We start from the raw sequence: 72,089 nt of genomic DNA on the forward strand, positions 1-72,089 counted from the left end.
CAAACTCAGCCATCCAACCACAGACACCCTGCCAGGATGTTCATAGTTAATTTAAACAATAGGAACCTAAACATCAATTAATGACAAATAAAAACACAAAATCATAAAGAGCAGCATGTAGAATGGGTTGGAAGAGAAAGAGGAATAACAGCGTGATGGGCCAGCAGCCTGAAGGCAAGACATTAGAGTCACACCTGGAAGCTTCACGGTTTTCAAGGGGGCTGCCACGCAGCAGTATCCCCCATGCTTCAGTCACCCGGGAAGCCCCCAGAGCTCACAAATGGACCCTCCCATGCCCTTTCCAGCACTCCTTACCCTGGGTCCATGGTCTGTCCAACCATCACCAGGTAGAAATCAGCACCCATGAAGTTAAAAGCATGATAAGTTATTCTCTTCTGAAAGCTCACAAAGTATGTTTTTGGAAAACACTCTCCTTAATATTAGTCACGATCCAGGCAGGAGACAGAATCCAAATCAGCTGATTCAGGAGACTAACGGGTTTTATTTTCAGAGATGCTGAGACATTGAGGGAACCAAAAAGTCATGTGAAAGCACCTAGAGGCCATCATAAGGGAAGCTGCTGCTTCCTGGGGACTGGAGGGACAGGAAGTGTCTTCAGAAGCCCAGTGAGATCGGGGGCTGAAAAGAAGGCAGTGTTGAGAGGGTCAGCACCCTCCAGAAAGCGTGGCTGGAGCAGATGATGCCTGCCTCCTTTTTCCTCCACTCTCCAGTTTCCTGGCTGTACTTTCCATTAAGTGAGACTAGACAGAAGCCACCCCGCAGTGGGTCCCAGAGGTGGAGCCAGTGGGGTCAGTTTCCAGGACACGGAGCAGAAGGGAGAAGGAAAAGTGGGTGGTAGGAGACAGTGAACAAGCCCTCCCCTTATCTTTGGCATCTAAGAGTACTTTCTATACAAAATGTACTACTTTGGAAAATTATAAATCAAACCTTAAGTGGTTCTGTAATTTTGCTAAAAGTAGAAGTGATTTTCTATACACATACCACAAATATAGGTAAACAGAGGGAGAAAGAAAGGTATGCATAAAGATCAGAATTTTCTTTAGGTGGTAACAGGTAAAGAATAAAACAGATGCAATTTGCCAAAGGATTCAGCAAACAGCAAATTGATTCACCTAACTTATTTAGCAGCAACCATCCATATATTTAGAAACATGGATGCACATTTCACTGGAATGTGGAGTCAAACAAACCACAGAGCCAGAGTCTTGCTAAGCAAAGACAACAAGCCACTGCCCTATGCCACACACACCCCCACACACACATGGGAAACTATGGGACATGAAAGGCCTGGGATGTGTGCAAGGCAGACAGTGCTGGTGGCCAGTGCCAGCAGCAAATGTGGTCCACATGCTCACTTCACCTCAGGGACTCATCCCAGGGCACAGGGTCTGATCAGACCAAGATGACCAAGATGAAGATGCTCAAACCTTCCACCAGTCCCTCCCAGGACAGAGAGTAGATTAAGTCTGTGTCACAGTTTTGACTTCCCTTATGGCTCAGTTGGTAAAGACTCTGACTGTAGTACAGAAGACCCACATTCAATCCCTGTGTCAGGAAGACCCCCTGGAGAAGGAAATGGCAACCCACTGATTCTCCCAGTATTCTTGCCTGGAGAACCCCATGAACAGAGGGGCTTGGCAGGCTACAGTCCATGGGATCCCAAGAGTCAGACAAGAATTAGCGACTAAACCTCCACCATGTCACAGTTTATAAAATATTTATTTTTCAAACTTTCTTGTTTGAAACTTGACATTAAGGAATGAGATCACTGCTCCCTCTCCCTTTCCTGGCCCCATCTCTCATGCCTACTTCTTACCACCACTTCTGATCACCACCCTGCTGTGGTCTCCCCCACCAACCTCACAGCCACCTTCCACTGGGACCATGGTTGCTGACCCACTCTGCTCCTTTCTCCCACAAATTTACTTTTCCCTCTCCTAGTTGGCTTGAACTTGACAAGTGGTCCCAAAGCACAGCTGCAAAGAAAGTAGCCACTGAAAATGAGCCCTAGGAACCCAAAGCAAGACTCATAGGAAGTTTCTCTATAAATATTGTGAAATGGACTAGAACAGTCACTTCTGAGAGTTTCTATATGATTCAATAAAGAGAATAAGAAATATCTGCTTTTCTTCTTTCTTCTAAGAGTATCACTCAATTAAAAGTTACATGTAGCACTTATAATAGCTCAAGTAACTTCTCTGGCCTTGAAGGCCCCTCCTGCCACCTGGTCAGTTCTCCTTAGGCTGTAAGGCTGGGCTCCACTTGGCCCCTCAAAGCCATTACTGATGCTTTACCCTGCTTTCCTGAGCAAAGCATTCCTCTCTGAACTCCCACTCAGATCTGAAAATACTCCCAGGATATTACTCATTTCATGACTTAGCAATTAATACATCTATGTTCTCTGGCAGAGATATGATTCTCAACTGTTGAACTGAACTAGCAGTCAAAGAAGCAAGAGGAATTACCGTATTAAATAGGCACATCATACAGTATCCAAACTTTGAATCAATGAATTCATATATTAATAGGCCATCCTATATTTTAGGATACAATTTTCCTTTTATATAGCAACCAACTATAAAATATTTCAGCAAACTGCTCATTCAAGAAAATCACAAACTCTCATGGCATCCTATAGCACCAGGTTGCAAAGGATGCTATGAAGCCTAGAAATGTTACCTGGTAATTCTCATTGTCAGTATTATTCAGCCAACAATATTTAATGCTCGTTTGCGGTTAGTTGTTAAAATCATCTGCATTAGAGGTTATTTTAAGGTAATTCTTAAGCATGCACATCAGAGAGTAAAGACACTCATAAACAGAGAATAACTGTTTATCTAGATCTCCTGAGTAAAGACTGGGCAGAATTGCAAATACTTTCTTAGCCAGGTATCTTTTATCTGAATAGTACCCAAAACGAATGCATGCTATGTGCTTTGTGAAGGGCTCTGGAGCCAGGACAGGAAAAGAGAGGTGGAGAATCCATCGTCCCCCATTTCCCACTGATAAGGCTCACTGAAGTCAATAGAGTGAGATGTGCACAGCGAGGGGAGAATCCATCTGCAGAATCCATTTTCTCGCTACTCTAAAAATTCGACTCATCCTAAAAGCTATGTAACTCAGTTTTTCTGTGAAATCAACTTTGACTTTACCTTTATCGCCTCTTTCATGTCTAATTTAATTTCACTCCCTGCCATTTGACATTTAGTACCAGCAATAATTTTAAGAAAGTTTTACCTACCACTTTGCTTAGTATTCATGATAACCTACACATTTACCTAAACAGACTTTAATATACTAAAGGAAAGGTAAGAACTGGACTTCGTCGAGTGCAAAAGCCGAAGCTGAAAGTGTTGTTCTTTATCCTGTTGCCATTTCTCTTTGGTGTAGACAAAGGAAATCTGCAAAGCCTTCAAAAAAATGCTGAATACAGTATATTTTTCTGAATATAGAAGTTGTTTGTAGTTGGCTTTGGGATGAATATTAAGGACTTAACCACAGTGCAAGGTGATTAGGAAGCTTTCTCTTTATATGACTTTATCTACCATTCTATCAACTAGAAGCCTCTATTACCCAGCACTTCTACACTTCGCTGTTCTTTGCTGTCTAGTCCCTAAGTCTTCTTTGACTCTGCAACCCCATGGACTACAGCATGCCAGGCTTACTTGTTCTTCACTGTCTCCAAGAATTTGCTCAGACTCATGTCCATTGAATCAGGGCTGCCATACACCATCTCTTACTCTGTTGCCCACTTCTTCCCCTGCTCTCACTCTTTCCCAGCATCAGGGTCTTTTCCAATGATTCAGCTCTTTGCATCAGGTGCCCAAAGCACTGTTAGCTTCAACTTTAGCATCAGGTCTTCCAATGAATATTCAGGGTTGATTTCCTTTAGATTGATTGGTTTCATCTTCTTGCAGTCCAAGGGACTCTGAAGAGTCTTCTCCAGCACCACAGTTCAAAAGCATCAATTGTTCGGTACTCACTTTTCATTATAGTCCAACTCTCACATCCATATGTGACTACTGGAAAAACCATAGCTTTGACTATATGGACCTTTATCAGCAAAGTGATGTCTCTGCTTTTTAATACCCTGTCTAAGTTTGTCACGCTTTCCTTTCAAGGAGCAAGCATCTTTTAATATCATGTCTGCAGTCATCATGCACAGTGATTTTTGAACTCAAGAAAATAAAATCTGTCACTATTTCCACTTTGTCCCCTGCTGTTTTCCATGATCTGATGGAACCTGATCCCATGATCTTAGCTTTTTGACTGTTGAGGTTTAAGCCAGCTGTTTCACTCTCTCCTTTCACCCTCATAAAGAGGCTTTTTAGTTCCTCTTCACTTTCAACCATAAGGGTGGTGTCCTCTGCATATCTGAGGTTATTGATATTTCTCCCGGCAATCTTGTTTCCAGCTTGTGATTTATCCAGCCCAACATTTCGCATGATATACTTTGCATACAAGTTAAATAAACATAGTGACAATATACAGCCTTGACACATATTCTGTGGCATATATCCTTTCCCAATTTTGAAGCAGTCCATTATTCTGTGTCCAGTTCTAACTGTTGCTTCTTGACTTACATACTGGTTTCTCAGAAGACAGGTAAGGTAGTCTGCTATTTCCATCTCTTTAAGAATTTCCCAGTTTGTTGTGATCCACACAGTCAAAGGCTTTTGCATAGTCAATGAAGCAGAAGTAGATGTTTTTCTGAAATATCTTTGCTTTCTCTATGCTTCAGTGAATGTTAGAAATGTGATTTCTGATTCCTCTGCCTTTTCTAAATCCAGTTTATACAGCTGAAAATTCTCAGATCACATTCTGCTGAAGCCTAACTTGAAGAATTTTTTAGCCTAATCTTGCTAGCATGTAAAATGAGCACAGCTGTAGAGTAGCTTAAATGTTTCTGGCATTGCCCTTCTTTGGGATTGGAATGAAAGCTGACCTTTTCCAGTCCTGTGGCCACTGCTGAGTTTTCCAAATTTGCTGGCATATTTAGTGAAGTACTTTAACAGTATCATCTTTCAGGACTTGAAATAGCTCTGCTGAAATTCCATCACCTCCACTAGCTTCATTTGTAGTGATGCTTCTTAAGGCCCATTTGACTTTATACTCCAGGATGTGTGGCTCTAGGTGAGTTATTGCACCTTCATGATTATCTGGGTCATTGAGACCTTTTTTGTATAGTTCTGTGTATCCTTGACACCTCTCCTTAATATTTTCTGCTTCTGCTAGGTCCTTACCTTTTCTGTCCTTTATCATGACCATCTTTGCATGAAATATTACCTTGATATCTCCAATTTTCTTGAAGATATTTCTAGTCTTTCTCATTCTACTATTTTGCTCTATTTCTTTGCATTGTTCACTTAAAGCCTTCTTGTCTCTCCTTGCTACTCTTTGGAACTCTGCATTCTGTCAGATATGGCTTTCCTTTTCTCCCTTGCCCGTCACTTCTCTTTACTCAGCTATTTGTAAAGTCTCCTCAGACAACCACTTTCTCTTTCGCATTCCCGTCACCCCCACTTTTGTATGGTTTTAGTCACAGCCTCCTGTATAATGTTACAAACCTCTGTCCATATTCTTCAGGCACCTTACCAAATCTAATCCCTTAAATCTATTCACCACCTCCGCTGTATAATCATAAAGGATTTTATTTAGGTCATACCCGAATGGCCTAGTGGTTTGAGCTACTTTCTTCAATTTAAACCTGAATTTTGCAATAAGGAGCTCGTGACCTGAGCCACAGTCAGCTTCATGTCTTGTTTAAGCTGACTGCATAGAACTTCATCTTTGGCTGCAAAGAACACAATCAATCAGATTTTTGTACTGACCATCTGGTGATATCCATATATATGGTCATCTCTTGTGTTGTTGGAAAGGATGTTTGCTACAACCAATGTGTTCTCTTGACAAAACTCTATTAGCCTTTGCCCCGCTTCCTTTTTGTACTCCAAGGTCAAACTTGCCTGTTGCTCCAGGTATCTTTTGACTTCCTACTTTTGCATTCCAATCCCTTATGATGAAAAGAACCTCTTTTTTGGTGTTAGTTCTACAAGATCTTATAGGTCCTCACAGAATCATTCAACTTCAACTTCTTTGGCATTAGTTTTTGGGGTACGTATAGACTTGGATTACTGGGATATCAAATGATTTCCCTGGTAAATGAGCAGAGGTCTTTCTGCCATCTTTGAGATTGCATTTTGGACTCTTGCTGACTATGAGGGCTACTCCATTTCTTCTAAGGGATTCTTGCTCACAGTAGTAAATATAATGGTCATCTGATTTAAATTCTCCCATTCCCATCCATTTTATTCACTGATTCCTAAGATGCCGATGCTCAACCTTGCTATCTCCTGCTTGACCATGACTAATTTACCTTGATTCATGGACCTGACATCCCAGCTACCTATGCAATTATTGTTCTTTACCTCATTGGACTTTACTTTCACCATGAGACACATCCACAGCTGAGCATCATTTTTGCTTTGGTACAGGCTCTTCATTCTTTCTGGAGCCATTTCTCTACTTTTTCCCAGTAGCATATTGGACAAGTTCTGACCTGGGGGGCTCATCTTCTGGGATCATATATTTTTATCTTTTCATATCGTTCATAAAGTTCTCAAGGCAAGAGTGCTGGAGTGGCTTGTCATTCCCTCCTCCAAGTAGTATTATTCAGTCAGAACTCTTCACTATGACCTGTCTGTCTTGGGTGGCACTGCCTAGCATGGCTTGTTGCTTCATCAAGTTATGCAAGCCCCTTCACCATGATAATTAGCCAAGTAATAACTGACCTAAAGAAAGATGGCCTAAAGTAGGCTGTAGGATGCTAAAATATGTGCTTCCTAAACACCCACATATACATGTTACATGACCCCCGGCCTTGTATCAGAAATCTGAGATTCATCACATTCAAAGTATTTTCAAAATTAAATCCATGAACAGCAAACATGACTGGATTCTTTCTTCTCCTGGGTGTTAAGTAATATTTTTTGACCTCTTCATTTCTACATTGTTCCCTCTAAAACGTTCTCTGGCTTCTCACCACATTCCTCCATGAAAATAGAGGCAATGTCTAGTTTTATTCAATGACAAAGGTGTTGAAAATGCAAGGCATCCTACCACACCAAAAGCAAAAATTACAAGAGAAAATGTGAATTGCATTTCATCATATTTAAAGCCTTTTGTGCTTCTAAGGACTTCGTCAAGAATATGAAAAGATAACATATAAAATGGGGGAAAAATGTGCATATCAGATACTGGATAAGGAATTTATGCAGACTTGTGTAATGAACACTTATAACTCAATAATTATTAAATGAATAACTTAACTTAACTTTGCCCAATTAAAAATGGGCAAAGAATTTAAACAGGCACTTCTCCAAAGAAGATACAACAATGTCCAATAAGCACATGAAAACTGTTCAATATTGTTAGCATTTAGAAAATGCAGACCAAAATAAGCAGGGTGACAATATACAGCCTTGATGTACTCCTTTGCTTATTTGGAACCAGTCTGTTGTTCCATGTCCAGTTCTAACTGTTGCTTCCTGACGTGCATATAGGTTTCTCAAGAGACAGTCAGGTGGTCTAGTATTCCCATCTCTTTCAGAATTCTCCACAGCTGATTGTGATCCACACAGTCAAAGGCTTTGGCATAGTCAAGAAAGCAGAAATAGATGTTTTTCTGGAACTCTCTTGCTTTTTTGATGATCCAGCAGACATTGGCAATTTGATCTCTGGTTCCTCTGCCTTTTCTAAAACCAGCTTGAACATCTGGAAGTTCACGGTTCACGTACTGCTGAAGCCTGGCTTGGAGAATTTTGAGCATTACTTTACTAGTCTGTGAGATGAGTTCATTCATGCAGTAGTTTGAGCATTCTTTGGCATTGCCTTTCTTTGGGATTGGAATGAAAACTGACATTTTCCAGTCTTGTGGCCACTGCTGAGTTTTCCAAATTTGCTGACATATTGAGTGCAGGACTTTCACAGCATCATCTTTCAGGATTTGAAATAGCTCAACTAGCATTCCATCACCTCCACTAGCTTTGTTCATAGTGATGCTTTCTAAGGCCCACTTGACTTCACATTCCAGGATGTCTGGCTCTAGGTGAGTGATCACACCATCGTGATTATCTTGGTCATGAAGAAAGCTGAGCACTGAAGAATTGATGCTTTTGAACTGTGGTGTTGGAGAAGACTCTTGAGAGTCCCTTGGACTGCAAGGAGATCCAATCAGTCCATCCTAAAGGAGATCAGTCCTGGGTGTTCTTTGAAAGGAATGATGCTAAAGCTGAAACTCCAGTACTTTGGCCACCTCAGGCAAAGAGTTGACTCATTGGAAAAGACTCTGATGCTGGGAGGGATTGGGGGCAGGAGGAAAAGGAGACAACAGAGGACAAGATGTCTGGATGTCATCACTGACTCGATGGACATGAGTGTGAGTGAACTCCGGGAGTTGGTGATGGACAGGGAGGCCTGGCGTGTTGTAGTTCCTGGGGTCGCAAAGAGTTGGACACGACTGAGCGACTGAACTGAACTGAACTGAACTGAGCCACTTTGGAGAATAGAGTCCACTACTAGATTTATGTCCAAAAAAAATTAAAACATATGTGCATAGAAAAACTTGTATATGAATATTCATAGCAGCATTATTCAAAGTAGCCAATAAGCGCAACACCCCCCCCCCCCAGAGGTCTAACAACTGATGAACAGGTAAACAAAATATTGTATATCTATGCAATGAAATATTATTTTTCCATAAAAAGTAGAATACTGATACACGCTACAACCATGGATGAATTAAAAACAATACTAAATGAAGGATGCCAGTCACAAACAAACACATATTGCATGATTCCATTTATTTGAAATATCATGATTAAGCAAATCTACAGAGATCTAAAATAGATCAGTTGTTGCTTAGATCTGGGGAATTGGGAAAGAATGGGTAGTGAATGTTAATAGGAGTGGAGTTTCCATTCAGGGAAATGAAAATATCCTAAAGGTTTTATGTACAGTAGTTAAGATATGGGAATAGCTTAAATGTCCATTGATGGATGAATAAAGAAATCATGGTACACATATAAGAGAATGTTATTCAGCCATAAAAATTATGTGTTGTTGTACATCCTACCATGTGCAACAACATGGATGGACCTCGAGGGCATTATGCTAAGTGAAATAAGTCAGACAGAGAAAGACAAATAGCATATGATCTCTCTTATGTGTGGAATCTAATGTATGTACATGAAACTCAAGCTCATAGGCCCAGAGAACAGATTGATGGTTGCAAGAGGGATGGGAGAAATGGGTGAGTTGTTTTTTGTTTAATAAATTGAAAAAAGCATTTTTAAAGAGTAGATATTGAAAAGAGGATGAGTCACTCCAATGTAGGGCACACTGGAAGGTCCTGGAAGCAGAGCATTATGCTGTATGGGTCATGAAAGGCAGGCTCCACCTCTCAGGTCACCAGCTGTACATCATAAGCAGCTGAGCCCCAAGATGATTCAGAAGCCCCACTCAGCATTCTCTTGGCTTTATATCATGTGTTTCACCTCAGATCAATGTCCATGTTCAGGAAAATCCTAGAACTGGCTGCCTAGAAAAATATTTAATTGAGCTTCCTCCAATGCTTATGTGTGTGCTAATTTGCTTCGGTCGTCTCTGACTCTTTGTGACACTAAAGACTATAGCCCTCCAGGCCCCTCTGTCCATGGATTTTCCAGGCAAGAATACTGGACTGGGTTACCCTCCTCCAGGGGATGTTCTCAACCCAGGGATTGAACACGTGTATCCTGCAGCTCCTGTGTTGCAGGTGGATTCTTGACTGCTGAGCCACCAAGGAAGCCCGATTTCTCCTATAGTGCCTATTTTAAAAATACAGAAAAGAATAACTAAGCCATATTGAAATATGTAGTCATAGATTATCTGTCCTGGTTTTGGGGGAAGTTACAAATATTAAGTATGCCTAAGAACTGCTGCTGCTGCTGCTGCTGCTGCTGCTGCTGCTGCTAAGTCACTTCAGTCGTGTCCGACTCTGTGCGACCCCATAGACAGCAGCCCACCAGGCTCCCCCGTCCCTGGGATTCTCCAGGCAAGAACACTAGAGTGGGTTGCCATTTCCTTCTCCAATGCATACAAGTGAAAAGTGAAAGTGAAGTCACTGAGTCATGTCCAGCTCTCAGCGACCCCATGGACTGCAGCCTTCCAGGCTCCTCCGTCCATGGGATTTTCCAGGCAAAAGTACTGGAGTGGGGTGCCATTGCCTTCTCCATGCCTAAGAACTACATGGTTTTAATGTTACTTTTAACAAGAAATTAAATAAATTAAAAACAAAATGGGATTGTGGTGATGATTGCACAGCTCTATAAATATACTAAAAATCACCATGTTCTATACCTTGAATGAGTGAATTCCATTGTATATAAATTACATCTCAGTAAAGCTGTTTATATACATACATTATTTAACAAATTAAAACATTATTTAACATGTTGGTTTTCTTCCTTCCTTCACACTCAGTCCCTGGAGCAATCTCATAGTTGGAAAATAAAATATGAAAATCCCCAGTGTTTGCAAGAATTTGGAGCTAAAGCAACTTAGTCATCTACAGCTCCCACAGAGTCGCTTTCTGGTTGCCCTGAGGGGATAATAAAAAGTTACTCTGGCTCACCCTGAAAAAAGGCATCTGTTAAGTTGTCAAGATTCTTATTCACACAGGATTGAGTGGATAAAGGGGAGCCCTAAACAGTGAGCTGCCTGGGAACGCTGTTCTGCCAACACCACCAGCAGCAACTGGCGACCTGATGTGCTGCTAGACTGGAGTTCTGCATTATGGTTCAAAATACATCTGGAATTTCTTAAAAAGTAAAATGTCTCACGGACAAGTTTTTCTATATAGATTATATTTCTTATTACAAATAAATAATACCAATATTTATGAGAGAGTTATCTAGCTTAGTTTCAATATAGTAGCATTAAAAGAAGAGAGAAATATAAACAGCAAAACCCATCATCAAATTGGGTTTTGACCAACATCCAGACTTAAATAACACTAGGAAGTCCCCCAACACAACACAACACATCTGGAGTCCCAATTGGGAAAAGGTCCCATACAGTGATTTCAGTGCGGGTTCTGCTTATAATCCCTGGACCCAAACTAATATCATCAGTTCACTTCGGTTCAGTCACTCAGTTGTGTCTGACTCTTTGCAACCCCATGGTCTGCAGCACGCCAGGCCTCCCTGTCCATCACCAACTCCCAGAGTTTATACAAACTCATGTCCATTGAGTTGCTTTTTTGATGATCCAGTGGAAGTTGATCTCTGGTTCCTCTGCCTTTTCTAAAACCAGCTTGAAGATCTGGAAGTTTACGTTTCACGAATTGCTGAAGCCTGGCTTGGAGAATTTTGAGCATTACTTTACTAGCATGTGAGATGAGTGCAATTGTGCAGTAGTTTGTGCATTTTTTGGCATTGCCTTTCTTTGCAATTGGAATGAAAACTGACCTTTTCCAGTCCTGTGGCCACTGCTGAGTTTTCCAAATTTGCTGGCACATTGAGTGCAGCACTTTCACAGCATCATCTTTCAGGATTTGAAATAGCTCAACTGGAATTCCATCACCTCCACTAGCTTTGTTCGTAGTGATGCTTTCTAAGGTCCACTTGATTTCACATTCCAGGATGTCTGGCTCTAGGTGAGTGATCACACCATCATGATTATCTGGGTCATAAAGCTCTTTTTTGTATAGTTCTGTGTATTCTTGCCACCTCTTCTTAATATCCTCCACTTCTGTTAGGTCCATACCATTTCTGTCCTTTATCGAGCCCATCTTTTCATGAAATGTTCTCTTGGTATCTCTAATTTTCTTGAAGAGATCTCTAGTCTTTCCCATTCTGTTGTTTTCCTCTATTTCTTTGCATTGATCACTGAGGAAGGCTTTCTTATCTCTCTGTCCTATTCTTTGGAACTCTGCATTCAGATGCTTATATCTTTCCTTTTCTCCTTTGCTTTTCACTTCTCTTCTTTTCACAGCTATTTGTAAGACCTTCCCAGACAGCCATTTTGCTTTTTTACGTTTCTTTTCCATGGGATTGTCTTGATCCCTGTCTCCTGAACAATGTCACGAACCTCCATCCATAGTTCATCAGGCACTCTGTCTAACAGATCTAGGCCCTTAAATCTATTTCTCACTTCCACTGTATAATCATAAGGGATTTGATTTAGGTCATACCTGAATGGTCTAGTGTTTTTCCCTACTTTCTTCAATTAAGTCTTGATTTGGCAATAAGAAATTCATGATCTGAACCAGTCAGCTCCCGGTCTTGCTTTTTTGCTGACTGTATATATCTTTACCATCTTTGGCTGCAAAGACTATAATTAACCTGATTGTGGTGTTGACCATCTGGTGATGTCCATGTGTAGAGTCTTCTCTTGTGTTGTTGCAAGAAGGTGTTTGCTATGATGAATGCATTCTCTTAGCAAAACTCTAGCAGCCTTTGCCCTGCTTCATTCTGTACTCCCAGGCCAAATTTGTCTGTTACACCAGGTGTTTCTTGACTTCCTGCTTTTGCATTCCAGTCCCCTATAATGAAAAGGACATCTTTTTGGGGTGTTAATTCTAAAAGGTCTTGTAGATATTCATAGAACCATTTTAAAACTTAGAATGTTGTTAAGCCTGAAGCTTGGTAGGTCTGACCCCCTCCAAGGGCTCAACAATTTCAGGATTCATCCCCTAACTCATCTAAGCTGCCATAAGTCTTGCACTCACAGCATGTTGCCAGGGCACTCACAGTCAGGGCAGTGTCCAGGCAGGTTAGAAGTAAGGTCAGAAGTCTGCTCTGTTTTGTGTCTGAAGTCTGAATAAGACTATTTATTTAATTTCCCAAGCACTCGGCCCCAGGATTTTTTAGGCTAAAGAGCATAGGAATATGGCAAAATAACATGAACAATCTTAAGAATTCTGTAAGTAACAATGTAGAACGTATTTTAGGTTCTAGGGAAAACAGTCTATTTGGAGTAATTCGTTCAGTTCAGTTCAGTCACTCAGTCATGTCCGAGTCTTTGCAACCCCATGAACTGCAGCACGCCAGGCCTCGCTGTCCATCACCAACTCCCGGAGTTCACCCAAACTCATGTCCATGGAGTCAGTGATGCCATCCAACCATCTCATCCTCTGTGGTCCCCTTCTCCTCCAGCCCCCAATCCCTCCCAGCATCAGAGTCTTTTCCAATGAGTCAACTCTTCGCATGAGATGGCCAAAGTATTGGAGTTTCAGCTTTAGCATCATTCCTTCCAAAGAACACCCAGGACTGATCTCCTTTAGAATGGACTGGTTGGATCTCCTCGCAGTCCAAGGGACTCTCAAGAGTCTTCTCCAACACCACAGTTCAAAAGCATCAGTTCTTCAGCACTCAGCTTTCTTCACCATCCAACTCTCACATCCGTACATCACCACTGGAAAAACCATAGCCTTGACTAGATGGACCTTTGTTGGCAAAGTAATGTCTCTACTTTTCAATATGCTATCTAGGTTGGTCATAACTTTCCTTCCAAGGAGTAAGTGGCTTTTAATTTCATGGCTGCAATCACCATCTGCAGTGATTTTGGAGAAAAATAAAGAAAGGCAGAAAAATAAAGAAAGGCAGAAAAATAAAGTCTGACACTGTTTCCACTGTTTCCCCATCTATTTCCCATGAAGTGATGGGACCAGATGCCATGATCTTAGTCTTCTGAATGTTGAGCTTTAAGTCAACTTTTTCACTCTCCTCTTTCATTCTCATCAAGAGGCTTTTTAGTTCCTCTTCACCTTCTGCATAGGGTAGTGTCATCTGCATATCTGAGGTTATTGATATTTCTCCCGGCAATCTTGATTCCAGCTTGTGCTTCTTCCAGCCCAGCGTCTCTCATGATGCACTCTGCATGTAAGTTAAATAAGCAGGGTGACAATATATAGCCTTGACGTACTCCTTTTCCTATTTGAAACCAGTCTGTTGTTCCATGTCCAGTTCTAATTGTTGCTTCCTGACCTGCATATATGTAATGTTCCAGTATATAGGTTATATTTTGAAGAGATAATGGTTTGGATATATTGGATTAAATAGAACATAGTATTAAGATTGGTTTCAACTATTTCTTCCTACATTTTATAATGTGGCTTCTGCTGCTGCTGCTAAGTCACTTCAGTTGTGTCCAACTCTGTGCGACCCCATAGACGGCAGCCCACCTGGCTCCCCCATCCCTGGGATTCTGCAGGTAAGAACACTGGAATGTGTTGCCATTTCCTTGTTCAATGCATGAAAGTGAAAAGAGAAAGTGAAGTCGCTCAGTCGTGTCCAACTCTTAGCGACTCCATGGGCTGCAGCCTACCAGGCTCCTCCTTCCATAGGATTTTCCAGGCAAGAGTACTGGTGTGGGTTGCCATTGCCTTCTTTGAACGTGGCTTCTAGAAACTGTTGAATTTCATATGTGGCTCAGATGATATATGTAGTGGGAAATTCTGACCCAGAACCTTGAATACTAAACGATGCCATATGACTAGTCAATTAAAAATCCTAGCAGCTTGGATAGAATCCAATATGGAAATAGAGATGCAGACAGGCAGGAAGTCAAATCTGTGGCTGGCACTCTTACTCTTCTCTTCCCCACTTCCCTCTTCCTTCATCTCTAAAATCCTGCAAATCCTCAGAAACAAACCTTGCTCTAGGACTTCTTGGACTTGCGTTAATAGTACATTAATTAAACCTTGACCTTGTGGGCTTCTCTGATCACTCAGCGATAAAATTCTCCAGCAATGCAGGAGATGCTTGAGATGTGATTTCCATCCCTGGGTCAGGAAGATCCCCTGGAGGAGATCTTCAACCCACTTTAGTATTCTTGCCTGGAAAATCTCATGGACAAAGGAGCCTGCTGGGCTATAGTTCATGAGGTGGCAGAGAGTCAAATCCAACGGAGTGCACACAATTAAATCTCAGAGTCTCTGAATATTTTTATGATTGTGCTGATTGGAATTATTAGTTTATGTAAACCATCTCCATTAAACTATTAGCTCTTTAAGGACAGCATATGTTTTATTCATCTTTGCACACATTCAGCATATAGCAGATCCTTAATAAATACTTGCTAAATTTCAGATAAATAGAAAAGAATATAGTTGGCTAAGCACACGCTGTTCAGTTTGTGTTTCCTTATCAGCTACTATGTTCAGTTCAGTTCAGTTCAGTCGCTTAGTCATGTCTGACTCCTTGCGACCCCATGAATCGCAGCATGACAGGCCTCCATGTCCATCACCAACTCCCGGAGTTCACTCAGACTCACGTTCATCGACTCAGTGATGCCATCCAGCCATCTCATCCTCTGTCGTCCCCTACTCCTCCCGCCCCCAATCCCTCCCAACATCAAAGTCTTTTTGCATGAGGTGGCCAAAATACTGGAGTTTCAGCTTTAGCATCATTCCTTCCAAAGAAATCCCTGGGTTGATCTCCTTTAGAATGGACTGGTTGGGTCTCCTTGCAGTCCAAGGGACTCTCAAGAGTCTTCTCCAACACCACAGTTCAAAAGCATCAATTCTTCAGCACTCAGCCTTCTTCACAGTTCAACTCTCATATCCATACATGACTACTGGAAAAACCATAGCCTTGACTAGATGGACTTTAGTCAGCAAAGTAATGTCTCTGCTTTTGAATATGTTACTTATTTCCAAATCTAGAGTCATAAAACCCCATGTAATCTTTTGCCGGGGTCCAGCCCCAGTTCAGTTCAGTTCAGCTCAGTTCAGTCGCTCAGTTGTGTTCAACTCTTTGCGACCCCATGAATCGCAGCACTCCAGGCCTCCCTGTCCATCACCATCTCCTGGAGTTCAGGTAGATCCAGAGAATTCGAAGGGTGGATGGAGTCAGCGAAGAGAGATTTATTTAATTAGAAATTAAATATTAGATTAGGAAAGAATAGTGTAGTAGGAAAATTAGTGGAGAAAAGATGCTGAATAACTTGGTTTACGTGGAGAACTAACAAAACCTCGAGACAAGAGGTTTGCACCATCTACGTTAGGCCACTGGCACCCATTTGAATAGTGGGGGGTGCCCCACCTTGGGCTCCCTTTCGTGTGGGTCTTAGAAGCCAGGGCAAGTAAGTAGACATGGCGAGCCTCCACACCCTACATGGGAATTCAGCCAGAAAATAAAGAAGACATGGGGAGACCAAGCTGCTTCAGTGAGCAAGGCCCCAATAACTTTATTTTTTAAAAGGACTTTTATACCTTTCCCACAAATGATGTTGTGTACATTATCTTCTGGCCTTGGAGGCCTGTGAAACATTTTAAGACCCTCTTTTGATAAAGGCTGCTCAACCAAAAAACTTATTTTCCCTTGAAATGTTTTTTCTTCATATTTCTAATCTATGTCAGCCTCAGAAAGTATCAAACAAAGTTACATTTTCACGAAGCAAAGGTGCAGTAAGTTACAACAAAGAAAGAACCAATTAGCTCAAAAGTCTGATGTGGTCAGTTTCAAGGCTACACTTGTTTTTTCTTACATTCTAATTACGTTAACGAATGTGCTCTCAGGTGCACAGTGGATAAGACATACGGAAACTTAGCAACAAACATTGGCTCAACAGTGAAATCTTACACCAGTGCTACTCTAATAACTTTTAATTCTTTGAAAGGCTTTATGTTTTAGGCTTCCCGTGCCTCTCACAGTTGGAGGGGCTGTAAACAATCACATGTGTAGTTGTAAAAGTCCGTGTAAGGCGAGTTAGAGAGCCATCAGAGGGGTTTTTGGGTTGAAACACTCTTATTATGCCCAGGAGACTTATTATCTAAAAGTTCTAAATTAGTTTTTCCCTAAAAAAAGGTGGTGGGGGGACAGCCCCCTGTTATGTCAGACGAGTAGGTGAAAAGCATAATATAGTAAAGCAGGCAGACTCTGATTTTGGGGTTAGATGCTCAGGAAATTCCAGGGGGGACCCCTGAAGCCTGATCCCCATCTTTGCGTTTTGTCAGACTTCCTTCTTCATGACCTTTGCCACGGGCAGGATTCCTCACGCTGGCTCCTGGCAATCTTTAATTGTTGTTCTTCACTTGCTAAGTCTTTTCCACTCTTTGGGACCCCATGAACTGCAGCACAGCAGGGTTCCCTGTCCTTCACTGTCTCTGGGTTTGCTCAAATTAATGTCCATTGAGTTAGTAAGTAAGTAAGAAAGTATTAGTCGCTCAGACATGCCTGACTCTTTGCGACCCCATGGACTGCAGCCCACTAGGCTCCTCTGTCCATGAGATTTTCCAGCCAAGGATAATGGAATGGGTTGCCATTTCCTTCTCTAGGGGATCTTCCCAACCCAGAGATCGAACCCGGGTCTCCTGCACTGCAGGCAGATTCTTTACCGACTAAGCTACGAGGGAAGCCCTTGAGTTAGTGATGCTGTCTAAATATCTTATCCTCTGCAGCCCTCCTCTCCTTTGCCTTCAGTCTTTCCCAGCATCAAGATGTTTTCCAATGAGTCAGCTCTTCATATCAGGGGGTCAAAGTATTGGATCTTCAGCTTTAGCATCAGTTCTTCCAATAAATACTCGGGTTCATTTCCTTTGGATTGACTGGTTTGATCTCCTTGCAGTCCAAGGGACTCTCAAGAGTCTTCTCCAAAACCACAATTTGAAAGTATCAGTTCTTCAGTGCTCAGCCTTCTTTATGGTCCAAATCTAACATCTGTACAAGACTACTGGAAAATCCATAGCTTTGACTATATGGGCCTTTGTCTGTAAAGTGATGGCTCTGTTTTTTAATACACTATCTAGATTTGTCATAGCTTTTCTTCCAAGGAGAAAGTATCTTTTATTTTCATGGCTGCAGTCACCATCTGCAGTGATTTTGGAGCCCTAGAAAATAAAATCTGTCACTATCTCCACTTTTTCCCCTTCTATGAAATGATGGGACCAGATGCTGTGATCTTAGTTTTTGGAATATTGAGTTTCAAGCCAGCTTTTTCACTCTCCTCTTCACCTTTGTCAAGAAGGTCCCTCTTTAATTCTTCTTTGGTTTCTGCCATTATAATGGTATCATCTGCATATCCAAGGTTGTTGATATTTTTCCTGGCAATCTTGATTCCAGCTTGTGTGATTCATTCACTCCAGCATTTCACATGATGTACTCTGCCTACAAGTGAAATAAACAGAGTGACCGTATACAGCCTTGACATACTCCTTTCCCAGTTTTGAACCAGTCCATTATTCCATGTCCAGTTCCAACCGTTGCATCTTAACCTGCATACAGGTTTTGCAGGAGCAGGTAAGGTGGTCTGGTATTCCCATCTCTTAAAGAATTTTCCAGTTTGTTGTGATCCACATAGTCAAGGGCTTTAATGTGGTCAATAAAGTAGAAGCAGATGTTTTTCTGAAACTCTCTTGCTTTTTCTATGATCCACCAGATGGCAATTTTATGTCTGGCTCCTCTGCCTTTTCTAATTCCAACTTGTACATCTGGAAGTTCTCAGTTCACAAACTACTGAAACCTAGCTGGAAATATTTTGAGCATAACCTTGCTAGCATGTGAAATAAGCACAATCGTACAGCAGTTTGAAGATTCTTTGTCATTTCCCTTTTTTGGGAATAGAATGAAAACTGACTTTTCCAATCCTTCAGCCACTGCTGAGTTTTCCAATTTTGCTGGCATATCGTGTGCAGTACTTTAACAGCATCATTTTTCAGAATTTTAAATAGCTAAGCTGGAATTCCCATCACTTCCACTAGATTTGTTCACAGTGATTCTTTCTAAGGGCCACTTGACTTCACACTCCAGGATGTCTGGCTTTAGGTGAGTAACTGCACCATTGTGGTTACACAGGTCATTAATAGTTTTTTGTATAGCTCTTCTGTGTATTCTTGTCACCTCCTCTTAATCTTTTCTGCTTCTGTTAGGTCTTTACTGTTTCTGTTTAATCATGCCCATCCTTGCATAAAATATTCCCTTGATATCTCCAATTATCTTGAAGAGATTGAAAGAAATTGAGAAAATAAATTTCTTGAAAGACTCTAGTCTTTTCCATTCTATTGTTTTCCTCTGTTTCCGTTGTTCACTTAAGAAGGCCTTCTTATCTCTCCTTGCTATTCTCTGGAACTCTGCATTCAGTTGGATATACTTTTCCCTTTCTCCTTTTTGTTTCACTTCTCTTCTTTTCTCAGCTGTGTGGAAAGCCTCCTCAGACAACCACTTTGCCTTCTTGCATTTCTTTTTCTTGGAGATGATTTTGGTCACTGCCTCCTGTATAATATCAGAATCATCTTGTCCAAAGTTTTGATAATTTTTAGTCTTACTAGTCATAGATTATCAATTGTAATATAAAAAAACAAATAAACAAAGAAATGAATGAAAAATATTATAAATACGAGCCAAACCATGTTTGATATCAGTAGGAGTTCTGGATACAGAGTGAGTTTCTTTTTGGTAATTTGGCTGTGTCAAGCTGATCACTTATTAGTTTGGTTTTACACAATTTCCTATTTTTGAAAGCAATTTTTAGTGAGCATAAGGACAGATGTTTAGCTTGGAAAACAAGTTATAGCAGTGTCAGGAGTAACAGACCTGTGTGCCTCCTGGACACTTGTAACACAGAATACATTATTTCTGACACTTAAGAGACAAGCAACAGGAAGTCAGCTTCAGACTTTTATCTGCTTCAAGTGCTAATGGGGCTGATAAGTCTGATTTGTGGGGAAACTGCTGTAGTTGAAAAGTGTTCAGATGCTTTTACAGTAGGGGTTGTTTTAACCAGTGTCATCAACCTAGATTTCAGAATGTTTTGCTTTGCTAGGCAATATCATAATCTGTGAGAGTCAAGGCCAAACAAAACGTGTTTGCACTCCTCTCTCACTTCTATGGCATATTATTTGTGGAAATCAGAATCAAGTAAACTGCCATGAACAAAAATCATGCTGGGAAACAACTTCGACTTATTTTTTCACTTCAATTAATGCAGTGTAATGAATAATTGTATTTAAAATAATTTTGCCATAACTTTAAGCCATAGCATTTAATCAACAAATGTAGAAAACAGTAGCAGAGAACAATTCTTTAAAATTTCTAAACATATGATATTTTAACTATCAATATGTTTTGAAGGTGTTTTAGTCCTGATATTGATGTGAAACTTCTTCTGCATGATAGCACAGTAAAAAACACAAGAACAACGATAGTAAAACAAATCATAGGATACGGAAGCTATAAAAACTAGTGTTAACTACACTGACTCAAAGGAAAGTGTGTACCTAGTGGCCATTTGAGCATAAGTATTTATTTATAAAAAGCCAGAGCATGCAGTCCCAAAGATCTGAATGTTTATTCCTTTTTTCCGTTTTTTTTTTTTCCCCCAGCAAGATTATTTTGAACATGGAATTCTGTCATAAATTAAATCAGAATCTCATGGCTCAATCTATCCAATCTCTGGATAGTCACTAAATTCTAGCATCCTTCTTATCTACAGATTTTTTGTTGTCCCAATTTTCCCTCCAATGGTGGATTCTTTTAACAATAACAATGACGTTTAGTCACACAGCTCTCAGGTTTCCCCTGAAAGTGGTCTATCGATTTGATAAAGTCTTAACAGCAGGACTAAATATTCCTTCCATGCTCTAATTCTACCTCATGGAGCTGGAAACCCTAATTCATTGATTTTTGTAACACTTTTTGCTTCCATTTCTACCATTTATCAGGCTTTGTAACATACTCCTCCTCTTTGACCTGCACCTTAAACAGCGGTTTTCCCTAAGATCTTTTCTAGGGATACTTTTAATAGTCAATATTCAGATGACATCCTCTACCAATTTAAATGAAATTTCTGGAAGTGGTGCCCAGGTACTCAAATTTTCTACATATCCCCAGATAAATTCTAAAGTTCCCTAAAATTTGAAAACTGGCAGTGGTGTCCTAGAAAGCATTTCAAAACAAGCTCTCTGCAGGAAAGCAAGATGGGCCAGAGAGTCTGATTTGTAGCATTTTCTGATTTCACTGGTTTAACTTCCTAACCATGAATTGGAGCTTCAATTTCAAGTTACCATGCTAATATCAACAAGCTCTACAAATTTCCAAAAATCAACAAGTACAGTCTTTTGGACTATGTTGGAGAGGGAGAGGGTGGAATGCTTCGGGAGAATGGCATTGAAAAATGTACAATATCATATATTAAGCAAATCACCAGTCCAGGTTCGATGCATGATACAGGATGCTTGGGCTGTGCCCTGGGATGACCCAGAGGGATGGTACGGAGAGGGAGGTGGGAGGAGGTTCAGGTTGGGGAAGACGTGTACACCCGTGGTGGATTCATGTTGATGTATGGCAAAACCAATACAATATTGTAAAGTAATTAACCTCCAATTAAAATAAATAAATTTATATTTTTTAAAAAAAGAATTTTTGAAATTCAACTAGCAAGATAGTCTGAGCCAGCACACACTGGAACTATAGTGCTATTGTATTTAGTCTCCTCCTGATACATTAAGCAGATGGTCCACTGGGTGTATGCGTCAGTATATTTCCTCTTCAAAGATAGTCTTACATAGACGCCCAGGTGATTAAAGATAGATATATGATAGATAATGTGAATGTGTGCTAAGTCACTTTATTCATGTTCAACTCTCTGCAACCCTATGGATTGTAGCCTGTCAGGCTTCTCTGTCCATGGGACTCTCCAGACAAGAATACTGGACTTGGTTGCCATGCCTTCCTCCAGGGGATTTTCCCAATCCACGGATTGAATCCACATCTCTAGCAACTCCTGCATTGCAGGTGGATTCTTTACCACTGAGCCACCAGGTACGCGTGATAGATAATAGATAGATGGGGGGAGGGTGCGGGGAAGAACAAAACAGACACAAGCTGAATGCCTCTTATAAAATGAGCTAGAGAGTTTCATCTACTTGGCTATCCTCCTTGCCCCCATGGGACTGCCTTCTAAAGGGCTTCCACGGAAACCAGAAGACTATAAAGAGGGCATAATCAAAATCATTGACCCACAGGCAAAACCCGTATTTCTTGTCTCTTTCTGGGCATCCTCCCCATGACCTGACCTAATGAATCCTTTTGATCTCCATCTTCCACCTCACATTTCCCATAATAAGCACAGCCAGTAATAAGATGTTCATATTTTATACTCTCCTTCCTCTTCCAAGAAAAGATAGGGCTCCACTAGTCCTCTAGAAGAGAAACTGCCCCAAAGAGGCAGTGGGGAAATGTCAGTGTATATGTTATTTTGGTGAAGGAAGAATATATGCTTGAAAGCATATATTTTTCCAGAATATTTTTACTAGTCTTGTGAAGCTTTGTTAGTCATAAGGAACAGTCATCACCATGAAGGATTTTAGTGCTTTTTAGATATGGAGAGATACAAGAACTGGGCCCATAAAATCAGCTCCTGAAAATATCTAACTATCTGAAAATCTGTCCTGCCAGGTTTTCCCCTGCTTCATTTCTGTTTTCCATCCTAAATTCCTTTCAGGAGATATTGAAGGTCAGCAGATACAGCAGTAGTTTGCCGACTAAGGTCCGTCTAGTCAAGGCTATGGTTTTTCCTGTGGTCATGTATGGATGTGAGGGTTGGACTGTGAAGAAGGCTGAGAGCCAAAGAATTGATGCTTTTGAACTGTGGTGTTGGAGAAGACTCTTGAGAGTCCCTTGGACTGCAAGGAGATCCAACCAGTCCATTCTAAAGGAGATCAGTCCTGGGTGTTCTTTGGAAGGAATGATGCTAAAGCTGAAACTCCAGTACTTTGGCCACCTCATATGAAGAGTTGACTCATTGGAAAAGACTCTGATGCTGGGAGGGACTGGGGGCAGGAGGAGAAGGGGACGACAGAGGATGAGATGGCTGGATGGCATCACTGACTCGATGGACGTGAGTCTGAGTGAACTCTGAGAGTTGGTGATGGACAGGGAGGCCTGGCGTGCTGCAATTCATGGGGTCGCAAAGAGTCGGACACTGAGCAACTGAACTGAGAGATAGATAACAAGTGCCCATGACAAGTGCCAATTTGTAGTTAACAAAAGAGATTCTTACAGATAATTTGGAGTATGATAAAGATTAACAGAGAAAGACTAGTATCTATGGATTCTTAGAACACATATTACTAAAATCAGAAGTGGACAATAGATCTTGAGGGTGAGAAAAATGAAAAGCAGACAGAAATTGGGTACCTCAAAACCTTAGGAACCCTTGATCCTCTAGATCTAGAGTGACTTGGATCACAGGGATGGGAAAACAATCCTTCTCCCAAATCTGATTCTACACTTTTCTTTTCCAAGGGCCGTGTAAGTCTAAGGTCTCAAGACAAGGGAAACCACTACAATACTGTAAAGTAATTAGCCATCAATTAAAATAAATAAATTAATTTTAAAAATAAAAACAAAACAAAACAAATCCACTATAAAAAAAAAAGACAAGGGGGGAGTATAGACAGAAACAAGGAAATTATGAATAAATTTGTTATGTTTGGGAATAGGCATTCTGCCAATCTTAAAAGAACAGGTAACAAGGCTTATTTCTTCCTTACAAGAGCCCACCAACCCTCAGTCCATGTGAACATGCCATAGTTAGGAGAGAACAGAAGTGAGGAGGGGACGCAGCTACCAGGAAGTGGTCTGACACAAACATGCTATGCAACTTTGACCTTCCTCCAGTGACTGTTAACACACTATCAATATTAGTTTGATATTAAACTATTAAACTTTGAAAATTTTGTTTATTTTTGAATTGAAGGATAATTAGTTTGCAGAATTTTGTTGTTTTCTGTCAAACTTTGACATGAATCAGCCATAGGTATACATATATCCCCTTCTCCTCAAATCTCTCTCCCATCTCCCTCTCCATCTCACTCCTCTAGGTTGATACAGAGCCCCTGTTTGAGTTTCCTGAGACAGACAGCAAATTCCCGTTGGCTATCTATTTTACATATGGTAATATGAGTTTCCCTGTTACTCTCTCCATACATCTCACCCTTTCCTCCACTGTCTCCGTGTCCATAAGTCTATTTAATATCTCTCTTTCTCCATTCAGTTCAGTTCAGTTCAGTCACTCAGTCGTGTTCGACTCCTTGCAACCCCATGAATCGCAGCACGCCAGGCCTCCCTGTCCATCACCATCTCCCGGAGTTCACTCAGACTCACGTCCATTGAGCCCCTAATGCCATCCAGCCATCTCATCCTCGGTCGTCCCCTTCTCCTCCTGCCCCCAATCCCTCCCAGCATCAGAGTCTTTTCCAATGAGTCAACTCTTCACATGAGGTGGCCAAAGTACTGGAGCTTCAGCCTCAGCATCATTCCTTCCAAAGAAATCCCAGGACTGATCTCCTTCAGAATGGACTGGTTGGATCTCCTTGCAGTCCAAGGGACTCTCAAGAGTCTTCTCCAACACCACAGTTCAAAAGCATCAGTTCTTCGGCGCTCAGCTTTTTTCACAGTCCAACTCTCACATCCATACATGACTGCTGGAAAAACCATAGCCTTGACTAGACGGACCTTTGTTGGCAAAGTAATTCTTCGGTAATATCGTTTGAGATTTCATATATATGCATTTGCATACAATATTCATCATTATTTTTCTAACTTACTTTATTGTTAATAATGGGCTCCAGGTTCATCCACCTCGTTGGAACTGACCAAATGCATTCACTTTTATGGTTGAGTAATAGTCCATTGTATATATGTACCACAGCTTCTTTATCCATTCATCTGTCGATGGACATCTTGTTGCTTCCATGTTCTCGTTATTATAAATAGTGCTGCAGTGAACAATGGGATACATGTGTCTTTTTCAATTTTGGTTTCTCAGGGTATATGCCTAGGAGTGGGATTGCTGGGTCATATGGTGGTTTTATTCCTAGTTTTCTGTTTTGTTTTGTTTTGTTTTGTTTTGTTTTGTTTTCAAGGAATCTCCATAGTGTCTTCCATAGTGGCTGTGTCAATTTGCATTCCACACCATCTCTAGCATTTTTTTTGGGGGGGGGGGGTGGGTAGACTTTTTTATGATGGCCATTCTGACTGGTGAGAGGTGATATCTCATTGTATCTTTGATTTGCATTCCTCTAATAATGAGAGATGTTGAGAATCTTTTCATGTGTTTATTAGCCATCTGTATGTCTTCTTTGGAGAAATGTCTGTTTAGGCCTTTTCCCCACTTTTTGATTGGGTTGTTTGTTTTTCTGGTAATGAGTTGTATGAACTGCTTATATATTTTGGAAATTTATCCTTTGTCAGTTGTTTCGTTTGTTATAATTTTCTCCCATTCTGAGGGTTATCTTTTCACCTTGCTTATAGTTTTCTTTCCTTTGCAAAAGCTTTCAAGTTTAATCAGATCCCACTTGTTTACTTTTGTTTTTATTTCTGTTACTCCAGGAGGTGGGTCATAGAAGATCTTGCTTTGATTTATATCATCGAGTGTTCTGCCTATGCTTTCCTCTAAGAGTTTTATAGTTTATGGTCTTTCATTTAGGTCTTTAACCTATTTTAAGGTTATCTTTGTATATGACATTAAAAAGTGTTCTAATATCATTCTTTTACATGTAACTGTCCAATTTTCCCAGCACCACTTATTGAAGAACCTGTCTTTGCCCCATTCTTTCTTCCTTTGTCAGAAATAAGGTATCCATCAGTGCATGGGTTTATCTCTGGGCTTTCTATCTTGTTCCATTGGTCTATATTTCTGTTTTTGTGTCAGTACCATAGTGTCTGGATGACTGTAGCTTTGTAGTATAATCTAAAGTTGGGATGGTTGATTCCTCCAGCTTCATTCTTCTTTCTCAAAACTGCTTTAGCTATTTAGGGGTCTTTTGTGCTTCCATATGGAGAAGACAATGGCAATCCACTCCAGTATTCTTTCCTGGAAAATCCCATGAACAGAGGAGCCTAGTAGGCTACAGTCCATGGGGTCACAAAGAGTCAGACACAACTGAGCAACTTCATTCACTTCATACTTTATCACTGGAGGAGTAAATGGCAACCCACTCCAGTATTCTTGCCTTGAAAATCCCATGGACAGGGGAGCCTGGCAGGCTGTGGTCCATGGGGTCGCAGAGAGTCAGACATGACTGAAGTGACTGAGCAAGCAAGCGAGTGCTTCCATATGAGTTGTGAAAATTTTTGCTCTAGTTATGTGAAAAAATGCCATTGGTAACTTGATAGGAATCACACTGAATCTGTAGATTGCATTTGGTGACAATAATTTTCACAATATTGATTATTCTTACCCAGGAACATGGAATATCTCTCCATCCATTTATGTCATCTTTTATTTCTTTCATTAGTGTCTTACAATTTTCTGTGTACAATTCTATTGTCTCCTTAGGTAAATTTATTCCTAATATTTAATTCTTTTTGTTTCAATACTGAATGGGATTGATTCCTTAATTTCTCTTTCAGATTTTTCGTTGTTAGTATACAGAAATGCAAATGATTTCTGTGTATTGATTTTGTATCCTGTGACTCTGCTAAATCGCTGATTAGCACTAGTAATTTCATGATCTAGTAAGATCTAGTAAGTATCTTTAATTTTTTTTCTACGTATAGTATCATGTCATCTGCAAACAGTGACAGCTATACTTCTTTTCTGATATGGATTCATTTTATCTCCTTTTCTTCTCTAATTGCTATAGCTAGGGCTTCCAAAACTTTGTTGAATAATAGTTGTTAGTGTGGACACCCTTGTCTGGTTCCTGATCTTAGGGGGAATGCTTTCAGTTTCTCACCATTGAGAATAATGTTTGCTGTAGGCTTATCACATAAGGCCTTTACTATGTTGAGGTAGGTTCCTTCTATGCCCATTTTTTGAAGAGTTTGAATCATAAATAGATGCTGAATTTTGTCAAAGGCATTTTCTGCATCTATTGAGATTATCATATGGTTTTTATCCTTCAGTTTGTTACTATGGTGTATCACATTGATTGATTTGCATATATTAAAGAATCCTTGCATCCCTGGAATAAACCCAAATTGATCATGGTGTATGAGCTTTTTGATGTGTTGCTGGATTCTGTATGCTAAAATTTTGTCGACGATTTTTGCATCTATGTTCATCAGTGATATTGGCCTGCAGTTTTCTTTTTGTGTGTTGCCTTTGTCTGGTTTTGGTACCAGGGTGATGATGACCACTTGGAATGAGTTTGGAAGTATTTTTTCCTCTGCAGTTTTTGAAAGTTTTAGAAATATAGGCATTAGCTCTTCTCTAAATCTGTGATAAAATTCACCTGTGAAGCCATCTGGTCCTGGGCTTTTGTTTTTTGGGAGATTTTTTTATCACAGCTTCAATTTCAGTGCTTGTAATTGGGTTGTTCATAATTTCTATTTCTTCCTGATTCAGTCGTGGAAGATTGAACTTTTCTAAGAATATGTCCATTTCATCCAGGTTATCCATTTTATTGCCGTATAGTTGTACATAATAGTCTCTTATAATCCTTTGTATTTCTGCATTTTCTGTTGTAACATCTCCTTTTTATTTCTAATTTTGTTGACTTGATTCTTCTCTCTTTTTTTCTTGAAGAGTCTGGCTAAAGGTTTATCAATTTTGTTAATCTTCTCAAACAATCAGCTTTTAGTTTTATTAATCTTTGCTATTGTTTCTTTCATTTCTTTCTCATTTATTTTTGCTCAGAACTTTATGATTTCTTTCATTCTGCTAATTGGGGGAGGGGGATTCTTCTTCTTTTTTCCAGTTGTTTTAGGGGTAAAGTTAGGTTGTCTCTTTGATGTTTTTCTTGTTTCTTGAAGTAGGATTGTATTGCTATAAAATTCCCTCTGAGAACTGCTTTTGCTGCATCCCATAGGTTCTGAGTTGTCATGTTTTCATTGTCATTTGTTTCTAGGAACTTTTTAATTTTCCTTTTGATTTTTTCAGTAATCTGTTCATTATGTAAAAATGTACTGTTTAATCTCCATGTGTTTGTGTTTCTTATAGTTGTTTGTGTTTTTTTTTCCTTGTAATTGATATCTAGTCTCATAGCACTGTGATTGGAAAAGATGCTTGACATGATTTCAATTTTCTTAAATTTACTGAGGTTTGATTTGTGACCTAAGATGTGGTCTATCCTAGAGAATGTTACATGTGCACTTGAGAAAAAGGTGTATTCTTCTGCATTTGGATGGAATGTCCTGAAGATATTAATGAGATCCATCTCATCTAATGTGTCATATAAGACTTGGGGTGTTAAAGTCTCCTACTATTATTGTGTTACTGCTAATTTCTCCTTTTATGTCTGTTAGAGTATATCTTATGTATTGAGATGCTCCTATGTGGGTGAATAGATATTTACAATTGCTATGTCTTCTTCCTGGATTGATCCCTTGATGATTATGTAGTGTCCTTCCTTATCTCTTGTAATATTCTTTATTTTGAGGTATACTTTGTATGATATGAGGATTGCAACTCCAGCTTTCTTTTGTTCTCCATCTGCATGGAATATATTTTTCCATCCTCTCACTTTCAGTCTAGAGGTGACTTGAGGGCTGAAGTGGGTTTCTTGTTGGCAACATATATATGGGTCTTGTTTTTTATCAATTTGGCCAGTCTGTGTCTTTTGTTTAGAGCATTTAATTCATTTACATTTAAAGCAATTATTCATAAATATGTTTCTATTGCCATTTTCTTAATTGTTTGGGGCTGGTTTTTGTAGGTCTTTTTCTCTATTCTATTTCCTGACTATATAAGTCTCTTTAACATTTGTTGTAATGTTGGTTTTTTAGTACAGAATTCTCTTAACTTTTGCTAGTCTGAAAAGCTTTTGACTTCTCCATCAATTTTGATTGAGATCCCTGCTGGGTAGAGTAATCTTGGTTGTAGATTTTTCCCTTTCAGTACTTTAAATATATCCTGCCATTCCTTTCTGGCCTGCAGAGTTTCTGCTGAAAGATCATTAAACATATGGGGTTTCCCTTGTATGTTACTGGTTGCTTTTCCCTTGCTGCTTTTAATATGCTTTCTTTGTGTTTAATCTTTGCTAGTTTGATTAGTAACCTGTCTCAACATGTTTCTCCTTGGGTCCTGTATGGGATTTTTGCACCTCTTGTACTTGACTGACTATTTCCTTTTACATGTTGGGGAAATTTTCAACTATAATCTCTTCAAAAATTTTCTCATACCATTTATTTTTATCTTCTTCTTTGGGACCCCTATAGTTCGAATGTTGGTGCATTTAATATTTCCCAGAGGAATTATTTTTATTTACTTTGCCTTTCAGCAGTTATTTCAACCATTTTATCTTCCATTTCAATGATCCGTTCTGCTTCAGATATTCCGCTATTGATTCATGCTAGAATCAATCAAATAGAATCATATTTTTAATTTCAATAATTGTGTTATTTGTCTCTATACGTTTATTCTTTCATTCTTCTAGGTCTTTGTTAGTTGATTCTTGCATTTTCTCCATTCTGTTTTCAAGGTTTTTAATCATCTTTACTATCATTATTCTGAATTCTTTTTCAGGTAGTTTGCCTATTTCCTCCTCATTTATTTGGACTTCTGTGTTTCTAGTTTGCTCCTTTATTTGTGCAGTATTTCTCTGCCTTTTCATTTTATTCTTAACTTATTCTGTTTGAGGTCTCCTTTTCCCACACTTCAAGATTGAATTCTTTCTTCCTTTTGGTTTCTGCCCTCCTAAGTTTGGTCCAGTGGTTTGTGTAAACTTCATAGAGGGTGAGATTTGTGCTGAGGTTTTTTTTGGCCCCCTCGGATGGGCAGGATTGAGTAAGGTAGTAATCCTGTCTGCTGACTATTGGGTTTGTATTTTTGTCCTATTTTTTGTTTGGATGAGGGATCCTGCACAGGGTGCTACTGGTGGTTGGGTGATGCCATGTCTTGTATTCAAATGGTTTCCTTCATGTGAGTTCTCACTATTTGATACTCCCTAGGCTTAGTTATGTAGTAGTCTAGGGTATTAGATTCAGTGTTCCACTCCAAAGGCTCAAGACTTGATCTCTGGATTATGACGATAGCCTTCTGACTTGTCTTACTGCTTCTGCCTTGGCCAACTTCAGTCAGTTCGCCATCACATTCTGCATGATTCATTCTGGAGGTCGGAAGTCCAAGATAAACCTGCTAGCTAGGCAAGTTTGCGTCAGAGACCTTATCTTTCAATTTGTGAGTCTAAACTATTAAATTTTTAATACCATGGATACACTGCATATTGGGGAACTTCCCTGGTGGCTCAAACGGTAAAGGGACTACCTGCAATGCGGGAGACTTGGGTTTAATCCCTGGGTCAGGAAGATCCCCTGGAGAAGGAAATGGCAACCTACTCCAGTACTCTTGCCTGGAAAATCCCATGGATGGAGGATCCTGGTAGGTTACAGTCCATGGAGTCGCAAAGAATCAGTGAAGGGTTAATAGGGTACCAGAGATGTGCCTGCAAATGGGTCTCTCTGCTCGGGCTGAGCGTCCTTGCATACGAGGCTTTCTGCCAAAGAGTCTGGACACAGCCTTGAGTTTAATGGTCCCTTGCAGACGAGGGAGCATTCCCTTCTTGAGATAAGAAGGAGATGAGGGCTTTGGGCAGACTCTGCAGTAGACAGAGATTTCACTCCCCTTTGCTATACGATAACATGTATGCACCTGCGCTGTGCTGAAAAGGCTTATTCATGCAGTCTGGAATTCTGCCTAGGGGGCTTCTATAATAAACGGCAATTACTTTTTTGCCCAGTTCTGTTCCTCTGGCCAGAGTGGTGTCCTGTCTGTCTCTTGTGTGTCTCGTATGTTCTGTGTCATTTCACTCATAATTACCAGTAATCTACAGTCAGACAGAACTGAGCGACTTCACTTATACTGCATATTGGTATATGTAATGTATGTATGAAGGTGAAGAAGCAACAGTTAGAACTGGGCATGGAACAACAGACTGGCACCAAATAGGGAAAGGAGTACATCAAGGCTGTATATTGTCACCCTGCTTATTTAACTTATATGCAGAGTACATCATGAGAAATGCTGGGCTGGAAGAAGCACAAGCTGGAATCAAGATTGCCAGGAGAAATATCAATAAACTCAGATGTGCAGATGACACCACCTTTATGGCAGAAAGCAAAGAAGAACGAAAGAGCCTCTTGATGAAAGTGAAAGAGAAGAGTGAGTGAGGTGGCTTAAAACTCAACATTCAGAAAACTAAGATCATGGCATCTGGTCCCATCACGGCAAATAGATGGGGAAACAATGGAAATAGTGACAGAATTTATTTTGGAGGAGCTCCAGAATCACTGCAAATGGTTATTGCAGCCATAAAATTAAAAGACACTTGCTCCTTGGAAGAAAAGTTATTACCAACCTAGACAGCATATTAAAAAGCAGAGACATTAATTTGCCATCAAATATCTGTCTAGTCAAAGCTATGGTTTTTGCAGTAGTCATGTATGGATGTGAGAGTTGGACTATAAAGAAAGCTGAGCACCAAAGAATTGATTATTTTGAACTGTGGTGTTGGAGAGGACTCTTGAGAGTCCCTTGGACTGCAAGGAGATCAAACCAGTCAATCCTAAAGAAAATACATCCTGAGTGTTCATTGGAAGGACTGATGCTGGAGCTGAAACTCCAATACTTTGGCCATCTGATGCGAAGAACTGACTCCTTGGAAAAGAGTCTGATGCTGGGAGAGATTGAAGGTAGGAGGAGAAGGGGATGACAGAGAATGAGATGGTTGGATGGCATCACTAACTCAATGGACATGATTTTGTGTAAACTTCAGGAGTTGGTAATGGACAGGGAGGCCTGGTGAGCTGCAGTCCATAGATAGGGTCACAAAGAGTCTGACACAACTGTGCGACTGAACTGAACTGAAGTGAATATATGTATATCTATGATTTACACATTAAAAAGAGTAAGATTTTTTTTTGCCACACCTGAGAAACAATATTCACTCTTGGGAACAATATTGTTAAGAATGCATGAACCAGGGAGACAAGAGCTGATTTTATTATCACACCTCGGTTTCCCAAGCAGGATGGGAGATTTTCAAAGCCAGGTGTAAGTGAAATGTGATAGAATTAATGTTTAACTATAATGTTGAAACTAAAAGCTTTTCAAAAGCATTCAGTAAGATTCAAATACAGGAAACTAAAATTTTACAGCTGAAGACTAAACAATGACACCACTTATACCAAAAAGATATGTATTTAGAGACTTATTGTTTCAATGAACATGAAGATTATACTAACCTCTCTGAAAATGGACACAGTTATGAGCAGAGCTAAGAAGCAAAATGTAAAAACATAAAACTGAGTGTTGATAGGCTACTTAAGTATAACAGCAGCAGATTTCTTTTGCAGGTGTTATTTGCACAATAATTTCAGCGATTTGTGCATAGTACCTCTGTGCTGAGGACTGCACTGTAGACTAAAAATAAGTCAACAAAATGCTAAATAAACTACTAAAAACTGCATGGTATTTTATGGTTATTTAAAGTAATTATGCTTCATAACAGGAAAAAATTGGATATACCTTTGTTTATGTCAACTCATTTGTTCAGAATGTTCTCCCAACACTTTACAACAAATTAAACGTGGGCAGCATAGTGATAACACTGTGAATGCAGTATTTATTTTTCACCTGGAGGTATCAGTTCAGTTCAGTTCTGTCGCTCAGTCGTGTCTGAGTCTTTGCGACCCCATGAACCTCAGCATGCCAGGCCTCGCTGTCCATCACTAATTCCCGGAGTTTACCCAAACTCATATCCATTGAGTCAGTGATGCCGCCCAACCATCTCATCCTCTGTCGTCCCCTTCTCCTCCTGGCTTCAATTTTTCCCAACATCAGGGTCTTTTCAAATGACTCAGCTCTTCCCATCAGGTAGCCAAAATATTGGAGTTTCAGCTTCAACATCAGTCCTTCCAATGAACACCCAGGACTGATCTCCTTTAGGATGGACTGGTTGGATCTCCTTGCAGTCCAAGGGACTCTCAAGAGTCTTCTCCAACACCACAGTTCAAAAGCATCAATTCTTCGGCGCTCAGCTTTCTCCAGAGTCCAACTCTCACATCCATACATGACTACTGGAAAAACCATAGCCTTGACTAGATGGACCTTTGTTAACAAAGTAATGTCTCTGCTTTTGAATATGCTCTCTAGGTTGGTCATAACTTTCCTTCCAAGGAGTATGCGTCTTTTAATTTCATGGCTGCAATCACAACTTGCAGTGATTTTGGAGCCCAAAAAAATAAAGTCAGCCACTGTTTCCCCATCTATTTGCCATGAAGTGATGGTACCAGATGCCATGATCTTAGTTTTCTGAATGTTGAGCTTTAAGCCAACTTCTTCACTTTCCTCTTTCACTTTCATTAAGAAGATCTTTAGTTCCTCTTCACTTTCTGCCATAAGGGTGGTGTCATCTGCATATCTGAAGTTATTGATATTTCTCCCGGCAATCTTGATTCCAGTTTATGCTTCCTCCAGCCCAGTGTTTCCATGATATACTCTGCATATAAGTTAAATAAGCAGGGTGACAATATACAGCCTTGACATACTCCTATTTTCAAGTGTTCTCACATAAATCAAGAAAAAGTAGTTTTTCTCTGGAATTTCAGTGAGTAACTTGCATGCTGACCCAGATTAGAAAGGCAGTAATTGAGATCAGGCAAAGAGGACAAAAAGAGGACTGGTGCAAGAATTATTTCTGCATAGAATAGATATGAATTAAGAAAGCCTTAGAAATTAGTCAAGACACTTGATTGAAATTGGAAGACTCGAGAAAACATCTAAATTCTAGTCCACTAGGTTAGAGAACAGAATACAATACAGTATCATAAAGAGTCCTGCCCATAGTATTTGGATCATGCTGTTGAGTTTTATTCTTGGAATTTTTGTAGTTAATTGGCTATATCCTCTCTATTATTTAGATTATTATTATTTATCTATGTCTTTTACTTAGAAGATTTTCTGCATGAAAAGGAATGACATACCGATTCTCACTACAACATGAATAAATCTTGAAAGCATGCTAAGTGAAAAAAGTCAGACACGGGCACAAAAGTCCATGTATTGCATGATTCCATTTTTATGAAATATTTCATCCCATAAAAATAAAAAGTAGATTAGTGATTGCCAAGGGCAGGAGACAATGGGGAATGGAAAGTTTACCTTTGGGTATGGTGTTTCCTTCCAGAATGATAAAAATGTTCTGGATCCAGATAGTGGTGATAGTTGCACAACATTGTGAATATGCTAAATGCACTGAATTGTACTTTTCAATCCTTAAAGTAACAAATTCTATGTTATGTGTATTTTACCACATGTGCAAAAGAGTCCTTTCCATTGATTTGACCCACACACAATTATGCTTCTTTCCAGTAGTAAACTTAAGCTTCCTTTCCAGTGGTAAATCTTTTGTGAGGGCCTGAAGCTTTTGCAGTTTGGGGGATGTATAATAAAAATAACTCAGAATTACAAACAAAAAATACCCATGGCTTCTCTGGGGTGGGCCTTCACACCTATGGGGCCCTGAGCTCCCATCCATTGTGACCAACACTTCTCTGCTCCTTCCACGAGGCCTGTGAGAGGGAGAGTCATGTCTTCTGGCCTAATTTTCATCAGTTCCCATTCCAGCCCATACTTGCCTACATTCCAGGAGGCGTTTAAAAGGCCACCAACTGTCATTTTTGACACCTTATATCAATTTTGAATTACTTACCTCTTTTTTCCTGAGTAAGATGAAGAGTCCCATGTCTGTCAGGCCTCTCCTATCCAGACATGCCACTATCAGCTCAGCTGAACCACGTATTCGTTGGCAGGTTTCCTACTGCTGGGTAGTGAGTTGCTCAGGGTATCAAGAGAGTTAGTGCAGTGTGAGGGCAGAAAAAATAAGTTCAAATGAGAACCTATTTTCATTATTATGATAAATATTGGAAATAAATATATCACACTATTACTAGAAATAATTCAGGTCAAGAAATTATTCAGATAAAACATAAAATGGTAAAGAAGATGAGGCTACACATTGTTTACATTCCCAAGACAATGAAATCAGGACAATAAACCCCCATTCAGGCAGGCAAAAGTCTAAACTGTGCAGACCCACTTCCAGTTACCACAATTACAAGTAGGACTTTTTAAAATATATAAAAACATTGCTATCATGTAAGAAATGAATCGCCAGTCTATGTTCAATGCAGGATACAAGATGCTTGGGGCTGGTGCACGGGGATGATCCAGAGAGATGATATGGGGTGGGAGGTGGGAGGGGGGTTCATGTTTGGGAACTCATGTACACCCATGGTGGATTCATGTCAATGTATGGCAAAACCAATACAGTATTGTAAAGTAAAATAAAGTAAAAATAAATTAAAAAAAAAAAAACATTGCCTAAGAAAAGCCACAGAAAACTAAAAAATTATTAAGAATGGAGCAATACTGGCCTAGTAAACTTGAAGTAAACTTTGAGCTGGAGGTGGCTGGAGGTGGCATGTAGAGGAATGAGGTTGTACATACAAAAAAATTAAATTTTGGATCATAAATAAAAATGTTTGTATAATCCCAACTTTGGAGAATATCTTTAGGTCCCTCCAGACTTTTATGTATCATTCTCACATGGGCAGTAAGTGAGAGTAAATTGGAAACATTGTGGTCTTGTAATATGCCCCATGAGCATTTCTTCTCCTTTTTATTTTTTATTTACTTATTTATTTTTCCTTGAAGGATAATCACTTTGCAGAATTTTGTGGTTTTCTGTCATACATCAACAAAAATCAGCCATAGGTACACCCATGTCCCCTCCCTCCTGGGCCTCCCTCCTATCTCCCTCCCCAACCCACGCTTCAGCCTGTTGCAGAGCTCCTGTTTGAGTTCCCTGAGTCATACAGCAAATCCCCACTGGCTATCTGTTTTACACATGGTATTATATATATCTATGTTACTCTCTCCATACATCTCCCCTTCTCCTTCCTCTTCTCCCACCGTGTCCATAGGTCTGTTCTCTATGTCTGTTTCTCCATTGCTGCCCTGAAAATAAATACATCAGTCCCATCTCTTCAGATTCCATATATATATCTGTCAGTATATGATATTTATATTTCTCTCTCTGACTTACTTTAGTCTGTATAATGGGCTCTAGTTTTGTCCACCTTATTAGAACAGATTAAAATTTGTTCCTTTATATGGCTGAGTAGTATTCCATTGTATATGTGTACCACAGTTTCTTTATCCATTCATCTGTCAATGGATATCTAGGTTGCTTCCATGTTCAGCTACTGCTACTGCTGCTAAGTCGCTTCAGTCATGTCCAACTCCGTGCGACCCCATAGACGGCAGCCCACGAGGCTCCCCTGTCCCTGGGATTCTCCAGGCAAGAACACTGGAGTGGGTTGCCATTTCCTTCTCCAATGCATGAAAGTGAAAAGTCAAAGTGAAGTAGCTCAGTCGTGTCCAACTCTTCGCTACCCCATGGACTGCAGCCTACCAGTCTCCTTCGTCCATGGGATTTTTCAGGCAAGAGTACTGGAGCATGGTGCCATTGCCTTCTCCTTCCATGTTCTAGCTATTGTAAATAGTGCTGCAGTGAACAATGGTGTACATGTATGTTTTTCAGTTTTTATTTCCTCAGGATATCAAAGGAATGGAATTTCCTAGAAGTGGGATTGCTGGGTAATATGGTGGTTTTAGTCCTAGCTTTTTAAAGAATCACCATACCATCTTCCAAAGTGACTGTATCAGTTTACATTTCCCACCAGCAATGCAAGAATGTTCTCTTTTCTCCACACCCTCTCCAGCAGTTTTTTTGTTTTTTTTTTTTTGTAGACTTTTTGATGATGGTCATTCTGACTGGTGTGAGGTGGTATCTAATTGTAGCTTTAATTTGCATTTCTCTAATAAAAAGTGATGTTGAGCATCTTTTCATGTGCCTGTTAGCCATCTGTATGTCTTCTTTGGAGAAATGTCTCGTCAGGTCCATTTCCCACTTTTTGATTGAGTTGTTTGTTTTTCTGGTATTGAATTGTATGAGTTGCTTGTATATTTTGGAAATTAATTCTTTATCAGTTGTTTCATTTGCTATTACTTTCTCCCATTCTAAGGGTTGTCTTTTCACCTTGTTTGTAGTTTCTTTTGCTGTACAAAAGCTTAGGTTTAACTAGCTCCCACCTGTTTGTTTTTGTTTTTATTTCCATTACTCTAAGGAGGTGGGTCATAGAAGATCTTGTTTTGATTTTTGTCATCGAGTTTTCTGCCTATCATTTCTTCTAGCAATTTAATAGTTTCTGCTCTTAAATTTAGGTCTTTAATCTGTTTTGAGTTTATCTTTGTGTATAGCATTAGATAGTGATCAACTTTCATTCTTTTGTATGTAGCTGTCCTTTCCCAACACCATTTATTGAAGAGGCTGTCTTTGCCCCATTGTATATTCATGCCTCCTTTGTCAAAAAATAAGGTACCCATATGTGCATGGGTTTATTTCTGCGCTTTCTTGCTTGCTCCATTGGTCTATATTTCTGTTTTTGTGCCAGTACCATACTGTCTTGATGACTGTAGCTTTATAGTATAGTCTGAAGTCAGGAAGGTTGATTCCTCCAGCTCCATTCTTCTTTCTCAAGACTGTTTTGGCTATTCTGGATCTTCAGTATTTCCATATGAATTGTGACATTTTTGTTCTAGTTCTGTGGAAAATACCATTGGTAATTTGATAGGGATTGCATTAAATCTGTAGATTGCATTTGGTAGTATAGTCATTTTCACAATATTGATTCTCCCTACCAAGGATCATGGAATATTTCTCCATCTGTTTATGGCATCTTTGATTTCTTTCATCAATGTCTTATGATTTTCTGTATACAGTTCTTTTTTCTCCTTAGGTAAGTTTATTTCTAGATATTTTATTCTTTTTGTTTCAATGGTGAATAGGATTGATTCCTTAATTTCTCTTTCTGGTTTTTCATTGTTAGTACATAGAAATGCAAGTGATTTCTGTGTATTGATTTTGTATCCTATGACTTTGCTAAATTCACTGATTAGCTCTAGTAACTTTCTGATAGTATCTTTAAGGTTTTCTATGTATCTTTTCTAAGTATTTGTCCATTTCCTCTAGTTTGTCCATTTTATTAGCATATAGTTGCTCATAATATTCTCTTATGATCCTTTGTATTTCTGTGCTGTTTGTTGTAACCTCTCCTTTTTCATTTCTAAATTTATTGATTTGATTTTTCTCCCTTTTTTCTTGATAAGTCTGGCTAGTGGTTTGTCAATTTTGTTTATCTTCTCCAAGAACCAGCTTTTCATTTTATTAATCTTTGTTATTGTTTCCTTCATTTCTTTTTCATTTATTTCTGCTCTGATTTTTATGATCTCCTTCCTTCTGCTGACTTTGGGAGGTTTTTGTTCTTCTTTTTCTAGCTGCTTTAGATGTAGAGTTAGGCTGCCTATTTCATGCTTTTCTTGTTTCTTAAGGTATGATTGCATCACTATAAACCTCCCTCTTACAACTGCTTTTGCTGAATCCCATAGGTTTTGGGTCAACATGTTTTCATTGTCATTTGTTTCCAGGAATCTCTTGATTTCTCTTCTCATTTCTTCAGTAACCTCTTTGTTATTTAGTAATGTATTATTTAATCTCCATGAGTGTGTGTTTTGCTGTTGTTTTGTTGTTGTTGTTGTTTTCCTGTGATTGATACCTACTCTCATAGTGTTGTGGTTGGAGAAGATACTTGATAAAATTTCAATTTTCTTAAATTTACTGAGGCTTGATTTGTGGCTCAAGATGTGAACTATCCTGGAGATTGTTCCATGTGCACTTGAGAAGAAGGTGTATTTTTCTGCATTGGATGGAAAGTCCTGAAGATATCAATTAGGTCCATTTTGTCCAATGTTTCATTTAAGGTTTGTGTTTCCTTATTGATTCTCTGTTTTGACGATCTGTCCATTGGGGAAAGTGGGGTGATAAAGTCCTCTACTATTATTGTGTTGCTGTCAGTTTCTCCTCTGATGCCTGTTAGTGTTTGCCTTATGTATTGAAGTGTTCCTATGTTGGGTGCATATATATATACAATTGTTATGTCTTCTTGTTATATCTTCTTCTTTGTCTCTTATAATATTCTTTATTTTAAAGTCTATTTTGTCTGAAATAAGGATTGCCACTCTAGCTGTTTTTTGGTTTCCATTCACATGGAATATCTTTTTCCATCCTTTTACTTTCAGTCTGTATGTGTCTCTAGGGCTGAAGTGGGTCTCCTGTAGGCAACATATATATGGGTCTTGTTTTTGTATCCATTTGGTCAGCCCATATTTGTTGGTGCACTAATCCGTTTATATTTAAGGTAATTATTGACATATATGTTCCTATCGGCATTTTCTTGACTGTTTTAGGTTTGTTTTTGTAGGTCTTTACTTTCTTTTGTGTTTATTGGCTATGTATGTCCCTTTAGTATTTGTTGCAAGGATGGTTTGGTGGTGCTGAATTCTCTTAACTTCTGCTTGTCCATAAAACTTTGGATTTCTCCATCAATTTTGAATGAGATCTTTGCCAGGTATAATAACTGTGGTTGTATGTTTTTCCCTTTCAGTACTTTAAATATATTCTGCCATTCCCTTCTGGCCTGTAGAGTTTCTGCTGAAAGATCCACTATTAATCATATGGGTTTTCCCATGTATATTACTCATTGTTTTTCCCTTGCTGCTTTTAATATTCTTTCTTTCTGCTTAATCTCTGTTAGCTTTATTAGTATGTGCCTCAATGTGTTTCTCCTTGGGTTTAGCCTAAAATGGACTTTCTGCTCTTCTTTTGAACTTAATTGACTATTTCCTTTCCCATGTTGGGGAAGTTTTCAACTATAATTTCTTCAAAAATTTTCTCAGTGCCTTTCTTTTTTTTCTTCTTCCTCTGGGAACCCATAACTAAAATGTTGGTGCATTTAATGTTGTCCCAAAGGTCTCTGAAGCTGTCCTCAATTCTTTTCAATTTTTTCCCTTTATTCTGCTCTTCAGCAGTTATTTCCACCATTCTATCCTCCAGTCACTTATCCATTTCTCTGCCTCAATTATTCTGCTATTGGGTCCTTCTAGAGTATTTTTAATTTCAGTAATTGTGTTATTCATCTCTGTTTGCTTATTCTTTATTTCTTCTATGAGCTTGGTGATTGTATTAACCATGTTAAGTGCTTCTTACATTTTCTCCATTCTTTCTCAAGTCTTCAGAGCATCTTTACTATCATTATTCTGAATTCTCTTTCAGGGAGATTACTTATTTCCTCTTTGTTTATTTTGTGTTGTGAGTTTCTACCTTGCTCTTTAATTTGTTTCACTTCTCTTCATCTTCTTTTCTTCTAACTTTCAAGATCACTTTTTCCCAGGCTGTAGGGTTGTATTACTTCTTCCTTTTGATTTTTGCCCTTGGAGGTAACTGTTGGTTGGGTGGTTTGTGTTGATTTCTTATTAAGGGTGACTTGTGCCTGTATTCTAGTGGGAGGTGATCAAGTAGGTAATTACAGAAATACTGGGACATACACACACACACACACACACTTCCACACATACAGTTATAACCAAAGAGTTCTAAAGAAAAGAGTAGAGGAGATTGACTTGGTGAACGAGGGAAACTAGAGGTGACATCAACCAACTGAAAGAAGAGTTAGCTAATACTCAATCCAGAAAGTTGAGCATAAGCAGAGGGCCAACTGGGGAATATAGCATAGAGAGCTCAACAATTTAACTTACTTGGTGAAAGAAGACAGTGAAGGGGAAAAAAGGAGAATAAAAAAAGAGAAAAAGGAAGAGGAGAAGGGAAGGACAAGAGAAAAGGAAGGAGTGGAGATTTTAAAAGAGAGAGAAAAGAAAAAGTAAAAAGGCAAAGATGAATAGACACATGTGGAAAAGATTTATATATATTCAGGAATAGCTATAGCCAGTATAGAACTATACGAAAGGCAGATAAATGTATCAAAAACAAAATCCAAAAAACTCATCAAGAATAAAGAAAAAAAAAGTGAGAACGAAAAATCTTAAAATGAATTTTTCTTTCTTTTCTTTCTTTTTTTTTTTTTTACAAGAAACACAAAGAGGGAAACTCCACAGCACCACAAAAGGCTAATATGGAGGTGGAAATATGTAGGTAGGGGGGATAAACCACGTGATTTATACGAAAAAGAGAAACAAAATCTTAAAATGAATTTTTTTAAAAACACGGAAAACTCCACATTGCCACGAAAGGCTAATGTGATGGTGGAAATATGTTGGGGAATAAACAATGTGCTTTATAAGAGAGAAAGAAAAAAGAAAAAATTCTAAAAAAGTTCTCGAGGTTGTAGCTCTTGGTTGTGGAGTCTGCCCCTGTGGATGGGGTTGGATTAGTGTACTGTGATGTTTTCCTGGTTGGCAGAGCTTGTGCCTGTGTTCTGGTTGATGAAGCTGGAGCTCCTCTCTCTGAAGGGCAGTGCAGCGTCCAGTAGTAGATTTTGGAGTGTCTATGGATTCAGTATGCCTTTGGGCAGTCGTTCTAGCTTTCACAGTGTTAAGCACATCTATTTCCACAGCGGCTTCAAAGTGGCCCTCTCAGCATATCTGCAGTGCCACCAGCCCCCTACTTGTCCCTGGGATCATTGCTGGTGCTTCTATTCCCCTGTCCTGCCCTGTGCTGTTGGCCCAAACTTGCTAGGTAGGTGCTTGTGTGGATCTTTCTGCATTGCGGTGACTTGTGTGGACTTCCCTCAGCCCCCTAAGCTCACTTTCTGTGTCGCAGGGCTTGTGTTCACTTGTTTTGGATCCCCAGGCCTGACCTTTGCTTTGTGGGGCTTGTGTGCACTTGTCTCGGCTTCCCATGTACACACTCTGCATCAGGGACCTTGTGTGCACTTGTTTCAGCTGCCTTGCCTGCCCTCTGTGTCGCAGGGCTGTGTGCACTTGTTTTGTCTCACTGCCTCCACTCTTTGTTGCAGGGGTTATTTGTTCTTCTTTCTTCAGGGAGGGTTGTGTGAACTGCCCAAGTTTATATACCTCCCCTCTTTTGGCACCCCAGTCCCTCACTGCACCAACTGTGTTTGTTGCATCATGCTTGGCTACCTGGTCCTGCCATCTGTGCTGCAAGGGTTGTGCACACTGGCTGGATTTGTCTGCCCCATCACATTTGGCTACCTGGGCCCACCCTCTGTGCTGCAAGGGTTGAATGTGCTGGCTGGGTTTGTATGCCACCACTCTCAGTTCCCCAAGCACGCTGTCTGGGGCCACAGTCCGTGAGCTGTTAATGGGTTGACAAGTGCAGCTTTTTCTGTTTGCTGCCCTCCAAGTCCCTGCTTTGCTTGGTTTTCAGAGACTTTTCAGCTCCCCTTTGGGCCTCCCTGTGAGGGAGTTTCCTTGTGCCTGGGAGTGCCTCCTGTTTCAGGGCTCCCTCCTTCTGTTGGGGCACAAGCTCCTGTCCAGAACTTGTCTCTCCTCTATCCTACCTCATTTCAGGGAGGTTAGTCTGTCCCCCCTGGAGGCCTGGGGTCTTCTGCTGTTACCTACAGTTTGCTTTGTAGGAGTTGTTCCATTTCTTGATGAGTTTTTTATTTATTTGTGAAGAGGCTGGCAATCTCCCCGTCTTACTCCTCTGCCATCTTCTTCTGTCTCCTCCTCCTTTTCATTTATTTTTAATTGAAGGGTAGCTGCTTTACACTATTGTGTTGGTTTCTGCCATACATCAGCATGAATCAGCCATAGGTATACATATGTCCCCTCACTCTTGAACCTCTCTAACCATTTTCCACCCCCTTCCACACCTCTAGATTGTCACAGAGCATCAATTTGAGTTCCCTGAATCATACAGTAAAACCACAGTGGCTATCTGTAAGTAGTAGTATGGTAGTATGTATGTTTCCATCCCATCAGGATTTACTGAAGATGGCAGGTGTTCAGAGTACTGTCCTAAGTGATGAACAAAACAGATAAAACAGCCCTGCCTTCATAAAGCTTATGTTCTGCTGATGGGAAAGAGACACTAAGCATACTCAATCAATAGATTATTAAGAATGTTAGATTATAAGTACAACAGGAAAAAAAAAAGGATCAGGGCAAAGGGGATGGAGAGTGCCTTTTTTTTTTAAGATATTTTTGATGTGGACCATTTTAAAGTCTTCATTGAACTTGTTACAACATTGTTTCTGCTTTGTGTTGTGGTTTTTTTGTGGCAAGGTATATGGGATCTTAGTTCCCTGACCGGAGAGTGAATCCATACCCTCTGTATTGAAAGTGTAGAGTCTTAACCACTGGACTTCCAGGGAAGGTTTGAGTATTCCATTTTACATAGACTCAGGTAAGGCCTGAGAATATGAAGGACACTGTGAAGGTGTCACTTGCTCAAGACTCAGAGGAGCTGAGGGAAGGAGCCATTTAGGGAGACTCATAGCCTGTCTGGAATGTGTAAGCAACACTATGAGGACAAGAGGCTGGAGCTAGGACAGTGAAGAAGGGCATCTAGAAGTAAGGGATACAGGACCTTGGCGCCCAGAGGAAGGTCTTTGACTCACACATGGGCAGAGGCTGACTGTCTCAGTGCAGCAACTTCTGTGGGTGACCTCAGCTCTCTATTGCCCAGAGCTGACAGCAGCCTTGACTGCTGTCCTCAACTTTGTTAGCACTAAGTGTCCTTAAACAAATCAAAGAGTCCCCAAAGTAAGTATCTATGTGTTGTTTGAGTCTATACGCCCTAGACAATTTTAGTCTCACGAATTTACCATTACCTGTCTGTGACATCAGGCAAACTGCTCTCCTTACTTTCTTTACATATGTATTTAATACTACCTCTATGTTTTGCTCATGTTTTTATCCCAAAATCCTGGATCTCCAATCCAATGGCCTTAACACCCCCGACATAGCGTTATTTTCTTGCACACCTAGCTTAGATTCCACCTTCAATTAGCATGTAGTACTCTCTTATTTCATTCAACCTCAAATCCCCTTTTTCCCTCCTACTGTACACATACTTGTGCAGCTGACCTTGGTTAGAGACAAACATAGAACCATTATGATTGGTTGAACTTTAAAAACATGATCAGCAACTTCCAACGGATCCTTAGTGTGACTTCAAAATTCTACAACTTTCCCCAAATTTATTCACCTTTCTCTTTTCCTAGGTGACATTTCACACTTCTCTTTTCCCCTCAAATGTCTAGCACCTCCTCCCTTGCTTAATGCTTAGCATAGTACCCTGTCAGAGCAATTAGAAGAGAACTCACAGGACAGTCTCAGAGACATCTGGGACAATATTAAACGCACCAACATTCAAATTATAGGGGTCTCAGAAGAAGAATAGGCAAAGAAAAGGTTATGAGAAAATATTTGAAGAGATTATAGTTGAAAACTTCCCTAACATGGGAAAGGAATCCAACTTCAGGAAGCCCATAGAGTCCCATACAGGATAAACCCAAAGAGAAGTACACCAAGACATGTACCAATCAAACTAACAAAAATTAAATAAAAAGAAAAAAAATACTAAAAGCAGAAAGGGAAAAGCAAGAAAAAAAAAGTATGAAAATGAATTCCCATTAAGGCTAACAACTGAATTTTCAACAGACTCTGCAGAGCAGAAGGGAATGGCAGGATACTTCTTTAAAGTGATAACAGAAAAAAAAAAAAAAACTATAACCAAGATTACTTTATCCAGTAAGGATCTCATTCAGATTTGTTTGTGAAATCAAAAGCTTGATAGATAAACAAAAAAAAAGAATGCATCACCACCCAACCAGCCTTACAACAAATGCTAAAGAAACTTCTCTAGCAGGAAACAAAAGAGACGATGTTGATGTATGGCAAAACCAATACAGTATTGTAAAGTAAAATAAAGTAAAATTTAAAAAAAGAAAGAAGAAAGAAAACGACCCAGGAAAACAAACTCTAAAACAGTAAGAAAATGGCAGTAGGAATATGCATATCAATAGCTATCTTAAATGTAAATGGATTAAATGATCCAACCAAAGACACAGGCTGTATGAATAGATACAGAAACAAGACCTGTGCATATGCTGTCTACAAGAGATCCACTTCAGACCTAAGGACAGATATAGACTTAAAGTCAGGGGATGAAAAAAAGATATTCCATGCAAATGGGAATCAAAAGAAAATGGGTGTAGCAATACTCAGAAAAACTAAGCTTTAAAACAAAAACTGTTACAAGAGATAAGGAAGGCCACTACATAATGATCAAGGGATTAATCCAAGAAGATATAACAGTTGCAAACATTTATGCACCTAACATAGGAGCACCTCAAAATATAAGGTAAATGCTAACATCATAAAAGGGGGAATTGATGGCAACACAATAGTAGTAGGAGACTTTAACATCCCACTTACACCAATGGACAGATCATCAGGACAGAAAATTAATAATGAAACACAAGCATTAAATCACACTTAGATTAAATTGACCTAACTGATATCTTCAGGACTTCCCATTTCAAACAGCAGAATACAATTTTTTCTCAAGTGCTTATGGAACATTCTTCAGGATAGATAACATCTTGGGTCACAAATTAAGCCTTGGTAAACTTAAGAAAACTGAAATTGTATCAAGCATCTTTTCTGATCACAATGTTATAGGACTAGATATCAACTACAGGAAAAAAACACAAACACATGGAGGCCAAACAACATGCTTCTAAATAACCACCAGATCACTGAAGACATAAAAAAGGAAATCAAAAACTACCTAGAAATGACAGCAAAACTACAACAACCCAAAACCTGTGGGATGCAGCAAAAGCAAGTCTAAGAAGGAAATTTACAGCAACACAAGTCTACCTCAAGAAAATTGAACACTATCAAGTAAGCAACCTAACCTTACACCTAAAGCAATTAAAAAAGAACAATCAAAAAAAAAAGTTGATAGTAGGAAAAAATCCTAAAGATCATAGCAAAAATAAATGAAAAAGAAATGAAGGAAACAATAGCAAAGATCAATAAATCTAAAAGCTGGTTCTTTGAGAGGATAAACAAAATTGACAAACCACCCTAAAGAGGCCACCAGAAAATTACTAGACTTAATCAAACAACATAGTAAATGTTGTTTTATATCATTTTCATGATATAAAATTAATATACAGAAATCCCTTGAATTTCTGTGCACTAACAGTGAAATATCAGAAAGAGAAGTTAAGAGGGAAATTCCATTCCCCATTACCGCAAAAAGAATAAATTACTTAGGAATAAACCTATCTAAAGAGACAAAAGATCTATATGCAGAAAACTATAAGACAATGATGAAAGAAATCAAAGATGACACAAGCATATGGAAAGATATACCATATTCTTGGATTGGAAGAAACAATACTGTGAAAATGACAATACTACCCAAAGCAATATACAGATTTAATGCAATCCCTATCAAATTACCAATGGTATTTTTCACAGAACTAGAACAAATAATTTCACAATTTGTATGGAAACACAAAAGATTCTGAATAGCCAAAGCAAATCTTGAGAAAGAAAAACGGAGATGGATGAATCAACCTTCCTAACTTCAGACAAAACAACAAAGTTACAGTCCTCAGTACAGTATGTTACTGACACAAAAACGGAAATATAAACCAAGAAAACAAGATGGAAGACCCACAGATAAACCCACACACCTATGAGCACCTTATCTTTGACAAAGAGGCAAGAATATACAATGGAGAAAAAATAGCCTCTTCAATAAGTGGTGCTGGGAAAGCTGAACAGCTATGTGTAAAAGAACGAGAGTGGAACACTTCCTAACACTGTACACAAAAATTAAATCAAAATGTATTAAATACTTAAATATAAGGCCAGAATATAGAGCTCTTAGAGATAAACATAGGCAGTACAATTTTGACATACATCACAGCAAGATCTTTTTGACCACCTACTAGAGTAATGAGGAACCCTTGGTGGTTCAGAAGGTAAAGAGTCTGCCTGCAGTGCAGGAGACCCAAGTTCAATCCCTGTGTAGGGAAGATCCACTGGTGAAGGAAGTGGTGACCCACTCCAGTATTCTTGCCTGGAGAATCCCATGGATGGAGGAGCCTGGCAGGATATAGTCCATGGGGTCGCAAAGAGTCAAATACGACTTCACTTTCACTTTCTTTCCAGAGTAACGGAACTAAAAGCAAAAATAAGCAAATGACATTGAATTAAACCTAAAAGCTTTTTCACAGCAAAGTGAAGTTGCTTAGTCATGTCCGACTCTTTGCAATCCTATGGCCTGTAGCCAACCAGACTTTTCAGTCCATGGGATTTTCCAGGCAAGAATCCAGTAGCATCATTTCATGGGAAATAGATGGGGAAACAGTGGAAACAGTGTCAGACTTTATTTTGGGGGGCTCCAAAATCACTGCAGATGGTGATTGAAGCCATGAAATTAAAAGACACTTACTCCTTGGAAGGAAAGTTATGACCAACCTAGAGAGCATATTCAAAAGCAGAGACATTACTTTGCCAACAAAGGTCCATCTAGTCAAGGCTATGGTTTTTCCAGTAGTCATGTATGGATGTGAGAGTTGGACTGTGAAGAAAGCTGAGTGCCAAAGAATTGATGCTTTTGAACTGTGGTGTTGGAGAAGACTCTTGAGAGTCCCTTGGACTGCAAAGAGATCCAACCAGTCCATTCTAAAGGAGATGAGTCCTGGGTGTTCTTTGGAAGTACTGATGCTAAAGCTGAAACTCCAGTACTTTGGCCACCTCATGCGAAGAGTTGACTCATTAGAAAAGACTTTGATGCTGGGAGGAATTGGAGGCAAGAGGAGAAAGGGACGACAGAGGATGAGATGGCTGGGTGGCATCACCGACTCAATGGACATGAGTTTGGGTGAACTCTGGGATTTGGTAATGGACAGGGAGGCATGGCATGCTATGATTCATGGGGTCACGAAGAGTCTGACACAACTGAGCGACTGAACTGAACTGATATAAGCATTCAAAAAGCTTAACATCAGGAAAATAAACAGCCCAACCAAAAAATGGGCAGAAGACCTAAATACACATTTCTCTGAAAAAGACATACAGATGGCCAATAAACACATGATAAGGTGTTCAATGCCACTCATTATTAGAGAAATGCAAATCAAAACTACAATGATGGATCACACCAGTCAGAATGACCCTCATCAAAAATCTACAAACAATAAATGCTGGAGAGGGTGAGGAGAAAAGGAAACCCTCTTGCCCTTTTAGTGGGAATGTAAATTGATACAGCCACTATGGAGAACAATATGGAGATTCCTTAAAAAAAAAAGCAAACTAGAAATAGAACTATCATATGAACCAACAATCCCTCTACTAGGCATATACCCTGAGAAACCCATGATTAAAAGAGATATATGTACCCCAGTGTTTGTTGCCACACCATTTACAATAGCTAGGACATGGAAGAAACCTAGATCCATGGACAGATGAATGAATAAAGTTGTGGTACATATACACAATCGAACAATACTATAAAAAAGCACACATTTGGGTCAATCCTAATGAAGTGGATGAACCTAGAGCCTGACATACAGATTGAAGTAAGTCAGAAAGAGTAAAACAAATAATGTATATTAATGCATATATACGGAATCTACAAAGATGGTACTGATGATCCTATTTGTAAGGCAGCAGTGGAGACACAGACATTGAGTACAGACTCATGGACACAGTAGGGGAAGGAAAGGGTAGAACAAATTGGGAGAGTAGCATAGAAACATATAAATTACCATATGTAAAATAGATAGCCAGGGGAAATTTGCTGTATGATGTGAGGATCTCAAATTAAGTGCTCTATGAAAACATAGAGCCAATGGCACCCCACTCCAGTACTATTGCCTGGAAAATCCCATGGATGGAGGAGCCTGGTAGGCTGCAGTTCATGGTGTGGCGAAGAGTTGGACACGACTGAGCAACTTCACTTTCACTTTTCATCTTCATGCATTGGAGAAGGAAATGGCAACCCACTCCAGTATTCTTGCCTAGAGAATCCCAGGGATGGGGGAGCCTGGTGGGCTGCCATCTATAGGGTCGCACAGAGTTGGACAAGACTAAAGCGACTTAGCAGCAGCAGTAGCAGCGTGAAAACATAGGGGAATGGGATGGGGTGAGAGGTGGAAGGGAGGTTCAAGAGGAAGGAGACATATGTATACCTATGACTGATTCATGTTAACATATGTATGGCAGAAGCCAACACAATAGTATAAAGCAATTATCCTCCAATTAAAAATTTTAAAAAAGAAAATAACTCACAGATATTTGTGCCACCAAACCTCCACAAATAGGACACACTTTACCCTCCTCTTTCAGTAGGTGAAATCTTCCTCTATTTCTCCCTTCAGTTCAGTTAAGTTCAGTTGCTCAGTCGTGTTCGACTCTTTGCGACCCCCATGGACTGCAGCACACCAGGCCTCCCTGTCCATCAACAACACCTGGAGTTTACCCAGACTCATGTCCATTGAGTTGGTGATGTCATCCAAACATGTCATGCTCTGGCATCTCCTTCTCTTCCTGTCTTCAATCTTTCCCAACATCGGGGTCTTTTCAAATAAGTCAACACTTCACATCAGGTGGCCAAAGTATTGAAGCTTCAGTTTCAGCATCAGTCCTTCCAATGTATATTCAGGACTGATTTCCTTTAAGATGGATTGGTTGCATCTCCTTGCACCCCAAGGGACTGTCAAGAGTCTTCTCCAACACCACAGTTCAAAAGCATCAATTCTCTTGTGCTCAGCTTTCTTTATAGTCCAACTCTCACATCCATACACGACTACTGCAAAAACTATAGCCTTGACTAGACGAACCTTTGTTAGCAAATTTCTCCTTTACTGATTTCTTTTATGGTAGGTAAATATTTCTCACTGTTGCAATTAAATTCCTTTGCATAGAATTCTTGGTTGACAGCTTTTTCAGCAAAGTGAATATCTTATTCCAGTGCCCTCTGGCCTCCATCAAATCTTATGAGAAATCAGTGAACTATCATACTCTTGTTTCACTGTATCTTATGAGTTGTTTTCTCTTGCTACTTTCAAGGATTCCTCTCTGGCTTTGGCCTCAAATTATTTGACTATTATGTGTCTAAATGTGGATAATTTTGTGTTGATTCTACTTGAGATTTCATGAGTTTGAATCTCAGTGAGATTTACTGAGTTTCATGGATTAGTAAGCTGATGTTTTTCATAAGTTTTGGAAGAGTTTAACCATCTTCTTCAAATATTTTTATCCCCTTTTACTGTTTCACTAGTAACACTCATTACACAAAGGTCTCTATGATTTATATTGACCCACATGTTTTTGCTATTATATTATATTATCCCACATGACTGATATTAAGAAGAGGTGACAAGAATACACAGAATAACTACACAAAAAAGATCTTCATGACCCAGATAACCACAATAGTGTGATCACTCACCTAGAGCCAAACGTCTGGATGCAAAGTCAAGTGGTCCTCAGGAGGCATCACTACAAACAAAGCTAGTGGAGGTTATGGAATTCCAGTTGAGCTTTCAAATCTTAAAAGATGATACTGTGAAAGTGCTGCATTCAATATGCTAGCAAATTTGAAAAAATCATCAATAGCCACAGGACTGGAAAAGGTCAGTTTTCATTCCAATCCCAAAGAAAGGCAGTGCCAAAGAATGTTCAAACTGCCACATCTCACATGCTAGTAAAGTAATGCTCAAAATTCTCCAAGCCAGCCTTCAGCAATACGTGAACCATGAACTTCCAGATGTTCAAGCTGGTTTTAGAAAAGGCAGAGGAACCAGAGATCAACTTGCCAACATCTGCTGGATCATTGAAACAGCAAGAGAGTTCCAGAAAAACATCTTCTTCTGCTTTATTGACTATGCCAAAGCCTTTGACTGTATAGATCACAATAAATTGTGGAAAATTCTGAAAGAGATGGGAATACCAGACCACCTGACCTGCCTCTTGAGAAATCAGTATGCAGGTCAGGAAGCGACAGTTAGAACTGGACATGAAACAATGAACTGGTTCAAATTGGGAAAGGAGTACATCAAGGCTATATATTATCACCCTTTTAATTTAACTTATATGCAGAGTATATCATGTGAAATGCTGGGCTGGATGAAGCATAAGCTAGAATCAAGATTGCCAGGATAAATATCAATAACCTCAGATACGTAGATGATACCACTCTTATAGCAGAAAATGAAGACGAAATGAAGAGCCTCTTAATGAAAGTGAAAGAAGAGAGTGAAAAAGTTAGCTTAAAATTCGACATTCAGAAGACTAAGATCATGGCATCTAGTCCCATCATTTCATGGCAAATAGATGGGGAAATAATGGAAACAGTGACAGACTTTATTTGAGTGGGCCTCCAAAATCACTGCAGATGGTGACTTCAGCCATGGAATTTAAAGGCGCTAACTCCTTGGAAGGAAAGTTATGACCAACCTAGATAGCATATTAGAAAGCAGAGACATTACTTTGCCAACAAAGGTCCATCTAGCCAAGGCTATCGTTTTTTACAAGTAGTCATGTATGGATGTGAGTGTTGGACCATAAAGAAAGTTGCTCACTGAAGAACTGATGCTTTTGAATTGGGGCTTTGCAACAACCCAAAACCTGTGGGACACTGTAAAAGCAGTGCTAAGGGGAAGGTTCATAGAAATACAGGCTTACCTCCAGAAACAAGAAAAAAGTCAAATAAATAACCTAACTCTACACTGACTCATTGGAAAAGACTCTGATGCTGGGAGGGATTGGGGGCAGGAGGAGAAGAGGACGACAGAGGATGAGATGGCTGGACGGCATCACTGACTCGGTGGATGTGGGTCTGTGTGAACTCCAGAAGTTGGTGATGGACAGGGAGGCCTGGCATGCTGCAATTCATGGGGTCGCATAGAGTCGGACACGACTGAGCAATTGAACTGAACTGAATTGAACACCTAAAGCAACTTGAAAAGGAATAAAGTATGAACCCTAGGATTAGCAGAAGGAAAGAAAACTTAAAAATTAGGGCAGACATAAATGCAAAAGAAACAAAAGAGACCTTAGCAAAAATCAACAAAGCCAAAACCTGGTTCTTTGAGAAGATAAATAAAATTGACAAACCATTAGCCAGACTCATCAAGAAACTAAGAGAGAAAAATCAAATCGATAAAATTAGAAATGAAAATGGAGAGATCACAACAGACAACACAGAAATACAAAGGATCATAAGAGACTACTATCAGCAATTATATGCCAATAAAATGGACAATCTGGAAGAAATGGACACATTCTTAGAAAATTACAACTTTCCAAAACTGAACGAAGAAGAAACAAAAATCTTAACAGAACCATCACAAGCACAGAAATTGAAAGAGTAATCAGAAATCTTCCAGCAAACAAAAGCCCAGGTCCAGACGGCTTCACAGCTGAATTCTACCAAAAATTTAGAGAACCACAAACACCTATCCTACTCAAACTCTTCCAGAAAATTGCAGAGGAAGGTAAACTTCCAAACTCATTCTATGAGGCCACAATCACCCTAATACCAAAACCTGACAAAGATGCCACAAAAAAAGAAAACTACAGGCCAATATCACTGATGAACATAGATGCAAAAATCCTTAACAAAATTCTATCAATCAGAATCCAACAACACATTAAAAAGATCATACATCAAGACCAAGTGGGCTTTATCCCAGGGATGCAAGGATTCTTCAATGTCCACAAATCAATAAATGTAATACACCACATTAACAAATTAAAAAATAAAAGCCACATGATTATCTCAATAGATCCAGAGAAAGCCTTTGACAAAATTCAACATCCATTTATGATAAAAACTCTCCAGAATGCAGCAATAGAAGGAACATACCTCAATATAATTAAAACTATATATGACAAACCCACAGCAAACATTATCCTCAATGGTGAAAAATTGAAAGCATTCTCCCTAAAGTCAGGAACAAGACAAGGGTTCCTGTTACCATTACTACTCAACATGGTTTTGGAAGTTTTGGCCACAGCAATCAGAGCAGAAAAAGAAATAAAAGGAATCCAAACTGGAAAAGAAGTAAAACTCTCACTGTTTGCAGATGACATGATCCTCTACATAGAAAACCCTAAAGATTCCACCATAAAATTACTAGAGCTCTATAAATGAATATAGTAAATTTGCAGGATATAAAATCAACACACAGAAATCCCTTGCATTCCTATACACTAATAATGAGAAAATAGAAAGAGAAATTAAGGAAACAATTCCATTCACCATTGCAACGAAAAGAATAAAATACTTAGGAATATATCTACCTAAAGAAACTAAAGACCTATATATATATATAATTATAAAACACTGGTGAAAAAAATCAAAGAGGACACTAATAAATGGAAAAATATACCATGTTCATGGATTGGAAGAATCAATATAGTGAAAATGAGTATACCATGCAAAGCAATCTATAGATTCAATGCAATTCCTATCAAGCTACCAACAGTATTTTTCACAGAGCTAGAACAAATAATTCCACAATTTGTATGGAAATACAAAAAACCTTGAATAGCCAAAGCAGTCTTGGGAAAGAAGAATGGAACTGGAGGGATCAACCTGCCTGACTTCAGGCTCTATTACAAAGCCACAGTCATCAAGACAGTATGGTACTGGAATACTGGAATATAGATCAATGGAACAAAATACAAAGCTCAGAGATAAATCCACGTACCTATGGACACCTAATCTTTGACAAAGGAGGCAAGAATATACAATGGAGACAGGACAATCTCTTTAACATGTGGTACTGGGAAAACTGGTCAACCATTTGTAAAAGAATGAAACTAGAACACTCTCTAACACCATATACAAAAATAAACTCAAAATGGATTAAAAATCTAAACATAAGACAGAAACTATAAAACCCCTAGAGGAGAACATAGGCAAAACACTCTCCGATATAAATCACAGCAGGATCACCAGTGACCCACCTCCCAGAATATTGGAAATGAAAGCAAAAATAAACAAATGGGACCTATAAAATTAAAAGCTTCTGCACAACAAAAGAAACTATAAGCAAGGTGAAAAGACAGCCTTCGGAATGGGAGAAAATATTAGCAAATGAAACAACTGATGAACAACTAATCTCAAAACTATACAAGCAACTCCTGCAGCTCAATTCCAGAAAAATAAATGACCCAATCAAAAAATCGGCCAAAGAACTAAATGGACATTTCTCCAAAGAAGACATACAGATGGCTAACAAACACATGAAAAGATGCTCAACATCACTCATTACCAGAGAAATGCAAATCAAAACCACAATGAGGTACCATTGCACGCCATTCAGAATGGCTGTGATCCAAAAGTCTACAAGCAATAAATGCTGGAGAGGGTGTGGAGAAAAGGGAACCTTCTTACACTGTTGGTGGGAATGCAAACTAGTGCAGCCACTATGAAGAATAGTGTAGAGATTCCTTAAAAAACTGGCAATAGAACTGCCATACGACCGAGCAATCCTACTGCTGGGCATACACACCCAGGAAACCAGAATTGAAAGAGACACTTGTACCCCAATGTTCATCGCAGTGCTGTTTATAATAGCCAGGACATGGAAGCAACCTAGATGTCCATCATCAGACAAATGGATAAGAAAGCTGTGGTACATTTACACAATGGAGTATTACTGAGCCGTTAGAAATAATACTTTTGAATCAGTTCTAATGAGGGGGATGAAACTGGAGCCTACTATACAGAGTAAAGTAAGCCAAAAAAAAAAACACCAATAAAGTATACTAGCACATATATATGGAATTTAGAAAGATTGTAACGATAACCCTTTATGTGAGACAGCAAAAGAGATACAGATGTATAGAACAGTCTTCTGGACTCTGTGGGAGAGGGTGAGGGTGGACTCATTTGGAAGAATGGTATTGGAACATGTATAATATCATATGTGAAACGAATCACCAGTCCAGGATTGATGCATGATATGACTGGTGCACTGGTATGACCCAGAGGGATGGTATGGGGAGAGAGGTGGAAGGGGGGTTCAGGATTGGGAACACGTGTACACCTGTGGTGAATTCATTTCAATGTATGGCAAACCAATAAAATATTGTAAAGTAATTAGCCTCCAATTAAAATAAATAAATTTCTATTTAAAAAAATAAAATAGAATGGAGAATCAACATGGTTGTGGGGGATAATTGTGGTGTTGGAGAAGACTCTTCAGAGTCCCTTGGCCTGCAAGGAGATCAATCCAATCAATCCTAAAGGAAATCAGTCCTGAATATTCATTGGAATGACTGCTGCTGAAGCTGAAACTCCAATACTTTGGCCACATGATGTGAAGAACTGACTTATTGAAAAGACCCTGCTGCTGGGAAAGATTGAAGGCAAGAAGAGAAGGGGCTGACAGAGGATGAGGTGGTTTGATGGCATCACCGACCTAATGAACATGAGTTTGAGAAAGCTCTGGGAGTTGGTGATAGACAGAGAAGCCTAGCTTGCTGCAGTCCACAGGGTTGCAAAGAGTAGGACACCACTGAGAGACTGAACTGAACTGAACTGAAAATGTCCCTGAGACTGTGTTGATTTTTTTCTCTATTTTTCTATTTGGATAATTTCTATCTATCTTCAATCTTTCTGCATTCAAGTTTTCTGTTGAGCCCCTCTAGTAAATTTTTCATTTCTATCATTGTACCTTTCAATTACAAAATTTCATTTGGTTCTCTATTTTAGAAATAATTTTCATGTCTTTATTGGATTTTTTATTCACTGAATGATTACATCATACTTTCCCTTAATTCCTTAAATACAGTTTCTTTGAACATATTTATAAAAGGTGTTTTTAAGTCTTTCTATGCTAAATCCAACAACTGAAGACATTCAGAAATAATTTCTATTCATTACTTTTTTCCCTAAGAAGCTTCATACTCTCTTATTTCTTTGCATGTCTCATACTTTTTTAAAATATTTGCCTTTTAGAGAATATATTGTAAAAATATCTGACTGTTTTCCCCTTGAGGGGTTGTCTTGGTTTTTTATGTTTGCTTAGTAAACTTGCCTAGACTAAATTTGTAAAGATGTGCAGCCATTGATAGTTCTGTTCAATTATTACTTTTTTTGCTTTTATTTTTAAGCTTGCTTTTCTAGATATCACATTTGCATAGTTTAGCATCCAGTAAAAGATTGCATGAAGGTTGTTCTTCACCATCTCTATTTTCTGCTGATATATCTGTGTGTGAGCTGGATAAACTATTAAACCTTTAGATCATTTTCTGCTCTTCCTCTGCTTTTAACTTTCCATCAAATTCTCTTACATCTTCTGTACCTGTGTGCAATTTCTATTATCCAGGGACAAGTGGGTGACCTGGGGTCTCTCTGATCTCTGCTATATATGTACATAGCCCCAATTTTTAGGTAGGTTCTGTCTGAGACATGAACATGTAAGAAAACTTATGGTGTACAAAAAGTGGAGTTTTCTTGTTTGCTATTAAGGCAAATTAAGTGTAATTTGAGTTCTCATGGATCACTCTCCATTACACTTATCTCCAGACAGTAATAAAGCTTATTACAAAGCAAGGGCATTTTCAAGCCAGGCACCTCCAAAAATTGTGTATATTCTAGTACAGTAAATGTTTATATCTAGAGGAGACTGATACATTTATTAAAGTTGTTATTCTATGTTAAGAAAAAATAAATAAAAGAAGAAAGAAACACAGGTGACCACTGAAAGCTGTTCAGTGTCACTAAAAACATGACTTTTTTATTATGACTTTTTAAAATAGCCATTCTAGAAGGAAGTAGCAGGTGAGAAAAATCTAAACAAGTCTGGTTTCATAGGTAGGTATAGAGCAAACTACAAATCTACATATGATTATTTTCTGAGTATTGAAGGAAGGAAAAAAGGATATTCAGCTAATGTCAACTGAAAGTGAATAAATAAATGGTATTCTCATAACACCAGGATACAAAATGCAGATTTCAGTCAAAGATACCAGAAAACCTACCCATCTAGCCTTCTGTCACTAAGTAACCTCTATCCTTGGAAAATCTATGTATTTATTCAGCAGGAATTTGATCAGTATCTGCTATGGAGCAGACACTCTGTGCCAAGTACTGAATATAAACTTCATGAGGCAGTTTCTGTGTCCCACCCCAAAGAACCTTACAACTAACCAATGGAGAAGGATGAGTAACTCCACAAGGCCGGCACACTGTTGTCAATACCATTACAAAGGAATCTCACCTGGAGGGATCAGATGTGCTTCTCAAAAGAGAGGACATGAATGGGTCCTGAAGCAGGAACAGGAATTGACTGCCATTTGAAGAAGGGACAGGGTGTTCTGGGAACAGTCAAAAGAATGGAGTACTACACATTGCTAACCAGCTAGAGGATGTGATTTTGAAGTAATGAGGGGAAGATCAAGAAAAGAGCAGGACCACGACATAAAATACTGATGGGGGATTTTGGAGAGGAGAGTAACACTTGAGGTCCTGTCCCCTACACCCGTTCCTTGTGTGGATATCAGCTCCACTAACACAACATATATCATGAAGATACTTATAAATAAAACTAGCTACTGATTTTGCTGATCCTTAGAAAGCAAGGGAAGAGAAATACATTAGTGGACAGAATGAGTCTGGTGGGTCCCTGAAATTATCTTCATTTTTAGAAGTTAAAGATGCCTGTTTGAGATTTAGTTATCAATCATTCCAGAACTGTCTATCCTCTGTCAGGGTCAGTCAATAAATGTAATCGTCTGCACTTTCTTTTTTCGCTTTAACTGTTTTCATCTTAACCTTTAGGAAGGTCATAGCTGCTTTTACTTGACATTTATTAACCTTTTACAAAATAATTATTTTTTCTTCTCTTATAACTTTAATTTATTTTAATTGAAGGCTAATTACTTTACAATATTGTGCTGGTTTTTGCCATACATTAACATGAATCAGCCATGGGTAGTAACTATTACTAGTACAGATCAACCTGAAAGTGACTCCATGTTTATTTGCTTCATTTATGTAAGAACTGAACTTATTCATCAGAATGATGCACTAAAAACTCATTACTTCCTAATATGAATAGCTTATTTTATTATTAGGGAAATTATTCCATCAATGTATATCCAGAATATTATTTATTAAATTTTACCCTTTCCTCTGGGATTTAATTCTTGAAAAGACGGTTACGTACATTCATAATAATTTGATTCATCATTCAAGTGATATTTGAGATCACTGCAGTGGCCACAGGACTTGAAAAGGTCAGTTTTCATTCCAATCCCAAAGAAAGGCAATGCCAAAGAATGCTCAAACTACCGCACAATTGCACTCATCTCACACGCTGGTAAAGTAATGTTCAAAATTCTCCAAGCCAGCCTTCAGCAATACGTGAACCATGAACTTCCAGATGTTCAAGTTGGTTTTAGAAAAGGCAGAGGAACCAGAGATCAAATTACCAACATCCACTGGATCATTGAAAAAACAAGAAAGTTCCAGAAAAACATCTTCTTCTGCTTTATTGACTATGCCAAAGCCTTTGACTGTGTGGATCACAATCTACTGCGGAAAATTCTGAAAGAGATGAGAATACCAGGCCACCTGACCTGCCTCTTGAGAAACCTATATGCAGGTCAGGAAACAACAGTTAGAACTGGATATGGAACAACAGACTGGTTCCAAATAGGAAAAGGAGTACGTCAAGGCTGTATATTGTCACTCTGCTTATTTAACTTCTATGCAGAGTACATCATGAGAAATGCTGGGCTGGAAGAAGCACAAGCTGAAATAAAGTTTGCCAGGAGAAATATCAATAACCTCAGATATGCAGATGACACCACCCTTATAGCAGAAAGTGGAGAAGAACTAAAGAGCTTCTTGATGAAAGTGAAAGAGGAGAGTGAAAAAGTTGGCTTAAAGCTCAACATTCCTAAAACTAAGATCATGGCATCTGGTCCCATCACTTCATGGCAACTAGATGGGGAAACAGTGGAGACAATGGCTGACTATTTTTCTGGGCTCCAAAATCACTTCAAATGATAATTGCAGCCATAAAATTAAAAGACGCTTACTCCTTGGAAGGAAAGTTATGACCAACCTAGATAACATATTAGAAAGCAGAGACATTACTTTGCCATCAAAGGTCCATCTAATCAAGGCTATGGTTTTTCCAGTAGTCATGTATGAATGTGAGAGTTGGACTGTGAAGAAAGCTGAGTGCCAAAGAACTGATGCTTTTGAACTGTGGTGCTGGAGAAGACTCCTGAAAGTCCCTTGGACTACAACTAGATCGAACCAGTCCATCCTAAAGATCAGTCCTGGGTGTTCTTTGAAAGGACTGATGCTGAAGCTGAAACTCCAGTACTTTGGCCACCTCATGCGAAGAGTTAACTCATTGGAAAAGACTCTGATGCTGGGAGGGACTAGGGGCAGGGGAGAAGGGGACGACAGAGGATGAGATGGCTGGATGGCATCACGGACTCGATGGACATGAATCTGAGTGAACTCCGGGAGATGGTGATGGACAGGGAGGCCTGGCATGCTACAACTCATGGGGTTGCAAATAGACATGACTGAGTGACTGAACTGAATTGCAAATTAAATCATTATATTAATTAATAGATTTTGATTGATGGAAGTAGTGTGTGGTATAAATTTCTGGGCTGATTTATTCACACTTAAAGAAAAACTATCAAAAATATGAGAATGATGCTTTTCACCTGAATCTATCACAACATTGTTTGTTAATCAGCTATACCCCAACACAAATAAAAAGTTTAAAAAAGAAAAAAGAATGAGAATGATTGTTCAGGGTCACATTTTAAAAATAAATTATCTCTGATAAATAATTTCAAAATAATACTTAAATCATTTTTCAGAAGAATTTCTATGATTTAAGTAGAAAAAGCCCAAACTTTCTAAGCAGAAACCATTACTAGGGAATTGTTTCTAGTGTTGATCCCAGAATGATAACATGACTCAAAAATAATGTAATTATCAAATTTCTCCAATTCCACTTCAGGAAAATCTCATAAATTCAAAACTCTCCTCCTCAGTACAGTTCAAACTCATCAGAGTAACAGTGTCATTAGTCAGTGTCCTTATTTCCAGATTCCCCATCTCTCAAAGACAAAGCTAATAGTACCACTCCCCTACTTTAAAACTCTCCTGGCTTCTTACTGGTCACCGGGAAATGAAAGTATCTTACCTGTCAGATAGCTGTTCACACCACTGCCAGCCTATCAAATCGACCCCACTCCCACTTTTCACCAAGTTCATTGCCTCATTTGTCTTCTTACCTGCACCATATGGTCAAGTTCAGAAGCATTGTAAAAGCATGTATTCATTTATCTGACTACTGTAACAAATTATGACAAAGTTAGTGACTTGAAACACCAGAAATTTATTTTCTTACAGTTCTGGAAGCTAAAAGTCCAAAAACAGGCTCACTAGGCTAAAACCAAGGACAGCTATATGACCTTGACATATGACAGCTATATCTCCAGAATCTGTAGGAGAAAATCTGTCTTGTATTTTTCAACTGCTAGCACTCCTCAGCTGTCTGCATTGTCCCAATCTCTATTTCCATGGTCACATCTCCTCTTCTTTCTGAGTCTTCTCTCGCTCTCTCTGCCTTTCTTATATAAGGCTAATTGTAATGACATTTTGGGCCCATCAGGTAATCCAAGATATAATCTCATCTCAAGATGCCTAAATATATCTGCAAAGAGACTTTTTACAGTACGAAAATGGTAGTTTTATTCATAATTGTCAAACCAAAATGTTCTTCAGTAGGTGAATGAATAAACTTGAACATCCAGACAATGGAATATTATTCACCACCAAAAAGAAATGAGTTATCAAGCCATGAAAAGACACAGAGGAAACAAATACATACTACTAAGTAAAAGAAGTCAATTTGAGAGGGCTGCATACTTTAAGATTCCTATATGACTTTGTAATAAAAGATATTCAAAAGGAGATTAATAAGTGGAGCACAGAGTACTCTTGGGCCAGAAATTATTCTACGTGAAACTGTAATTGTGAATATATGTCACTATACATTTGTCAAAACCCATAAAATTTACAGCAATAAGAGTGAACAGTAATGTAAACTATGGACTTTTGGTAATAATGATGTGTCAGTGAAGCTTTATTAAATATAACAAATGTCCCACTGTGGTATGGGAATTTGATAATGGGGGAGTCTGTGCACTCAGGGCAGGGAGTATATAGGATTTCTTTGTAGTCTCACTCCATTTTGCACTGAACCTAAAATTGCCTTAAAAATCATATGCATGAGAAAAATAATTAAGCAAAGAGTTTTAGCACATAATAATTAGTTAGTACATAAAAATTAGGTATACAAAATGATTTAAGATGCAATATTTCATGTTGAATGGTCTGACCTATGAACAAACGATTTAACTCACTGTGAGGCATAGAATGACAGAACCGTTTAGAACGTATAACAGTAATAAAGCTTTGGTACTCACAAGAAAGATCCAGAATAGACATATAGACTTGGGGCTCATGGTCAAGTAGGAAGTGCTTAGAGTTATGAAAACAATTTAACAGATTATGGAAGGCAGTTGTTCCAGTCCAGGGTCCCTAATCTCCCAAGCAACATACAGTAGAGTTGGACTGTAACCGTTGGACAGACATGCATCCCAATAATGTGGTGAATACTAACATGGAAATATGCACCAGGTGCTTTGGGGTAATAGAGAGACTTACTTAAGCCAAGTTCATAGAAGTTTAGAGAACACCTTACACTAAGCACCAATCCCAGGGGAGTAGAACAACAGTTACAAGTTCCACGGAGGACTTCACACATTTCTGCCTGTGGTATCTCGTAACAGAGTTGCTGGAGAAAACACAACACAGTCAGGCACCAATGGAACAGGGCTTTACTTGCTCTATAAAAGGGACAACAAAATCAGCTCCCATGGTGTGCCTCCTTCTCTCATGGACCAAGTTCCTCTCCCCAAGCCCCAACCCCAGCAGCTGATGCTGGCAACTGGCCTCCAAACCTGTGGAGCTGCAGAAGGACCTAGCTCCTCCCCACAAAGTCTAAATAAATGCCTTTGACACACACACATGTCAGCATAACAAAAGAGCAATCATTAAGCATGAAACAGGTGAAAAATAAACTCCCAGGAGGTGCTGCACACAGTACAGGCATGTGTGGCCTCTTTACCTCTAGGTCAGGAGAAGTTCCCAGCCCAGGGTCCTTTTTGATCAGCACAATAGGGGTTGAAAGCCTGTAAGAAACTTCCTTTCCCAAGAGAAGACCTATCAAGCTTATGGAACAGTTTCCTCTGGGGGAAAACTGACCTCATTCTTCAAGACTAAATGAAAATTACTCATGCAAAGAAGAGGAGGACTGGAGGAAAGGGAACACTAGACAGAGGGATAGCTCAGAAGAAAATGTGCAGAGGTGAGGGTGGTTCCCAGGAACAGCAATGTTCAATCTGTCACTGACAGCAAATCAAGGCTCTGGCCCAGGGCATCAGAGTCAGGTTGACAAGAATGAAGGGTAAGCAGACAGACTAGGTTTTACCTTCCAGGTGATGGATTGGTTGGTAGATTCACCTTACTGAAAGATTCCAGGGACATCAAGATGAGAATGGAGTTAAGATCAGAATAGTGTTAAGGTCCTCTGAAGTACAGAGATTCTGAGAATTTGGTACCGGTTAGCCAGCTATGTTCTAAAACTTTAGCTTTTATTCATAGGGGCATTAGTTTCCAGTTCAACTCTGATGATAACAAGCTGTGAAGACTTCATAGGTCATCTCTAAGATAAAACACATATTAAAAAAAATTTATGTCTCCAAAATCCAAAATGTTGATATGATAATGATGCCTCATTTTCTTTTATATCATTCAATTATTCTAATGATAATAAAATTTATTTTATAGTAGTGTGATACATTTTTACTTGAATTGATTAACAACTGAACCAAAATGAAATCATTGACATTGTGAGAAAAGCTGTTATCTAAACTCTAAATAGGCTATATCAAAAATAAAAAAATAAAAATAAATAAATAGGATATATCTTGACATCTTTGTGCTCAATACCAATGTTCTTTTTCCAAAAGCCAACAAAAAGACACTGTCCTTTTAGTTAAGATCTTTTCAGTTTGGACTGCATAATAGTCTAGTAACCAAGATAATTCCAGAAAAAAAATCTACTTCTGCTTCATTGACTACACTAAGGCCCTTGACTGTGTGGATCACAACACACTGTGGAAAATTCTTAAAGAGATGGGAATACCAGACTACCTTACCTGCCTCTTGACAAATCTGTATAGAGTTCAAGAAGCAACAGAACTGGACATAGAACAACAGACTGGTTCCAAATTGGGAAAGGAGTATGTCAAGGTTGTATGTTGTCACCCTGCTTATTTAACTTACATGCAGAGTTCACCATGCAAAATGCCTGGCTGGATGAAGCACAAGCTAGAATCAAGATTGCTGGGTGAAATATCAATAACCTCATATATGCAGATGACACCACACTTATGGCACAGAGTGAAGAGGAACTAAAGAGCCTCTTGATGAAAGTGAAAGAGGAGAGTGAAAAGAGTGGCTTAAAGCTCAACATTCAGAAAACGAAGATCATGGCATCTGATCCCATCATTTCATGGCAAATAGATGGGGAAACACTGGAAACAGTGACAGAATTTATTTTCTTGGGCTCCAAAAATCACTGCAGAGGTGACTTCAGGCATGAAGTTGAAAAATGCTTGCTCCTTGGAAGAAAAGCTATGACCAACCTAGCTATAATATTAAAAAGCAGACACATTACTTTGCCAACAAGGCTCCATCTAGTCAAAGCCATGGTTTTTCCTGTAGTCATGTACGGATGTGAGGGTTGGACCATGAAGAAAGTCGAGCATGGAAGAATTGATACTTTGAACTGTGGTGTTGGAGAAGACTCTTGAGAGTCCGTTGGACTGCAAGGAGATCCAACCAGTCTTTCCTAAAGGAAATAAGCCCTGAATATTCATTGGAAGGACTGATGCTGAAGCTGAAGCTCCAATATTTTAGCCACCTGATGCAAAGACCTGACTCATTGGAGAAGACCGATGCTGGGAAAGATTGAAGGCAGGAAGAGAAGGGGATGCCAGAGCATTAGATGGTTAGATGGCATCACCAACTCAATGGACACGAGTTTGAGCAAGCTCTGAGAGTTGGTGATGGACAGCGAAGCCTGGCCTGCTGCAGTCCACGGAGCCACAGAGTCAGACATGATGAGTGACTGAACTGGACTAATATTCTTATTATATCCTGTGCTCAACATAAATAGAACTGTATTCACACTTCCTTAAAAGAAGGCAGTGCATTTAGCGGTTGAGAGCTTAGGTTAATATCTAATAGGTCCTAATGTCTGCAAATGCTATCTTACTCATGGACCTTTGTCCCATCAATTTGTTTCTAGGTCAACTGCTTGAATTATATTTCATTAAATTAGCCAGAGAGTGTCCTGACCTACCTGCCCTCCAAATGTCTGATCTGAAGGAAAATCAGATTGATTATATTATTTGCAGCCAAAGATGGAGAAGCTCTATATAGTCAGCAAGAACAAGACCAGGAGCTGACTGTGGCTCAGATCATGAACTCCTTATTGCCAAATTCAGACTGAAATTAAAGAAAGGGGAAAAAACCACTAGACCATTCAGGTATGACCTAAATTAAATACCTTATGACTATACAGTGGAAGTGAGAAATAGAGTTAAGGGACTAGATCTGACAGACAGAGTGCCTGATGATCTATGGAAGGAGGTTCATGACACTGTACAGGGGACAGGAATCAAGACCATCCCCAAGAAAAAGAAATCCATTTTTTTTAAAAATGGCTGTCTGAGGAGTGCCGGGGGCCAGCGTGAGGAACTCCGCCCGTGGCAAAGGTCATGAGGAAGGAGGCTTGGCATACGCAAAGGCGTGATCAAGCCTCAGGAAACCCCCTGTTCCCGAGCATCTAACCCCAAAACCAGAGTCTGTTTTATGCTCTCACCTACACATCTGACTTTACGGGGGGCTCTCCCCCATAACCGTTTCTCTCGGAGAAGGAGTAAACGTGCAGCTCCAAGGCAATAAAAATTCTTGGGCGTGACAAGAGTGTTTCAGCTTACGGACTCCTCTGAAGGTTATCTAGCCCACCTGTATAGGTTCGTCCAGCCAAATGTGATTGTTTACAGCCTCCCAACCTGAGAGGCACGAGATGTTTTAGACTTACTAAAGGCAAAATCTTTTGGAGAGTTAGAAATTATTAGTATAATGGGTTGGTTAGGAATTATATTGGTGAAGGGTTTTTTCATTTGTTGTGTCAATAATTGCTGCTAATTCCCTGCTCTGGGTGGGACAAGGATGTCTCAGGTCAAACCTCTCTGCTGACAGACTAGCTTGTGTGACAGGATTATCCATACTCCTGCCACATGATTGTTTACTACCTCTCAACCATAAACAGCACAGAGAATTTTGGAGTATTTTGAGAGTCTTAATTAGCATAGGGCTTTTTCTTCTTGTTGAGTCAATGATTGCCGCCAGGCCTCCATATCCTTAGGTACCTGGGAATATATTAATCAATGTATTTGGAATATAGCAAAGGAAATATAGTAGTTTTTGATGTTAGCAATACTAGACTTTTTGAGTTAATGGATTTTCTCTTTTGTAATAGATCACTGTACTTTGTTATAAATCACTGTGTCCTTGCTATGTAAGAATGTAACTTTATCATATCTTAAGACTAAACAGATCTTAAGGGGAGCATTGGTGAAAGGATTTTCATTTGTTGGGCTGATGTTTGCTGCTAAATCTCCATGTTCCCTACACTTATAATGAATATAACTAGCATATAGGAAGAAATAAGTATTAACCTTTAAGCATATAGGAGAAATAAGTATTAACCTTTAAGATTAATCATGTTAACCTTGGGTTAAATAAATTCGTTTCTTGATTGTAACTCACTACACCCTCACCCTATAGGAATGTAACTTTATTTGGAGGGTGGTGCCTGGTTTAAGAAAAAACACCCTTGGAAGAAATAAGTTTTTTGGTTATCAGAAAGAAAGGATCATAAAATGTCAGCAGGTCTTACTCATGGCCAGAAGATGATGTACCCTTTTTTATACATTTATGTGGAGCACCTGATTTTGATAAAGGTCAGGACTGATGACCCCCGCGTGACTCTGTATTCATCCCTATGTGTAACAAAAGGTATATAAGCAAACCTAAAAATAAAGAAATCGGATCAGTTTCCGGAAAGACTGATTCCCCCATGTCACTTCTTTCTTGCTCCCGTTTTTCTGGCTGAATTCCCATCTGGAGCATGGATGCTGTTCCACGTAATCCAAATTATTCAGCCTCTTTTTCTCCACTAACCTTCCTACTACACTATCCATTTCTAATCTCTCTATATCTGTGATTAAATATGTATTTTTCCAAAGATGCCGACTCCGTCCCCACCTTCGAATCACCCTGGATCTACCGGGGCTGGACCCCGGCAGAGGAGGCCTTAAAAATAGCTGTTAAAAGAAGGGAAGCAAAAAGCAAAGGAGAAAAGGAAAGGTATACCCATTTGAATGCAGATTTCCAAAGAATAGCAAGGAGAGATAAGAAAGCCTTCCTCAGCAATCAATGCAAAGAAATAGAGGAAAACAATAGAATGGGAAAGACTAGAGAGCTCTTCAAAAAAAAATTAGAGATACCAAGGGAACACTTCATGCAAAGATGGGCTCAAAAAAGGACAGAAATAGTAGAGACCTAACAGAAGCTGGATGGCATCACTGACTCGATGGACGTGAATCTGAGTGAACTCCAGGAGTTGGTGATGGACAGGGAGGCCTGGCGTGCTGTGATTCATGGGGTCGCAAAGAGTTGGACACGACTGAGTGACTGAACTGAACTGAACAGAAGCAGAAGATATCAAGAAGAGGCAGCAAGAATACACAGAAGAACTGTAGAAAAAAAGATCTTAATGATCCAGATAATCACAATGTTGTGATCACTCACCTAGAAACAGACATCCTGGAATGTGAACTCAAGTGGGCCTTAGGAAGTATCACTATAAACAAAGCTACTGGAGATGATGGAATTCCAGTTGAGCTATTTCAAATCCTGAAAGATGATGCTGTGAAAGTGATGCACTCAATATGCCAGCAAATTTGGAAAACTCAGCAGTAGCCACAGGACTGGAACAGGTCTGTTTTCATTCCAATCCCAAAGAAAGGCAATGCCAAAGAATACCCAAACTATTGCACAATTGCACTCATCTCACATGCTAGTAAAGTAATGCTCAAAATTCTCCAAGCCAGCCTTCAGCAATACGTGAACCATGAACTTCCAGATGTTCAAGCTGGCTTTAGAAAAGGCAGAGGAACCAGAGATCAAATTGCCAATATTCACTGGATCATCAAAAAGGCAAGAGAGTTCCAGAAAAACATTTATTTCTGCTCTATTGACTATGCCAAAGTCTTTCACTGTGTGGATCACAATAAACTGGAAAATTCTGAAAGAGATGGGAATACCAGACCACCTGACCTGCCTCTTAAGAAACCTATATGCAGGCCAGGAAGCAACAGTTAGAACTGGACATGGAACAACAGACTGGTTCCAAATAGGAAAAGGAGTACGTCAAGGCTGTATATTGTCACCTTGCTTATTTAACTTATATGTAGAGTACATCATGAGAAATGCTGGGCTGGAAGAAGCACAAGCTGAAATAAAGTTTGCCAGGAGAAATATCAATAACCTCAGATATGCAGATGACACCACCCTTATAGCAGAAAGTGGAGAAGAACTAAGGAGCCTCTTGATGAAAGTGAAAGAGGAGAGTGGAAAAGTTGGCTTAAAGCTCAACATTCATAAAACTAAGATCATGGCATCTGGTCCCATCACTTCATGACAAATAGATGGGGAAACAGTGGAGACAATGGCTGACTTTATTTTTCTGGGCTCCAAAATGACTTCAAATGATAATTGCAGCCATAAAATTAAAAGACGCTTACTCCTTGGAAGGAAAGTTATGGCCAGCCTAGACAGCATATTAGAAAGCAGAGACATTACTTTGCCAACAAAGGTCCATCTAGTTAAGGCTATGGTTTTTCCAGTGGTCATGTATGGATTGAGAGTTGGACTACAATGAAAGCTGAGTGCTGAAGAACTAATGTTTTTGAACTGTGGTGCTGGAGAAGACTCTTGTGAGTCCCTTGGACTGCAAGAAGAACGAACCAGTCCATCCTAAAGGAGATCAGTCCTGGATGTTCATTGGAAAGACTGATGTTGAAAGCTGAAACTCCAGTACTTTGGCCACCTGATGCGAAGAGCTGACTCATTGGAAAGACCCTGATGCTGGGAAACATTGAGGGCAGGAGGAGAAGGGGATGACAGAGGATGAGAGGGTTGGATGGCATCACTGACTCGATGGACATGATTTTGGGTAGTCTCCGGAAGTTGGTGATGGACAGGGAGGCCTGGTGTTCTGCAGTTCATGAGGTCACAAGGAGTCAGAAACGACTGAGTGACTGAACTGAACTGAGTGCCCATCTTTGAATGAAATATTCCCTTGGTATCTCGAAGATATCTCTAGCCTTTCCCATTCTAATGTTTTCCTCTATTTCTTTGCACTGATCACTTAAGAAGGCTTTCTTTTCTCTCCTCATTATTCTTTGGCACTCTGCACTCAGATGGGTATACCTTTCTTTTTCTCCTTTAATTTTCACTTCTCTTTTTCTCTCTGCTTCCTCTAAGGCCTCCTCATACAACCATTTTGCCTTTTTTTCATTTCTTTTTCTTGGGGATGGTTTTGATCACAACCTCTTGTACAGTGTTATGAACTGCTGTCCACAGTTCTTCAGGCACTCTAGCTAGCAGATCTAATCGTTTGACTCTACTGTCACTTCCACTGTATAATCATAAGGGATTTGATTTAGGCCATACTTGAATGGCCTAGTGGTTTTTCCTGCTTAAATTTCTGCCTGAATTTTTCAATGAAGAGCTCATAACCTGAGTCATAGTCAGGTCCTGCTCTTGTTTTTACTGACTGTATAGATCTTCTCCATCTTCAATTACAAAGAATATAATCAATCTGTATTCAGTTTGACCATATAGAAGTGGACACTTCTATACTCAGAGTTAATTTTCCCAGGCACATTTTCCTTACTTGGTAATATTAACATTTTGAAACTAGTATTGCACATTTTGCAATTTTGTAAAATGTCAACACAATTTTATAGCATTTGACTTAACACTTCTGTGGGTACTTTTGACCTTTCATAATTATAGTAATCTCCCACAATGTGTGACAGGCACAGTTAAGGTAGCAGTCAGAATAAAAGGTCAGTATTTATTGATAGATTGAAGTCTTATAAACCATCAATAAAGATAATGGATTAAAAGAAAATCATAGCAGAAGCTAATTTCTTTAACACCTCATCATATTCTTATTACTTTTTTACCAAATGCCTAAGGAATTCATCATTTTTACAATGTGTTATGTTACAATTTCCCTGACAACACTTATTTCTGGAATCTTCCAAATATTTAATACATTAACCTAAAATAATACTATTTTTTAGTGCAACCATATATATGCATTTCTCTCTTTTTGTTTTGTCTATAGAGACTATGATATTTCCAATTGTGACTTGGTTTCACACTATCTAACATTCAAACTGGGGAATAGGTCTGTTTTTTTTAGACTAAATATCTTAAAATACAAACTTAAAATATACCAAGTTTTAATCCTGTAAATGTACTCAAAAGAAAATTCAATACTCTTAAATAAAACAAGATGACCCTAGTATGACCCATGCCAGTAGATAAAGAGCTATGTTTCTTTTATTCAATAAAAAAATGTGTAGATTATTTAGACATTTAAATCAAGGCATGACATGAAGCATTGAACATCTTTTTCTTTTTTACTCTAGAAACAAGGAATCTCAGATGCCAAATTTTAAGTTTCTTTCTAAGTCTTGAAGCTATGCCATATAATAATGTTTTGTTTGAAGAAGGCTCACTTTGAAAAGACTGTCAATCTTCATTTACTGTTGGACAAATATCTGATATTAACTATATACCAATTTTACTTCCTTGTGGCTCAAATGGTGAAGAATCTGCCTGCAAAGCAGGAGACCCAAGTTCAATCATGGGCTGGGAAGATCCCTTGGAGAACAAATGGCTACTCACTCTAGTATTCTTTCTTGGAGAATTCCATGGAAGAGGAGCTTGGCAGGCTGCAGTCCAGTTGGGTTGCAAAGAGTCAGACATGACTGAAGTGACTATGTATGCACACATATAACATTCACTTTAGAAGAATATTACCCCCAAAGAGTACAACCATAACCAAAACTTTCATTTTTAAAAGTTGGAGAAAAAAATAAAAAATAAAAAGTTGGAGAAACTTGTTCAAAATCTTCTTTTTTCACTTCCAAAATGGGTTCAGTTCAGTTCAGTTCAGTTCAGTCACTCAGTCGTGTCCGACTCTTTGCAACCCCATGAATCGCAGCAGACCAGACCTCCCTGTCCAAAATGGGTTAGGTTTATGGAATAGAAATAAAAATATTTCTGGAAATAGAAATAGGAATATTGTGAAAGGGTACAGACTGGGTCACCAGATCTGATGTCTGAATGCATACCCCCAATTTCCACACCAACAAGTTCTGCCTCCAAAGGTTCCATGGTGGAGCTATGGAAAATTAACCATTTTTGACAAGCTGCTTTACTAAAACTAATTTGAAGAACTACTGATGAAAAACTAATTTTAGGAACTGCTAATCTAAACGAAAGTATAGTCATGTCTTATGTGTCTTTACATTCTCAAGGCCACTCTGTATCTGACACACGTCAGGACTTCATAAATATTTACTGAATGTTTGAATTCATAAGTGAATGTCATCAGTGTGACAATAAAATAGAAATGATTCTGGCTATGGATATCATTGAGAAGGTGGCATTGAACAGTTCTTAAAGTATAAAGGGAATGTTTAGTTCTTCACTGCAAAGAATGAAGCACTGAATGTAGATTTTCATGAAGCAGCTATAAAACAGTTGACAGCTATTGTTGGATTGGAGAACATCTAGCCTTTCAACCTGCACCAGAAAAGAAGCAGCCTATTTGGCCAGAAGGTGAGGTTTCCCTAGCGTTACTGAATTACACCTAGGTTTTTAGTGTCTCGTGGACTATATGCATCACCACTATACCACAAAAAGCCTTAATTGCTATTTATAAAATATATAATTTGTGATTAAAATACTGAATAATATCAGATTTACATTTTGACACTAAAATTTGTGTTAATCTAACCAAGTAATTTAATATGATTTTGTTCACTGTCTCCTGTACAATGTTACAAACTTCTGTCTATAGTTCTTCAGGCACTCGGTCTACCAGATCTAATCCATTTGCTCTATGCATCACCTCCACTATATAATCATCAGGTATTTTATTTAGGCCATACCTGAAATGGCTTAGTGGTTTTCTCTACTATCTTCAATTTAAGCCTGAATTTTGCAATAAGGAGCTCCTGGTCTGAGTCAGTCAACTCCAGGTCTAAAGCAAAATGGCTCTCTGAGGAGGATTTGCAAATAGTTGAGGAAAGAAGAGAAGCAAAAGGCAAGGGAGAAAGTGAAAGATATGCCCAACTGAATGCAGAGTTCCAAAGAATAGCAATGAGAGATAAGAAGACCTTCTTAAGTGAACAACGCAAAGAGAAAAAAACACTAGAATGGGAAGGACTAAAGAACTCTTCAAGAAAACTGGAAAGATCAAGAGAATATTTCATACAAGGATAGACATGATAGAGGACAGAAATGGAAATGTTTAACAGAAGCAGAAGAGATAAAGAAGACATAGCAAGAATACAAAGAAGAACTTTACAAAAAAAAAAAAAAAAGCGGGGGGGGGGGGGGGGCGGTTGATGTGAATAATCACATGGTGTGATCACTCACCTAGAGACAGACATCCTGGAGCGGGAAGTCAACTTGGCCTTAGGAAGCATCACTGAGCAAAGCTATGGAGGTGATCGAATTCCAGCTGAGCTATTTCAAATCCCAAAAGATGATTACATTAAAGTGCTGCACATGATATGATGGTAAATTTGGAAAACATAGCAGAGGCCACAGGACTGGAAAAGGCAGTTTTCATGCCAGTCCCAAAGAAGGGCAACACCAAAGGATGTTCAAACTGGTGAACTATTGCACTCATTTCACCTGCTAGTAATGTTATACTCAAAAT

Source organism: Budorcas taxicolor, chromosome 14 (assembly GCF_023091745.1).
Source record: "Budorcas taxicolor isolate Tak-1 chromosome 14, Takin1.1, whole genome shotgun sequence".
NCBI classification, from domain to species: Eukaryota; Metazoa; Chordata; class Mammalia; order Artiodactyla; family Bovidae; genus Budorcas; species Budorcas taxicolor.